The following is a 72,089-nucleotide window of genomic DNA, read 5'->3' as shown; positions in this document are numbered from 1 at the left end:
ACCTAGTTAGGCATGGTTGTTAACGGTCATATACTAGCACAATGTAGGTTAGGTTAGGTTATGTGGCAGCCCGATGTATCAGGCTCACTTAGACTATTCAGCCCATTTGATACCACAGTGGTGAACTTCTCTCTTATAACTGAGTGCTGCCCGATTCCATGTTAAGCTCAATGACAAGGGACCTCCTTTTTATAGCCGAGTCCGAACGGCGTTCCACATTCCAGTGAAACCACTTAGAGAAACTTTGAAACCCTCAGAAATGTCACCAGCATTGCTGAGGTGGGATAATCCACCGCTGAAAAATGTTTGGTGTTCGGTCGTAGCAGGAATCCAATCCACTACCTTGTGTATGCAAGGCGGGCATGCTAACCATTAAACCACGGTGGCTCCCGTGGTACCAAATGTACCAAATTTCAACTGACTCGGATGAAATTTGCTCCTCCAAGAGGCTCAAAAACCAAATCTCGGGATCGGTTTATATGGGGGCTATATATGATTATGGACTGATATGGACCACTTTTGGTCCATATCATATTATATATCATATAATACCATCACGTACCAAATTTCAACTGACTCGGATGAAATTTGCTCCTCCAAGAGGCTCAAAAACCAAATCTCGGGATCGGTTTATATGGGGCCTATATATAGTTATTGACCGATTTAGACCAATTTTTGCATGGGTGTTTGAGGCCATATATTAACACCACGTACCAAATTTCAACTGAATCAGATGAATTTTGGTCTTCCAAGAGGCTCAGAAGGTCAAATCTGGTGATCGGTTTATATGGGGGCTATATATAATTATGGACCGATATGGACCAATTTTGGCATGGTTATTAGAGACAATATACTAACACCACGGACCAAATTTCAATCGGATCGGATGACTTTTGCTCCTCTAAGAGGCTCCGGAGTTCAAATCTGGGGATCGGCTTATATGGGGGCTATATATAATTATGGACCGATGTGGACCAATTTTTGTATAGTTGTTTGAGACCATATACTAACACCATGTACCAAATTTCAGCCCGAATGGATGAAATTTGCTTCTCTTAGAGGCTCCGCCAGCGAAATCGGGGGATCTGTTTATATGGGAGCTATATATAATTATGAATCGATGTGGACCAATTTTTGCATGGTTGTTAGAGATCATATAGTGACACAATGTACCAAATTTCAGGTGGATCGGATGAAATTTGCTTCTCTTAGAGGCTCCGCAAGCCAAATCGGGGGATCGGTTTATATGGGGGCTATATATAATTATGGATCGATGTAGACCAATTTTTGCATGGTTGTTAGAGATCATATGATGACACCATGTAACAAATTTCAGCCGGATGGGATGAAAGTTGCTTCTCTTAGAGGATTCGCAAGCCAAATTTGGGGGTCCGTTTATATGGGGGCTATACGTAAAAGTGGACCGATATGGCGCATTTGCAATACCATCCGACCTACATCAATAACAACTACTTGTACCAAGTTTAAAGTCGATAGCTTGTTTTGTTTGGAAGTTTGCGTGATTTCAACAGACGGACGGACGGACATGCTCAGATCGACTCAGAATTTCACCACGACCCAAAATGTGTTCGATGTGTTACAAACGGAATGACAAAGTTAATATACCCCCATCCTATGGTGGAGGGTATAAAAATTACACCGCCAGCTGTAGCATAGAGAAGAAACTCTAAGTTATCCCAAAAAAAAATTCTAGTAATTTTGCCAATAATTATCAATATTGTAACGAATTAAGCGCCCGTTCATTATTAAATTTAGGGACAAATAAGCTAGAGTCCTGTTTTACCATTAAATCTTTAATCATTAAAACGATAGACCTTATGATGTTAGCATCCTTCGTTAATTTTGGAATATATACGTAATTTTGGAATATATACATATGTATTTATGTGGTTCAAATTAAAATTAAATTTATCAATTGATTTCGTGATTGAAGACAAAAAATATTTTTTTTGTCCATTCAAAAAATGATCCATGTGGTTCCATAATTGGATATAGCCCCCATATAAACCGTTGCTCAGATTTGATTTCCGTAGCCTCTTGTCTATACCGGTTTATAATTATATATAGTCCCCGGATTTGACAACCGGATCCTCTTAGAAAAGCCAATTTTATGCCATTCCGTTGAAATTTGGTAAGTCATTTTAGTATATGCCCTTTAACAGCAGTGAAAAAATTGGTTTAAATCGGCGTATAATTTCATATAGCCTCCGAATAACTCGACATTGTATTACTTATTTTTTTGGGAGGGCGTTGGAGAATTTTTTTTTCAGGGAAAGGCAGACCAATATAAACTTTTTTCGGAGCTGATATTTGACGACACCAGATTCCTTAAAGAACAAATTAGGTAACACTCATTGCTAAGTCCTAAATTCACCTCCTAACCTTCTCTTAGTTTTCTATTAATTAAAGAACCATCCTCGCCTGGCCTTGTATGTTAAATGTTTTGTTGCAATAGTAGTAAATTGTAATTTTCAATTGCTAACTGCAGTTGTCTACTCAGTTTGTCATACTATTTTCTCTAGGATTTCTCCGCTGCAGATATTTTTGAATTACTTTTTATTTTTTCTTGTTTTTTTTTTTCGCTTCCTTGCATTGCCGCGAATGGCGTGTTACTTTACAGCTTATATTGCTGCCCTATGACTTTGGTACAATGTTGTATGATGGCTAAATCCTAGGGGTGGATACTGGCTGTCCATGAAGGCCAGTTGTTTTTCTAGTTCGTTTTGCCAAGTGGAATTCAATTCAAGCTATGAACATACATTCGCTCCGCAATTGCTGTGTCCGTGTTTTTTTTTCAGCATTACTTCTCTCCATCGCTTGCTTGAAAGATGGCATAATTGCATTTCGTGGACAATTAATTTCTTTTCTATTGCCCATTTCTTTGTAATTAAATTGCAAATTACTTCCCTTCAGTAGTGCTTCTTTGTGTCATTGTGCATTTCGTTTTGCATTTTGCTCTCATTTCTTTTCGCTAATACAATTTCATCGTGATTTCTGTTTAGGAAGGATGAGAAATCTCCAAGGTATCCTCATGTAGTAACGCATTTCCGTTTGTATTTTTATTTAAGTTTTAAATTTAAATTGGAAAAATATGTGTCTGATTACGGTTTACATGTTCCGAAGGTTCTGGATTTTCATTTGATTTGCTATCTCAGGTTATATCAAACTCACCTAGATGGTATAATCTAATACGGTACCATAGTAACTCCATTAGTTCCCCCGGATAATGTCGAGTGTAGGCTAGGTAATTTACCGTTTCGTGGTAAGTTTCTGCAATAACTCTACCGTATTAGTTAAAAGTTGAACTGCTCAGTCATTTTCTGCCAGTGTATGCCTAAGGTGAAACATAATATGTTAGAACAATACAAACAATATTTGGTTTGTTAAAATTTCGTTAACATTAATGAAATTCTCTTTAAATTTATTGGGGTAGTACAACCACTTATTTATAATTTGTCTTCCAAAAAATCAGGAAACCCAACCAGCACCATAATGCAAGCTTTCGCACATAGGCTCCAAGAACTGTATTTTTGAGCACTCAAAATATAGATTTGATGGGTCATCCGTAAAATCGACCTAACTTGATATGCCAATAGTAGAACAAATATATATCAAATTAAAATATGTCACCAAAAAGTATGACTTCACGGATGAAAAAGATTGTTTTTCATATGTATGGGTGTAAAAATTATATGTTTGGAACTCAAATTTTTAACACAATATTTTTAAATGCAAGCATATAATGTTCATAAACTAGCATAACATGTTTGGGTCATATATGTTAATATGTTAGAACATATTATGTTTGGGACATAAAATGTTTCTAAATATAATGTGCTTAGAGGCAAACATGCTATATCATTTAGATATAGCATATAGCATATGTTTGGAAAGAGAGACCTAGAGAGTATGCTGCAAGTAAAATAATGGATGTAACCAATTGGCGCCTTAAAAATATATCCACACAAAGAACATTTCATTGAACATTTTTTCTGCCAGTGTATGCCTAAGGTGAAACATAATATGTTAGAACAATACAAACAATATTTTGTTTGGACCAATCCTGAAAATATATGTGCTTGAAGCAAAATATGTTTGGGGTATATGTTACAGAAGCAATTTTTTTGAGGGTGTTGAGTTTTCCAAAAAAAAAACTAACACCCCATTTAGTTGTGGATCGTATAAAATGTCATCTTCAGATTTTATTATTTATTCATTCCGATAAAGAAATTTTAAAGAACATTTCCATCTCATTAAGTTAAACTTCATTAAAAATAACTAATTATATTTTTTACAGTACTACCAAAAGCATAAAAAAATTTATGCAAGACAAAATGAAACAATTCCTTAAACTTTAGCTCAATCCTTTTCGCAAATTCTCATTCTCTAGCATTATATTGTAATGTAACTTACATTCATGTATCATTTACCTGAGTAAAAGTAAACACATTTTGCTTTCTTAAATATTCTCCTTATACATACGTATCATTAAAAATCCTTTCAATGGTCTATCTGCCGGGGGTATTGTTGCCACCAGCAAAGGCAAAGGAGTAAAATCTTTTAAAATTCACCAGTACAACCAAAAATCCTTAACCTCACATCCGTTAGATAAAAATCTTAATTGTTTTAATTATTTACCCACTTCAATTAAATAGGGACGCTCGTTTAATGCAACCAAAGGAGTTTCTTTGGCAAGCTAGTACAATGGTGATTTCCCTTTTAAATTGTACTTGGCATTATTTGATTATATCTCATTTTCCTGTGATTTTATTTGCCAAAAGAATAGCTCTTTTGTTTAATTCAAAGATTCTCTTGACATTTGAGACCTTTTGAAAAGAATGAGAACCAGGTGGTTAGGTACACTGTGAGAAATTACGTTATCGTTATGATTTTTACTGTAGATTGACATATAAGAATCCTATTGGAAGCCCGGCACTAGGCTCTTGCGTGTATGGATCTGTCCCAGTTCTGGTCTAAACGTATAACATGGGTTTTTTGTTGTCATTATTAAATGGCTAATTCTGGTATCACATACTAATTTTTTTTGCGGATCAGATTAATGGTGCTCTTCCAGAAAGCTCCAGAGGGCAAATGTTGGAGGTAGGTATATATGCAGGCTATATAAAATTTTGGACTGATGTGGACCAATTTTTGTAGAATTTTTTAACAAATATATACCACACTGAAAAAAAATATTGTCGTCCGGCCAAAGATTTCATGTCCATAAAATACGAATACAATTTTTGCTTACCGTATAAGATGCATTTCTCAAATATAAAGTTTTTTCCTTGTCCAAAAGTCGATAAACTTTGCAATAAGGTCGTATTATCCTTATAATTAAGTGATTTGACTTCAAAATGGGTATCATAACATGAAAGAAAAAAATTTTGGGCATAGGTCAACTTGACTTTAAAAATTCATAAAAATTCGTTAAAATAAATGAAATTGTCTTTAAATTTGTTGTCAAAAAATCGTTCAAAAATACACTCAAAAATAAGTAAGGAAAGTCTAAAGTCAGGTGGGGCCGACTATATTATACCTTGCACTACTTTGTAGATCTAAATTTTCGATACCATATCACATCCGTCAAAAGTGTTGGGGGCTATATATAAAGGTTTGTCCCAAATACATACATTTAAATATCACTCGATCTGGACAGAATTTTATAGACTTCTACAAAATCTATAGACCCAAAATTTAAGTCGGCTAATGCACTAGGGTGGAACACAATGTTAGTAAAAAACAAGTATATACGGCCGTAAGTTCGGCCAGGCCGAATCTTATGTACCCTCCACCAAGGATTGCGTAGAAACTTCTACGAAAGACTGCCATCCACAATCGAAATACTTGGGCTGTGGTATCTTAAAACTTCTTAACATCGTCTTCTAAATTGTGAGTTAGTCCATACGTGGTATATATTAGGCAAAAAGTTATGTATAGTTAAGTCTACAAATAAATACGAATCGATATACACTTTTTGCACGGTACTTAGAGAGCCAGAATTGAAATATGGGGGTCACTTATATGGGGGCTATATACAATTATGAACTTGATATGGACCAATTTTTGTGTGATTGGAAATCGATTTATCTGAGGGATATATATAACTATAGACCGATATGGACCTAGTTAGGCATGTTTGTTAACAACCATATACTAGCACAATGTACCAAATTTCAACTCACTCGGATGAAATTTGCTCCTCCAAGAGGCTCCAAAACCAAATCTCGGGATCGGTTTATATGGGGCTATATATGATTATGGACTGATATGGACCACTTTTGGCATGGTTGTTAAATATCATATACGATCAACACGTACCAAATTTCAAGCAGATCGGAAGAATTTTGCTTCTCCACAAGGCACCGGAGGTCAAATCTGGAGATCGGTTTATATGGGAGCTATATATAATTATGGGCTGATAGGAACCAATTCCTGCATGGTTGTTGGATACCATATACTAACATCACGTACCAAGTTTCAACAGAATGGGAAGCATTTTGCTCTTCCAAGGGGCTCTGGAGGTCAAATCTGGGAATCGGTTAATAATTATGGACCGATGTGAACCAATTTTTGCATGAGAGTTTGAGGCCATATATTAACACCACGTACCAAATTTCAACTGAATCAGATGAATTTTGGTCTTCCAAGAGGCTCCGGAGGTCAAATCTGGTGATCGGTTTATATGGGGGCTATATATAATTATGGACCGATGTGGACCAATTTTTGCATGGTTGTGAGAGACCATATACTAACACCATGTACCAAATTTCAGCCGGATCGGATGAAATTTGCTTCTCTTAGAAGCCTCGCAAGCCAAATCGGGGGATCGGTTTATATGGGGGCTATATATAATTATGGACCGATGTGGACCAATTTTTGCATGGTTGTTAGAGATCATATACTAACACCATGTACCGAATTTCAGCCGGATCAGATGAAATTTGCTTCTCTTAGAGGCCTCGCAAGCCAAATTTCGGGGTCCGTTTATATGGGGGCTATACGTAAAAGTGGACCGATATGGCCCATTTTCAATACCATCCGACCTACATCAATAACAACTACTTGTGCCAAGTTTCAAGTCGATAGCTTGTTTCGTTCGGAAGTTAGCGTGATTTCAACAGACGGACGGACGGACATGCTCAGATCGACTCAGAATTTCACCACGACCCAGAATATATATACTTTATGGTGTCTTAGAGCAATATTTCGATGTGTTACAAACGGAATGACAAAGTTAATATACCCCCCATCCTATGGTGGAGGGTATAACAAGAAAGGAAAGTCTAAATTCAGGCGGGGCCGACTATATTATACCCTGTACCACTTTGTAGATCTAAATTTTCGATACCATATCACATCCGTCAAATGTATTGGGGGCTATATATAAAGGTTTGTCCCAAATACATACATTTAAATATCACTCGATCTGGACAGAATTTTATAGACTTCTACAAAATCTATATACTCAAAATTTATGCACTAGGGTGGAACACAATGTTAGTAAAAATATGGGAAACATTAAAATCTGAAGCAATTTTAAGGAAACTTCGCAAAAGTTTATTTATCGCTCGATGTATATGTATTAGAAGTTTAGGAAAATTAGAGTCATATTTACAATTTTTCGACTAAGCAGTGGCGATTTAATAAGGAAAATGGTGGTATTTTGACCATTTTTGTCGAAATCAGAAAAACATAATATGGGAGCTATATCTAAATCTGAACCGATTTCAGTCAAATTTGGCACACATGACTATATTACTAATTGTACTCCTAGTGCAAAATTTCAACCAAATTGGGCCAAAACTCTGGCTTCTGGGGCCATATAAGTCCATATCGGGCGAAAAATATATATGGAAGCTATATCTAAATCTGAACCGATTTCAATCAAATTTAGCACACATGACTATACTACCAATTGTACTCCTTTGTGCAAAATTTCAACCAAATTGGGCCAAAACTCTGGCTTTTAGGACCATATTAGTCCACATCGGGCGAAAGATATATATGGGAGCTATATCTAAATCTGAATCGATTTCAACCAAATTTGGCACGCATAGCTACAATGCTAAATCTACTCCCTGTGCAAAATTTCAACCAAATTGGGACAAAACTCTGGCTTCTGGGGTCATATAAGTCCATATCGGGCGAAAGATATATATGGGAGCTATATCTAAATCTGAACCGATTTCAATCAAATTTTGCACGACTAAGTGTAATGTTTGTACAAAATTTCAAGCCAAAAAGTGAACATATCGTGGGGGTTGTAGTAATAATAAATATTCGAATTTAACCAATTTTTATTATTTCATCAAACGCATTATTCACAGTGTATTGCTATCACAATTTCTTCTAGTCGTATGGGCCATAGAGTATTTAAGATGCAGCTTTACTTTATACAGGTTATCCAAATAACAACGTTCGTGAAGCTCACAGATATACAAAGAATGGGAAAGTGAAGGCTTGGCAAAATGATGATGATGGTGAGACCTGGCCTGACCTGACCCAAACCTATTGCAAAGGGATAAGGTAGGGGTTATGTGAGTGTCTTTTTAACATCATGCTAATTAGAAGACAACATTTCCACTAGTTTGTGTTTGAGTTTTGGAAGAAATCACAGCATTTGCTTGTATTTTGGCTCAAACCACTTCAAAAGTGAAACGATAAGAGAAGTATGAGTGTTTGCAAAAATATTTAAGATTTTAATTTGTTCTATTTTCAAGTAAACAGTTTCAATTGGCCTTACGAATAAAATGTCGTTTATAAAAACCGATTTTGATTACGGTCATTTTAACCTTTGATGACACAAAGTCTAATGGCCCATTGTAGACAAATAATTAACATTTTACATTGAGGTTAAGAAGATGTTATTTTAAGCATCCATAAATGTTGAAATACGTTTACACAGAACAGACTTTCAAAGTAGGATCAAAAGATTTAAAAATATATACATTCAACTAAAATTATATTTACCTACAAATTATGCAATGTATTTTTATGTTAGTCTGATATTGTAACAAACGATCTACGTCCAAATAAACGATTTTTTTAATATGAATATATTCGAACTTTTTGGACAAAGAAATTTGAGCAATTTGATTGAGTCATTGTGGTGTAATATTTTTTTTTTATACCCTAAACCACATAGGTATAAGTTTGATCGGCCAAAAAATGTGCCTACCAGAAATATTGATTTTAGACCCCATAAAATATATACCGATCGACTCAGAATCACCTCCTGAGTCGATCTAGCGCTTGGTGTCCGTCCGTCCGTCTGTCCATGTATTTGTTGTTCACAGGATTCCGGTCGCAATTATTAACCGATTTTGATGAAATTTGGTACACGGAGTTTTTTGGAGACAAGGACGAACGCTATTGAATTTGGAAGAAATCGGATCATATTTAGATATAGCTCCCATATATATGTATCGCCCGATTTCGACAAATGGGGTCACGTTGCGCTTTTTTTCAAACGGATCGTCACCACAATTTGGCAAAACGTAATATTTTCCATCGCCCTTCAAGTCTGCAAAATTTCATCCAAATCGGTTCAGATTTAGATATAGCTCTCATATATGTATCGCCCGATTTTCCCAAATTTGGCCACAAAACCTTTATTTATCAACCGATCTTACTCAAAGTTGGCTAAATATAATCTTTTATAGCACTAACTATATGTGCAAAAAATCATCGAAATCGGTTCAGATTTAGATATAGCTCCCATATATATGTACCGCCCGATTTTTCTAAATTTGGCCATAAAACCCTTATTTATCAACCGATCTTAGTCAAATTTGGCTAAATGTAGTCTTCTATAGCACTAACTATATGCGCAAAAAATCATCGAAATCGGTTCAGATTTATATATAGCTCCCATATGTATGTATACCCCGATTTTCCCAAATTTGGCCATAGAACCCTTATTTATTAACCGATCTTACTAAAAGTTGGCTAGATCCAGTCCTCTATAGTACTAACTATATGTGCAAAATTTCATCGAAATCGGTTCAGATGTAGATATAGCTTCCATATATGTATCACCTGATTTTGAAAAATTCGCCCATAATAACCTTATGTTTGACCATACAGGCCTCATTTCTTAACTGATCTTACTCAAATCTTGCACAAGGTAATCTTTTGTGGTATTAATCAAACCCGCAAAATATTATGCAAATTGGTTAAGATTTAGATATAGCTTCCATATATATGCATCGCTCGATTTTCCCAAATTTGGCCATAGTACTCTTATTTATTAACCAATGGTACTCAAATTTCAAATTTTGATGTACTAGCCGATCGTAATTATACGTACTTGTAGCTCTTACATAAGAATATTGCTCGATTTTTACAAATTTGTATTTATTACCCACAATACTTTAACGATTTTCTCTTTTTTAATAATGGGCTCAATATTAGTGGCATACTAACTCCGTAGGCGCAATATCAACACAGCTAGTGTTGCTAGAAGTAGGGGAAATTCCCTATATGTAGGGTTTTTCTAATATTTAGCGTCATGTAGGACATTTTCACTCAACACATTTTGTAATATTTTTTTCATTTTGGTGGCTCTAGCGGAGGAAATTAGAAGCCGGCAAGGATTGATTTTTAACAATGTGTGGTAAACTTGTGGTAAGAATTTTGTCAACATTTTATTTCTATAGAACATTTTGTCAAAATTGTATTTCTATAGACATTTTTTTTTCAAAATATTATTTCTATAAAATTTTTTTTCTGTGGAATTTTTTCTCACAATTTTATTTCTATAGAATTTGTTGTCAAAATTTTATTTCTATAGAAAAATTTCTCACAAAAATTTGTTTATAGAAACTTTTTCCAAAATTTTATTTTTATAGAGATTTAACAAAAAAGATTACTAATTTGGGTAGAATTCTACCACCTGTGGCAACCGTGGTGGTAATACAAATTTATATTATAAGTTATATACGTTGCATATTCATGTTTTAACATAATAAAGTACTTAGAACCATTTTTGTTTTGTAAAATTTTTTAAATTTAACGAAAAATATAGTAGGGAAAATTGTTTGGGAATGTATGGGAAAGTAGGGAACTTTTTTTGTCCTTGTAGGGTAAACCGAACATTTTCCGTGGCAACATTGACTATGAGCTATAGTCAGATTGACACAAAGCACCCATAGACATGTACCCCATTAATTTTCTTAAATATGCAACTGCGGTTTATCTCCCAGACCTATATGTTACCCCGTAAATGCTTATGATTACTAATTCTGTAATGGTGGTTTAGGGTATGATATAGTCGGCCCCGCCCGACTTTCTACTTTACTTACTTGTTTTATAATAACTTTTGTATATAGTATTAATTATAAGTTCATACTTCTTGTACTGTAATAGATCAATAAAGAAAGGAAAGAAGAAAGAAGAAAAAAAGTGTCAGAAAGATGTCTATCTAAATCTATACCCGACTAATCATACATATTCTAGTTTGGTAGAGTGTCCCAACAAAAAAAGCGTCGCCAAAAACTTAATGAAAATGTTCTTTTTGGATCCGGATGTGGTGCAAAATTGACGCAGAAGCGATGAATTTAACATGACAGAATAGGACAGAATTCCTCCATTTCAACAGCCGGTGCACAGAATTTGCATCACTTCTTTAGGTGTGATCCGAATTCAATATTTTGGATGTAAATAAAAATATATATGTGATATTTTGTCAAATAAATAATTTTTATAATTTTTAATGGATTCTAACGCTTTTCTGAAATGTTTGACCTCAAATATTTTCAAAAATTCACAATTTTTTCCGATTGGATTTAGCATTTTTTTTCGACAAAATTTAAATGATTTGTACTATTTTATGAATTCTTACTCTGTTTTTAACCTATTTGAAACAAAACAAGTATATATGGCCGTAAGTTCGGCCAGGCCGAATCTTATGTACCCTCCACCATGGATTGCGTAGAAACTTCTACGAAAGACTGTCATCCACAATCGAATTACTTTGGTTGTGGTATCTTAAATCGTTTTATAAATTGTGAGTTAGTCCATACGTGGTATATATTAGACAAGAAAGGTATGTGTAGGTAAGTCTACAAATAATTACGAATCGATATGGACTTTTGCACGGTACGTAGGGGCCAGAATTGAAATATGGGGGTCGGTTATATGGGGGCTATATACAATTATGAACTTGATATGGACCAATTTTTGTGTGATTGGGGATCGATTTATCTGAAGGCTATTATAACTATAGACCGATATGGACCTAGTTAGTCTTGGTTGTTAACGGCCATATACTAGCAAAATGTACCAAATTTCAACTGACTCAGATGAAATTTGCTCCTCCAAGAGGCTCCAAAACCAAATCTCGGGATCGGTTTATATGGGGGCTATATATGATTATGGACTGATATGGACCACTTTTGGCATGGTTGTTAAATATCATATACTGCCACCACGTACCAAATTTCAACCAGATCGAATGAATTTTGCTTCTCCAAAAGGCACCAGAAGTCAAATCTGGGGATCGGTTTATATGGGGGTTATATATAATTATAGACTGATATGAACAAATTCTTGCATGGTTGTTGGATACCATATACTAACATCACGTACCAATTTTCAACCGAATCGGATGAATTCCAAGAGACTCCGGAGGTCAAATTTGGGGATCGGTTTATATGGGGGCTATATATAATTATGTACCGATTTCGACCAATTTTTGCATGGGTGTTTGAGGTCATATATTAACACCACGTACCAAATAGCAACTGAATCAGATGAATTTGGGCCTTCCAAGAGGCTCCGGAGGTCAAATCTGGTGATCGGTTTATATGGGGGCTATATATAATTATGCACCGATGTGGACCAATTTTTGCATGGTTGTTAGAGACCATATACTAACACCATGTACCAAATTTCAGCCGGATCGGATGAAATTTGTTTCTCTTAGAGGCTCTGCAAGCCAAATCGGGGGATCGGTTTATATGGGGGCTATATATAATTATGGACCGATGTGGACCAATTTTTGCACGGATGTTAGAGACCATATACTAACACCATGTACTATATTTCAGTCGGATCGGATGAAATTAGCTTCTCTCAGAGGCCTCGAAAGCCATATTTGGGGGTCCGTTTATATGGGGGCTATACGTAAAAGTGGACCGATATGGTCCATTTGCAATACCATCCGACCTTGTGCCAAGTTTCAAGTCGATAGCGTGTTTCGTTCGGAAGTTAGCGTGATTTCAACAGACGGACGAACATGCTTAGATCGACTCAGAATTTCACCATGACCCAGAATATATATACTTTATGGGGTCTTAGAGCAATATTTCGATGTGTTACAAACGGAATGACAAAGTTAATATACCCCCCATTCTATGGTGGAGGGTATAAAAAGAATCAAGGTTACCGAACCTCATGCCAGGTGATTTATATAGAACAAGTTTTCATGTCTTTAAAATACGAATGCTTAGCATGGAAGGATTACTCGGAAAACTGACATTTCCTTGACCATTGTGGATACATTATTCACTTTGGGTGTTTCTTCCTTAGAGTTAGGTTCACTTACACTACTGAATCAATTTTGATACCACAGTGGTGAACTTCTCCCTTATCACTGAGTGCTGTCCGATTCCATGCTTAGGTCAATGACAATGGACGTCCTTTTTATAGCCGAGTACTGAGAGTGGATAAACCACCGCTGAAAAACTGACGGTCGAATTAGATTTAGGAGTTTCAACTTTAATGTAAGTAAAGACACTACTATTTCACTGAGATTAATTTATTATAACGAATTGGAAATAAATGTTCAATATTGTTAAAATTATATTTAACTTCGATGTTTTGGCCATAAAGCTAAAAGGTGTTCACAAATAATTGGTGTTTATACTGCTCTTTACTTAAAGTAAGGTGTAATACATGAATCGAATCTGAATTTGGGAATCTTTAAAAAAACAGAAAAACTAATAAATTCGAATCTGTTTCTCAATATCAAGTTCGAAAAACTCAAGTTTAAAAGAGAAGCGCGCCCTAAATGCATCCTTAGTGCAATTCTCTGCTTATTTCATTAGTGTAAAGTGAAAAATCTCTGGGACATGGCATGTATATAAAATATAAAAAATGGAAGTGAAAATTTTCTAAGTGAGCCTTAAAATATAATTAAACAAAACCTAAGTTAACTAAAATAACTGATATGTTTTTAAATCTACAACCTTTGCCTGGAATGAAAATTTCGTATCCAATTGTCTCCATCGAACAAACTAAATGCAACATAACTCATTCTGTTGGATTTTAATACATTATCCCAAATATACTTGCAGCTAGAGCAACTGAACCTTTAATCCTTCACCAATTGCAATGTATAGCAAAAACTTAATGGACGTTTTATGCAATCGCTAAAAGCTCTTTACTTTTGCTATTGGCCGAAACACGAGAACAGGTAACATTAAATTGTTGTTATTTTAAAGGATTTTCCACTTTGTTGATAGAGCAAGTGTTGTCTTTTTCAAGTTTTATGATTTTGGTCCTCTCATCAGTTATCTCGGTCAGAATGCTTTGGTTTGTGGAAATATTTACTTTCATTCACCTTTTGATGTTACAATTTATATGCATAACAGTCCAATGTTTTTTGTTTCATTTGTTTTATTCGCCTAATACCAAAGAAAAAAGAAGTAGGGATTACCTTAGGGGTTCATCACACTAAAAATCGGCAAAAGGCATATGAGAAACTTTCGTATGATGATCAGCGAGATGACGAGAGTTTGCCTTCAGTTAGAATATGATTTTTAAATATAGAAGAACACATCTGTTAATTCAATAACTATTATGTAATTTTAATATAACCAATATTTCTACCTGTTGTTACCGACACTCTAAGCCGACTCCACAATCGAATTACTTGGATTGCGGTAACACTTGCCGATATAAATTTTTGTTGTCAAAATAAAATTTTGACAACATTTTCTATAGAAGTAAAATTTGGAAAAAAATTTTCTATAGAAATAACATTTGGATAAAATGTTCAATAGGAATAAAATTTTGACAAAATTTTCTATAGAAATAACATTTTGACAAAATTTTCTATAGAAATAAAATTTTGACAAAATTTTCTATAGAAATAACATTTTGATAATGTTTTCTACAAAAATAAAATTTTGGTGGATTATTTTTGGCTCGAGTGGCAACCATGATTATGAACCGATAAGGACCAATTTTTGTATGATTAGGGATCGCCTATATATAACTATAGACCTAAAATCTGGGGATCAATTTATATGGGGGCTATATATAATTATGGACCGATATGGACCAATTCTTGCATGGACCACCACGGACCAAATTTCAATCGAATCGGATGACTTTTGCTCCTCTAACAGGCTCCGGAGGTAAAATCTGGGGATCGGTTTATATGGGGGCTATATATAATTGTGGGCCGATGTGGACCAATTTTTGCATGGTTGTTAGAGAACATATACCAACACTATTTACCAAATTTCAGCCGGATCGGATGAAATTTGCTTCTCTTAGAGGCTCCGCAAGCCAAATCGGGGGATCGGTTTATATGGGGGCTATATATAATTATGGACCGATGTGGACCAATTTTTGCATGGTTGTTAGAGACCATATACTAACACAATGTACCAAATTTCAGCCGGATCGGATGAAATTTGCTTCTCTTAGAGCAATCGCAAGCCAAATTTGGAAGTCGGTTTATATGGGGGCTATACGTAAAAGTGGACCGATATGGACCAATTTTTGCACGGTTGTTAGAGACCATATACTAACACCATGTACCAAATTTCAGCTGGATCGGATGAAATTTGCTTCTCTTAGAGTCCCCACAAGCCAAATTTGGGGGTCCGTTTATATGGGGGCTATACGTAAAAGTAGACCGATATGCCCCATTTGCAATACCATCCGACCGACATCAATAACAACTACTTGTGCCAAGTTTCAAGTCGATAGCTTGTTTCGTTCGGAAGTTAGCGTGATTTCAATAGACGGACGGACGGACGGACATGCTCAGATCGACTCAGAATTTCACCACGACCCAGAATATATATACTTTATGGGGTCTTAGAGCAATAATTCGATGTGTTACAAACGGAATGACAAAGTTAATATACCCCTATCCTATGGTGGAGGGTATAACAAGTACATACGGCCGTAAGTTCGGCCAGGCCGAAGCTTACACGCAAAGAAAAAATACGTTTGGAAAACGTGTACCGAAAACGTTTTTCTTTTGTTAGAGTTTTTTGAATTGCTTCGAAAATTTTAAACTTGTATCACCAAAAAAATTCGTTTGTTACAAAGTTTTTATTTTTTCAATAAAAAAAGTTATTTTTGAAACAACAACAGAGTCCATTTCGTTTATATCAAACACTGTTCTTTTCTGACTTTTGGTCTTTAATAAAACACATTTTACAGTTCAAAATTTAATATAGTACAATGTAATGTTGAACATTTTTTTCGGAATCTTCCGAACATATGTAGAATGTATGTAAAAAAAAAAAAAAAAAAAAAAAACTTTGGTCGAAGCAGGGATCGAACCCACGACCCTTGGCATGAGAGTCAGACGTAGCAACCACTGCTCCACGGTGCCAAACTAAATGTTTGTTTCTGTTAAATAAACTTTATTTATTCGGTTCGTGGGCGCCGCAAGCTATGCTATATAAATATAACTTATATGGATATTTATCTATTGGTGACCATAACAGGTACATAGCTCAGTGGTTAGTGTGTTGGCTTACAAAGTGCATGGTCCGCGGTTCGACTCTCCGTCCAGGCGAAAGGTAAAAAAATTTTAAAAATTTAAAAATTGTATAATTTCATCTACATTGTTTGTATTACAGAAAAAGGTGCTAAGAACTAAAAATCTTCGTGGAAGTGAGAAAGATGTGAGGGTAAATGCAATTAGCCAGAAAAAAAATTTTTTTGAGTTAGTCTTTATGAAATTGTTTTTACATCCTGGAAAAGAATAAACGTTTATCACAAAAAGTATATACTTTTCTTCCAAATACACTTCCTTACAGCGAAAAGCAAATGAGAAACGAACTTTGTTTGTCCAAAATTTCGTTTGGGAGGAAAGAATTATTTTTTTGCGTGTATGTACCCTCCACCATGGATTGCATAGAAACTTCTTCTAAACACTGCCATCCACAATCGAATTACTTGGGTTGCGGTAACGCTTGCCGATGACAATGTATCTTAAAACCTCCTAAAGTTTTGACAAAATTTTCTATAGAAATAAAATTTTAACAAAATTTTCTATAGAAATAAAATTTAGGTAGATTTTTTTTTTTGGCTCGAGTGGCAACCATGATTATGAACCAATATGGACCAATTTTTGTGTGATTGGGGATCGGCTATATATAACTATACACCGATATGGACCAATTTTGGTATGGTTATTACCGGCCATATACTAAGATCACGTTCCAAATTTGAACCGGATCGGATGTTAGAGACCATATACCAACACCATGTTCCAAATTTCAACCGGATCGGATGAAATTTGCTTCTCTTAGAGGCTCCGCAAGCCATATCTGGGTTTGGGTTTATATGGGGGCTAAATATAATTATGGACCGATGTGGACCAATTTTTCCATGGTTGTTAGATACCATATACCAACACCATGTACCAAATTTCAGCCGGATCGGATAAAATTTGCTTCTCTTAGAGGCTCGGCAAGCCAAATCGGGGGATCGGTTTATATGGGGGCTATATATAATTATGGACCGATGTGGACCAATTTTTGTATGGTCATTAGAAAACATATACCAACACCATGTACCAAATTTCAGCCGGATCGGATAAAATTTGCTTCTCTTAGAGGCTCGGCAAGCCAAATCGGGGGATCGGTTTATATGGGGGCTATATATAAGTATTGACCGATGTGGACCAATTTTTGCATGGTTATTAGAGACCATATACCAACACCATGTACCAAATTTCAGCTGGATCGGATGAAATTTGCTTCTCTTAGAGTCCCCACAAGCCAAATAAAAGTAGACCGATATGGCCCATTTGCAATACCATCCGACCTACATCAATAACAACTACCTGTGCCAAGTTTCAAGTCGATAGCTTGTTTCGTTCGGAAGTTAGCGTGATTTCAATAGACGGACGGACGGACATGCTCAGATCGACTCAGAATTTCACCACGACCCAGAATATATATACTTTATGGGGTCTTAGAGCAATAATTCGATGTGTTACAAACGGAATGACAAAGTTAATATACCCCCATTCTATGGTGGAGGGTATAACAAGTACATACGGCCGTAAGTTCGGTCAGGCCGAAGCTTATGTACCCTCCACCATGGATTGCATAGAAACTTCTTCTAAACACTGCCATCCACAATCGAATTACTTGGGTTGCGGTAACGCTTGCCGATGACAATGTATCTTAAAACCTCCTAAAGTTTTGACAAAATTTTCTATAGAAATAAAATTTTAACAAAATTTTCTATAGAAATAAAATTTTGGTAGATTTTTTTTTTTTTGGCTCGAGTGGCAACCATGATTATGAACCAATATGGACCAATTTTTGTGTGATTGGGGAGCGGCTATATATAACTATACACCGATATGGACCAATTTTGGTATGGTTATTACCGGCCATATACTAAGATCACGTTCCAAATTTGAACCGGATCGGATGTTAGAGACCATATACCAACACCATGTTCCAAATTTCAACCGGATCGGATGAAATTTGCTTCTCTTAGAGGCTCCGCAAGCCAAATCTGGGGATCGGTTTATATGGGGGCTATATATAATTATGAACCTATGTGGACCAATTTTGGCATTGATGTTAGAGACCATATACTAACACCACGTTCCACATTTGAACCGGATCGGATGAATTTTGCTCATCCAAGAGTCTCCTGAGGTCAAATCTGGAGAACGGTTTATATTTTGCATGGTTGTTAGAGACCATATATCAACATCATGCACCAAATTTCAGCCGGATCGGATGAAATTTGTTTCTCTTTGAGCCTCCGCAAGCCAAATCTGGGGATCGGTTTATATGGGGGCTATATATAATTATGAACCGATGTAGACCAATTTTTGCATGATTGTTAGAGACCATATACCAACATCATGCACCAAATTTCAGCCGGATCGGATGAAATTTGTTTCTCTTTGAGCCTCCGCCAGCCAAATCTGGGGATGGGTTTATATGGGGGCTATTTGTAATTATGAACCTATGTGGACCAATTTTTGCATGGATGTTAGAGACCATATACTAACACCACATTCCACATTTGAACCGGATCGGATGTATTTTGCTCCTCCAAGAGGCTCCTGAGGTCAAATCTGGAGAACGGTTTATATTTTGCATGGTTGTTATAGACCATATACCAACATCATGCACCAAATTTCAGCCGGATCGGATGAAATTTGTTTCTCTTTGAGCCTCCGCCAGCCAAATCTGGGGATGGGTTTATATGGGGGCTATTTGTAATTATGGACGGATGTAGACCAATTTGTGCATGGTTCGTAGAGACCATGTACCAAAACCCTGTACCAAATTTCAGCCGGATCGTATGAAATTTGCTTCTCTTTGAGGCTCCGCAAGCCAAATCTGGGGATCGGTTTATATGGGGGTTATATATAATTATGAACCGATGTAGACCAATTTTTGAATGATTGTTAGAGACCATATACCAACATCATGCATCAAATTTCAGCCGGATCGGACAAAATTTGCTTCTCTTATAGGCTCCGTTTATATGGGGGCTATACGTAAAAGTGGACCGATATAGCCCATTTGCAATACCATCCGACCTTCATCAATAACAACCACATGTGCCAAGTTTCAAGTCGATAGCTTGTTTCGTTCGGAACTTAGCGTGATTTCAACAGACGGACGGACGGACATGCTTAGATCGACTCAGAATTTCACCACGACCCAGAATACATATACTTTATGGGGTCTTAGATCAATATTTCGATGTGTTACAAACGGAATGACAAAGTTAATATACCCCCCATCCTATGGTGGAGGGTATAACAATTCCCAGTTGTCTCACAAGTGACACCATTTTCATCAATGATATTCCTTGAGACAATAATAATACCAGACATGTTTGAATTTAGTTTTACTTCGGGATGTCCTCAGAACAATAAGTATTCTTCGGTGCATGAATTCACTAAGATCATTGGATCTGCATTACAATCTATGCAATTCAGCCACTGAGAGCTTCTAATGTTCTGTCCCATCACTGACACCTTCGGGTACACAGTCGAATTACTGAGATCTTCAAGTCCACAGTTCAACTGATGAGAACTCGGCAAGTAGATCTTTCGTAAATATACTAAGAAAGTAGTTATCAATCTAAGATATGTCATGTCTTTCAAGTCTGCAAAATTTCATCGAAATCGGTTCGGATTTAGATATAGCTCCCATATATATGTATCGCCCGATTTTCCCAAATTTAGCCATAAAACCCTTATTTATCAACCGATCATACTCAAAGTTGGCTTACGATAATCTAATATCATACATTTCTGCTCAGATTATGACAAAACTCCCACAAAAATGTACCCCTTAATGTTCTTAAATATGGAAATGCGTTTTATAGCTCAAACCAATACCAATTTTACCCCACAGATGCTAATATTTACTAATTCAGTAGAGGTGGTTTAGGGTATGATATAGTCGGCTCCGCCCGATTTTCTACTTTACTTACTTGTTTTTCATATGGGTCCGAATTTTTTCTGTCCCACAACCCTTGTCCGAGTAGATGCTCGATCTTGATCAATACATATACAAATTTAAAATAATTCCAAACTCAACATTCAATTCCTGGATTTGTATTCCGTGATACAGAGAAATTTAGTCGGTATAAAAATAACCTTTACCCTCCGGGTTTTTGTTTGTGCAAATATGGATATGTATTGACATCCCTATACCTCCAAGGTGTTTTATAAAACTGTCCTTTTGGCCATCTCTCAGGTGAACAAAGTGTTCTTATCTTTTTTCTTCTATAGTGTCGCAAGAAATGCGAGCAAGGCAAGACCAAAAAAAAAACGACAAAAAACAAACAACGCCTGATTTTTTCTTCTTGCCCTCTTGAATGTAAATTATGCAAAAATGTTAAATGCATTTCAATGTTGTTTTAATTTTCTTTTAATATTGAATTTCTTTCGTTCATTTCCGTTTGTCGCTTTCTCAAGGGTCCTGCCTGTATACCATTTGAACGGGCGTTTGTCTTCCCATGATGGCTTCACAGGCCATCCTGGCCTTTGCACTCAAAGATTTTTCGCAAACGATGTCCGTTTTGGGGGCCGTGTTGAGTGGCTAAAATGATATTTAAATGTGGTACATTTAAATGCGATTTAAAAATCGCATTATGGCAGCTGAGTGGTTAGTTGAGTAGTTTTATTCTTAATGCATCCAACCGAAGAACAAGAGGATAAATTGAAGATGCCTTTTTGTGGCATTAAGAGTGGGTGATGCTAAAAGCTTTTAAGTAGTTCAGTTTTTGACCAAGAGATATGCAAATGTTTTATTTATAACTGATACCAATATTTTGCAGGGTTGCGAGATGAATTCCAAACACAAATTTCAATCTGTACTCTAAAGTAAATAAATGCTAATCAGAGAATTTTTTCCAGAAATATTAATTTCGAAATTCAACGGCAGAATCCTAAATTCTGTCTGGAGAAGGATTTCATACTATCAATTCCACTCCAATACAGTTTAGGTTAAGTGAACTAGGCTCAGCTACCCGCATGATTTGGATATTGCAGCAAATGGAAATATATCGTATGAGATGTTCTTTAACATTTCAAATCTCCAAATTCTTTTAAATTTATTGGAAACTAAATATAACAAGTATATACGGCCGTAAGTTCGGCCAGGCCGAAGCTTATGTACCCTCCATCATGGATTGCGTAGAAACTTCTTCTAAACACTGCCATTCAGAATCGAATTACTTAAGTTGCGGTAACGCTTGCCGATGGCAAGGTATCTTAAAACCTCTTAACACCATCTTCTAAATTGTATGTAAGTCCATACGTGGTATATATTAAATCAAAAAAGATCGATCCACTACGTATATAATTCAGTTTGACAAAGTAGACATAACATTTTGACAAAAATTTCTACAGAAATAAAATTTTAACAAAATTTTCTATAGAAATAAACTTTTGACAAAATTTTCTATAGAAATAAAATCTTGGTAGATTATTTTTGGCTCGAGTGGCAACCATGATTATGAACCGAATAAAATTTGAACAAAATTTTCTATAGAAATAAAATTTTGACAAAATTTTCTATAGAAATAAAATTTTGACAATGATGAAAATTTTATTATGAACTGAATAAAATTTTAACAAAATTTTCTCTAGAAATAAAATTTTGACAAAATTTTCTATAGAAATAAAATTTTGGTAGATTAATTTTAACTCTAGTGGCAACCATGATTATGAACCGATATGGACCAATTTTTGTGTGATTGGACCAATTTTGGTATGGTTGTTAGCGACCATATACTAACACCACGTTCCTATTTGAACCGGATCGGATGAATTTTGCCCCTCCAAGAGGCTCCGGAGGTCAAATCTGGAGAACGTTTTCTATGGGGGCTATATATAATTATGGACCGATATGGACCAATTCTGGCACGGTTGTTAAATATCATATACTAACACCATGTTCCAAATTACAACCGGATTGGATGAAATTTGCTTCTCTTGGAGACTTCGCAAGCCAAATCTGGGGATCGGTTTATATGGGGGCTATACATAATTACGAACCGATGTGGACCAATTTTTGCACGGTTGTTAGAGACCATATACCAATACCATGTACCAAATTTCAGCCGGATCGGATGCAATTTGCTTCTCTTTGAGGCTTCGCAAGCCAAATCTGCAGATCTGTTTATATGGTGTCTATATATAATTATGGACCGATGTGGACCAATTTTTGCATGATTGTTAGAGACCATATACCAACATCATGTACCAAATTTCAGCCGAATCGGATGAAATATGCTTCTCTTAGAGGCTCCACAAGCCAAATCTGGGGATCGGTTTATATGGGGGCTATATATAATTATGGACCGATATGGACCAATTTTTGCATGGTTATTAGAGTCCATATACCAACATCATGTAGCAAATTTCAGCCGCATCGGATGAAATTTTCTTCTCTTTGAGGCTCCGCAAGCCAAATCTGGGGATCGGTTTATATGGGGGCTATATATAATTATGGGCCGATGTGAACCAATTTTTGCACGGTCGTTAGAGACCATATACCGACACCATGTACCAAGTTTCAGCCGGATCGGATGAAATTTGCTTCTCTTTTAGGCTCCGCAAGCCAAATCTGGGGTCAGTTTATATGGGGGCTATATATAATTATGGACCGATGTGGACCAATTTTTGCCCCGTATTTAGAGACCGTATACCAACACCATATACCAAATTTCAGCCGGATCGGATGAAATATGCTTCTCTTAGAGGGTCTGCAAGCCAAATCTGAGGGCCCCTTTATATGGGGGCTATACGTAAAAGTAGACCGATATGGCCCATTTTCAATGCCATCCGACCTACATCGATAACAACTACTTGCGCCAAGTTTCAAGTCGATAGCTTGTTTCGTTCGGAAGTTAGCGTGATTTCAACAGACGGACGGACGGACGGACGTGCTTTGATCGACTCAGAATTTCACCACGACCCAGAATATATATACTTTATGGGGTCTTAGAGCAATATTTCGATGTGTTACAAACGGAATGACAAAGTTAATATACCCCCATCCTATGATGGAGGGTATAAAAAGGTTTATATTCCCATATAAATTCAGATTTAAACATATCTGAATCCTTTTGGAACAAACAGCTTTTACCATTTTACGTAAAATTTAAATTGGACAAAGCCCCTGGAACAACACACAATGTTTTTGTACAAATTTGGGAATTATTTAGAGCATTTATGATTTATCAGGCCATACTATATTAAAGGTATAGGTAAATTTGGTTTTTAAATGTTTTGCTACTTAGCTGTGGCGGTTAATTTACTTGAAAATCACGAACGAAAATTGGTCCTCAAGTGGTAATATGAATCTAAATCGCGCGAAAGATATATATGACAGATATATATTTATGTGAACTCATCTCAACAAATTTGACATATTTGCCGATCAATTGTACTTTTTGTGAAGAATTTTAAGCAAATGAAGGTGACACTCTGGCCTCTGGGGCCAATTAAAACCATATCAGATGAAAAACAAGTACGTACGGCCGTAAGTTCGGCCGATATAAACCATTTTTTGGGCGCTACTAAGAGATGAAATTTTCTCCTCCAAGAGGAGGTTTGTTGAATACCCCAAAAATAAATTCACATCATTTTTCGAGCTACGGCCATACGAAAATTGCAAAAAGGGCTCAAAATCGAATTTGGCGACAAAACTTTAGAGGCTCATAAAAGACGATCGGCAACCAATCTAGCAAAATCCAGAAATTACTTTTCTCCTCTCATCAAGTACTCTCGGCTGGAATAAGAGATTTTTTGTTTGAATTTTTTATATTGCACTGTGTAACTATTCTTTCCAAATCCATTTCCTAGGATAATTTGGATAAGCAGATCATTGGGAGACGTTAGATGAGGGCCGATTCGACTAATGCGGCCTTTATCCCAGTCCATTAAGCGTCGCATAGGCTCAATAAATCAGCCTAGTGATCGGTTGCTTTCTACAGGAAATCGATATAATATTCGCAGCTAGAGTGTCCATAAAACCGATGGTTCTCGGTTTAAAAAAAAAAAAACAGACTATTTTCCAAAACCTATGGAGGTTGATTTGTGATAAAAATCACCCATATAACCAGTTCAAACATTTTTATGAACACACACAATTTGGAGACAAAATCTAATTTCATTGTCATGAAATATCAATGAAATAAATCGACACGTTTTTAATTCATACATCCTCAAAAATCGCTTCTCTAACATATGTCCTAAACTTAATTCGAGGAACCTCATATATTTTTATATATTTCCAATGCATTATGATGTTTGTTTTATGTTTGCAAGAAATTTCCCTAAAAAAATATAATATGTGTGGAAGCATCTTCTCCTAAAGTAAAGGGTGATTCTTTTGAGGTTAGGATTTTCATGCATTAGTATTTGACAGATCACGTGGGATTTCAGACATGGTGTCAAAGAGAAAGATGCTCAGTATGCTTTGACATTTCATCATGAATAGACTTACTAACGAGCCACAACGTCGAATTTTCAGTGAATGGGCCCTAGAAAAGTTGGCAGAAAATCCGCTTTATTATCGACAAATTTTGTTCAGCGATGAGGCTCATTTCTGGTTGAATGGCTACGTAAATAAGCAAAATTGCCGCATTTGGAGTGAAGAGCAACCAGAAGCCGTTCAAGAACTGCCCATGCATCCCGAAAAATGCACTGTTTGGTGTGGTTTGTACGCTGGTGGAATCATTGGACCGTATTTTTTCAAAGATGCTGTTGGACGCAACGTTACGGTGAATGGCGATCGCTATCGTTCGATGCTAACAAACTTTTTGTTGCCAAAAATGGAAGAACTGAACTTGGTTGACATGTGGTTTCAACAAGATGGCGCTACATGCCACACAGCTCGCGATTCTATGGCCATTTTGAGGGAAAACTTCGGAGAACAATTCATCTCAAGAAATGGACCGGTAAGTTGGCCACCAAGATCATGCGATTTGACGCCTTTAGACTATTTTTTGTGGGGCTACGTCAAGTCTAAAGTCTACAGAAATAAGCCAGCAACTATTCCAGCTTTGGAAGACAACATTTCCGAAGAAATTTGGGGCTATTCCGGCCGAAATGCTCGAAAAAGTTGCCCAAAATTGGACTTTCCGAATGGACCACCTAAGACGCAGCCGCGGTCAACATTTAAATGAAATTATCTTCAAAAAGTAAATGTCATGGACCAATCTAACGTTTCAAATAAAGAACCGATGAGATTTTGCAAATTTTATGCGTTTTTTTTTTTAAAAAGTTATCAAGCTCTTAACAAATCACCCTTTATATTGTGTTCTTACTAAAATTAAAATTATTTGGCGCAAGTTGAGTATAAACATTAATATTGCTCCATTGAATTCGACTTTAAGTTTACCCTCTGTGGAAAAGTCCTCGATTAACCGGATTCAGTTACACAAACCAAAACCGGATAATGAAAAAATTGGCATTTTCGGTTAACCGCGAAAACCGGGTTTTGACCATCGGATAACCAGTTTTCTGTATTTCAACGAAATTTCTTCCTTTCCAAAAGTGGAAATTTTTGCAGTGCTACACTGAAGGTGAGAAACAATACAACTATCAGAATTAAATTTTGGTCAACATATTCCTTTCTGTTGCGATACGGATGGAAACAGGGTCCTAAAAGTTTGTCCCAGACTGTTTCATGAGCAGTTGTCTATGGGGTAGTCCTACTAAGTTTTTCCATGACATGTCCTTTGGGATGGGTCCAAGTCGTGTCCTAAAGTGTAAATTTTCCCAGCCAATGACAAACTCAAGTGAAATTGACCGGTCTATTCCATACGCTTGGATCAGAACTGTGGCTGGTCCATACACACCAGGGACTAACTTTGTACCGGTCCTGGGGTTGATCCACTTACAACACAGTTTCACCAAGTAAATGAAGAGATTTTAGTCAAACGACATTCCACTTAGTTGTAAAGTCCTATTTATTAGAAGCGTTGTTACATTGTCTCAATTCTTTTTTATTTGCTTGTAAAGGCAATGTTGTTTGTCTAAAATGTCGGTCCTCAAGAGAGGAAAAAAAAATCTTTTAGAAAACTTATTTCGGTTTTAACCGGTCTTGAGCAAAATAAAAAACCGAAAACCGGTTTTTAAAAAATTGGCATTTTCGGATAAACCGAAAACCGTCTTTTTAAAAAATCCGGTTATTTGGACACCCTAGGCTAAATGAACTGTTGCTACATAGGAGCCACCGTGGTGCAATGGTTAGCATGCCCGCCTTGCATACACAAGGTCGTGGGTTCGATTCCTGCTTCGACCGAACACCAAATAGTTTTTCAGCGGTGGAATATCACACCTCAGTAATGCTGATGACATTTCTGAAGGTTTCAAAGCTTCTCTAAGTGGTTTCACTGCAATGTGGAACGCCGTTCGGACTCGGCTATAAAAAGGAGGTCCTTTGTCATTGAGCTTAACATAAAATCGGACAGCACTCAGTGATAATAGAGAAGTTCACCAATGTGGTATCACAATGGACTGAATAGCCTAAGTGAGCCTGATACATCGGACTGCCACCTAACCTAACCTAAGATCACCTCAATTTATAATTCTGATATGATCAATTTATATGTCAGGGATTCTAGGGCCATTAACTCTGATAGGCTTATCTTCAAGCATTTCAAAATCAATATACTTGGAATAAAAATATTACTTGCTTCCTCAATTTAGCATTCCTTAGAATGCATGGAAATCACACTAAAACCATCATTCACCATAATATAATCCCATTTTTTATTTGGCTGAGTTTTATTTTTTATACAACTCAATAAATTTCATGAAGCATTCATTCGAATTAAGGGATGAATAGGAAGCCATTAACACTTCAAGACCATTTGGCCATGAGATAATTGTACTAAGGCTTCCGGCTTGCATCCTTAACCCAACAGATCTCTCCAATCTGTTTCCTAGGATGTTTTTTTCTACATTATTTTGGCCTTAAGTTATAGGACGGCAATGTGCATTAGACTCAAGCTCAGCTAGACTGAACAAAGTCATCTATGGGACTGGCCAACAGTTTACTCTAACGTAACTAGAAGACATTGTTATCTGCATAGAATGTCAGCGTTTACACCTTCTTTTATCTGTCGTGTTGTGATTGTCATTCTTTTTCCAGCAGTTGCTGCTGCTGCTTCTGCTGCTTCTGCTGCTGTCTGATTTTGTCCAGAACTTATCTGTGTCTGTTCACAATGTCATAATGTCTTCTTTGGACTGACAGGATTTTTGTTTTCTCAGTCATTTTGCTTTCTTTATTTTTTGATTTTTTTTTTGTGTTCGAATCCTATTCCCTGGAATGAAAACAACTTTCAATAATGCTCTCTAGACTAGAATAATTGTTTTTCGTTGTTGTTTTTGTATGTGCGAGCATTAATATTCAATGAGTTGTAGCTGGAGAGCTTGAGTTGTAAAGGTGCATCCCAGTGTTAGCAATCTATTGTCCGTCCTACCATGATGTTTCATAGTGTCCGTCCATGTCTATTCCATAGCTGCAGTTGTTGAATTGTATGTGTCTGCGTCAGATTATGTAAAGTTATGTAAATATTTGAAGTTTTCAAATTAAATGTTTTTGAGAAAAATTGAAAAAGAATTGTGGGTGGGTGATTTTCTGTCTGATGGTTGAATAGAAATAAAAGGAATTTCGTACTCATTTTGAGAACTATCTTTACGTCAAGCGGTGGGATTGTAACCACATTAAGGTAAAGCTTCAGAGCGCTTAATATTAGAGAATGTGTGTGCCATGTAATTTCTAGTCATATTAAAAAAGACTACCAAAAGGATCAAAGATCAAGATGGCCAAATTAAATGTATTTGTTGAATCACAATGGATTTCATTTAAAATAAAATTTAAAGCGATATTTTGTTTTTTTTTATTAACAATGCTATATTGAGTAAAAGCTTATTTAACTTCCACAAAGATTTAGTAGCAAGGATCTGGGAATTTTCGCGGATCTTTTGAGTGATTATTTATGGGTCATGATTAGAATTTTTGCCTTGCCTAAAGAATAATGCTACCTGGCAATAAGTCATTTTCAAGGGATCTATTTGTTACCATCGACTATTGTTCCGATTTCATAAAATCCGAATATTCGACGTAAATGACAGCAAAATATTTCACCTGCACACACTATTTTCCAATACCACATAGTACTCCATTACACTTCTTACGATTAGTGTAATGAGCTTACTACCCATCATCTACGTATGCTTACTTAGGTCATTGTGTTTAGATCTATATGCCTCTACTATCAATCAATTCTGGTTATATTTCAGTATTGGATAGTGCCAGTTACATGGGAAAGTGATTTCTGGCGACATTACTTAGAAGTCACTATGAAGATAATTCCCTTTCACATCATGATTGCACCTAGTTATAAGTGAATAGGAAGAATTCTATTGTCGGGCAAGTCTTTTGGCTACTTAAAGGAGTTCAACCCATACGCTTTGCTTGCTTCCGAAATAATTGCTTCGGCTTTTAGTTAGTTTCCATACTAACGGCTTCGGCTTTGTATGATACATCGCTCCGGGATACTTAGCTGGCTTCCGCACTAATTGCTTCGGCATTTAAATTTCTTCCTTACCCTTGTGTTTTCTGTCTGTTGACATTCGTTTAACAAACTAATGTTATCTACACCGAGCAGTCATCAACGACGATCAACCGTCAACCTACCAAACCATCGTCAACGACAATCCCGAGTCACCGAAACATCAACACCGAACCATCAATGACAACCGTATCAACAAAACGTCAAAGACCATCCTGAAAACCGAATCATCGAAATCGAACAAGCAACGACGCCGTATCATGAACTCGTCGACGACAGCTGTATCAACAGATCGTCAAAGACAATACCGAATTTCCGAAACCGCATCATCATTCCCGAAAACCGAATCGAAGGCCGTATCAACAAAACTGTCAACGACTGTTCAAAATAAATATCTTTTGAACATGGATGCAATAACGGCTACAATACAAATATCTTAGAATTGGTCCCTGTCATTAGATGGAGATTAGGGACGCATTTGTTTACTTAGGATCGCAATAAAATCATTACACAAGCTGATAAGAGCGCATGTGTGTACTTAATATAGCAAAGTAGATAAGAAGATATTTGTGTGCTACGATCTGTTGGTCTGATGCACAGGCAGTTTAGTTTGTAATAAGGAAGAATATTTTTGTAAATAAATTAGTATCAATTATATCAAACAACGACAACAATATTAACTAATCCTCAACGACAAAACCCGAATAATCACACCGCACAGTCGGTGTGACTCAACGACAAAAGTTAACATTACAACAACAGCACATTACAGCATACATAAATAGAGGAGCCACACCAAGCCTTGTCTCAAAATTGCCCTCGAGGCTCTTCACCTATCGATGGATTATCAGGTAGTTAACCAAACGTTATCATATGCGGACGATTGTACAAGCATGGATCCTTGCTGACCTTGCTGATCTTACCATATATGTTAGAGTGGATGGCGTAACCATTCCGACAAGATTCTCGAGTTCACATTCGACAGCCTTTTTAAATCGTCTGCACATGCCACTGCAACTTGTGATATACTTCACAGTACAACAATTGGGATGCAGACAAAGAAACTTTGTTGACTACCAAAAACGCAATTGGCCGGCCAGTGGAATATCAAACACACCTGCCAGAACGCTGTCCTTAGAACGCCGACAGGATTTCTCCGCAGTACTTCCCTAGGTGCATAGACACAATTACATATTGTCAAAGCAGTAACATCTGGGTTATTATTACTGCAATCACTCAAAATTACCATCTTGTGGATAAGCAAACACCTATCAGCAATGTAAAGGTTTAAATTTTACCATCTAGGGTGCGCGATCCAGTATTACATACGAGGACCTCTAGATCAGGCATCATAACAGCCAGGTCTGAACAGGATTCATGAGGATACTGTAGCTAAAGCGGCGAGAGGAAATGCAGCCGCCTCAATTCCTTCATGATTGATAACAGCGTAGATGACCTAGGTTCCAAAAGCCACATTACACACGTCACTTTTCGCTTGTCTAGTCTTTATGTCGGTTGTGTCGAATTCGCCTAGTGAGGCTTAACCTTCCCATGGGAGCAGCAGAACTTTTGCCCCCTGACTTGATTCAACGGACTAACATCCAGAGAAGGAATTGGGCAGACATTCGAAGTTTTATGATTTTTTCAGTGGTGGCGGTAAACTTTGGTGACACTATATTGGGTGATACGAAAATGTATGCTTGCCTCCAACCAAATCCTTTCCAATCGAATATAGAGAGAGAAGTCCTTAATCACATGTTATCACTACACAATTTTAGTAAGGAAATGTGGGAGATGCTAATTGCTATACATATTTCTTAACACAAAATATTTTCAATTTGCGGATGTTTTGAAACAGAAGCAAAGACAATCGGTAACTTAACCTTGAACAAAAATGTCCCATGAAATGAATTTCAGTTTGAGACCAATTTTTCGATGCGTTGCTAATGATAATATTAGTATACTTTGAATTGTATATGAACCCGCAATGATTAGCATGCCCGGCGTACATAGGTTGCGTCGTGGGTTCAACCCCGAATAGTTACCTTTTGTCCGTAAACATAGTAAGTTCATATCTAATGTCCTTTGTCATTGGGTTTAACATCAAATAGGTGGATAGATTCAAGGATAAATACTGGAAATGCCTACATGTAAAAAGTGTTTTTAGTTAAAGTGGTAACACAATAGACCATTGATCCATGGGATCTTGAAGTATTAGGATGCTACTACGAGCTAACGCAGTATAGCATTTTGTTGCCCGGCGTACATAGGTTGCGTCGTGGGTTCAACCCCGATGAGTTACCTTTTCTCCGTAAACCTAGTAAGTTCTTATGTAATGTCCTTTGTCATTGAGTTTAACATCAAATAGGTGGGTAGATTCAAGGATAAATACTGGAAATGCCTACATGTAAAAAGTGTTTTTAGTTAAAGTGGTATCACAATAGACCACTGATCCATGGGATCTTGAAGTAACATATTAGGATGCTACTACGAGCTAACGCAACATAGCATTTTGTTGCCCCTATAACTTATTCATATAATAAAGACCGATTAATTTTAAAACGTAACAACTTTTGCATTTCTCCATCCCCGCATACACTGAAAAAACAGTGAACCCTTTTCCATTGCAAAATGAACTAAACTGTAGTAATATTGACCATGATTTAGCCCTTAAGATTTTTTTCAACTTGTCTAGTTTATAATTCTCTTAAATTTTAGTTAATCAATAACATTGTATTTTAGTTCATTTTTACAACACCATAAGATTTATATACCCCTACCAAGTTAAAAAGTCAGTATTATTTTGGTTTACTTGCTTATTTTTTGGCAAACCCGATAATAAAAATTGGTTAACAGTCTCTTTAAAATGTCGACGACTAAACTATTTTTAAATCAATCATTCCACAGTACAGAGAAATTAAATAATTAAAGGAACAACAAACCGTTTTACTATTATGAAAATTTTCATACAATAAAATTAAACTTTCTTTAAGCAAAAGTACTTTATTATAAAAACTGATGATGAGAGTTCTTAATACAATGTTTTTGTGAATATAAATTATGACCACGTGGAACAAGAAAGTAGTTTATTTTATCTCGCTTTTTGGACATTTTGACTTTTCCTTAGTTTTTTATTCATCGTAAGTATATTTTTCACATATCTTGCTGAAAAAAATGGAAGGAATAATGAAAATTGTTAACATATAATAAAATATAATTTTTTAGCTCTTTAAATTAGCTTGTAACTTACCATATTTGGGGGCATTTTATTAAACTTTTCTTAGATAAACGTACCTCATAAAGTTTGTACCTGAAACAATTAGAGAAATAATGAATTAAGTAATATATTAACTCATAAAATTGTGTTGTTATCGATGTGAAGGACATAATACAATAAATATTCTCGTTAAAAGAAAGCCAAAGTTTTAGTATAAAACTTACCAATTCTCTATTACAATGTACGCTGAGGTTAAAAAGTTATCGAAATTCATTTGTCATTTCATTTGTCGAAATTCAGTTATCATATTAAATTGGTTTCCAAAAATATTTGATTAAAGTAATACTAAAATAAGGTATTAAAAACCTGTAAAAGGTCATAAAAACGTAAATATTCTAGTGAAAAAAAAAACTTAGCACTTTTCTATTAAATTATGTGCTGAGGAGAAATATCAAAAATTTGCCCGAATCCATCTGGGGTTGCTCTTAAATTAAATATTTTTTTACAACAAAGAAAAACATGAAACTAGTAAAAATAATAATAATAATAATTAGTAATTAATAATAATATACATAAAGAATATTATTTTTTAAAAGAAAACCACATTGAAAAAGAACACTTACCTATTTATGATTAAACTATACGCTGAGGTGTAACAAACAATTTTCCAAATTCATCTGGAGTTACTCTGAAATTGAATATTTATTTTTTACATTGAATAATAAAAATTAAATTAGATAACACAATTTCAATATACTTTCCATTTCAGCATTTTTTCCTAAAGGTGAGTATTAAGTTCGAGTTTAGCCGCTAATTTACACTAAAATGAAAACTAAATCAGTAAAAAAGTCATAAAATTATACATATTTGTTGCAGATTTCATTATAACTTGATGGGGAATATCCCAAAGCAAATTTTCACAAAGTTTGTATTCCTTAAAATGGATTATTAAAGAAAGTAATCGTGAAAAAAATACGATATTAGCGGCTAAAGGTGGGTATTAAGTTCGAGTTTAGCCGCTAAAAACGTCACTTTTTCACCATTACTTTTCTTTAATAATCCATTTTAAGGAATACAAACTTTGTGAAAATTTGCTTTGGGCTTTTCCCCATCAAGTTATAATAAAATTTGCAACAAATATGTATAATTTCATGCATTTTTCTTACTGATTTGGTTTTCACTTTAGCGATTTTAGCGGCTAAACTCGAATTTAATACTCACATTAAACTCGAACTTAATACCCACCTTAAATGTTGAACATTCTTAATAACTTTTTTCTAAGATACCGATCATCACTTCGCCATTGTACACCTCATCGCTAAAATATTAATAACTTTCCTTTAAAAGTTTTAATAAACTAACACCAACATATGTCTCAAAAAACCAAAATATTCCATACCTTTATACTCCCTTGTTACATACTTGCTAAAAAGGTGCAACAGCCCACGCCAACGCCAACGCCAACTATACAACTGAAGCATGCCAAACAAAACCAAGCAAAACCAAAACATTTCTACAACAACAAAAACACATGTGCCTTCATTGAAAACAACACCTCATCCAGACAAATAAACCATTCGCGAATAATAAACATGTGTGTGTGTGTGTGTGTTTAACCACTGAAACAAAAAAATAAAAACAACCCCACGGTCAGATATACACAACATCCCCATCACTCGCTACCATTTCTCATTATTGCATTGCATGCTCTCACTCTCAAAAAAATTTCAAGTAACATCATCTTTACATTAAACATATTCCACTTTGTCGAGAAAGATCTCTGTACTATGCATTAGTTCGTCGCATCTGTCCACAATTTACTCTAAAAACAATACTCTTAAATGCATATCAGTATAAGAACGATGAAACGTTTAACTTAAAATTAGCAAAAACTTCATGAAATGATATCTACCCATTTTTGACGAAAATGTCTATAAATTTAATTACATGTGAACTAAAAATATTTCTTTGGGAAATTTTTTACCAACAATTATTAACCATAGGAATTGTCAGTAAGAAATTGCTATCCGCTTTCAAGTTCAATTTTCGTAAAAAAATATTTTCTCATACAAAAAAATCTTATGGTAAATTGCACTTATTATTTAGAAAATACTTTATATTTCACAAGTAGTTTTATAGCACGACAAACGAATTTTTAACTACCAGTTAAGAAATTTTTTAAGGAAATTTCCATCGTATTTTGTAGGCTATGAACTAAACGATTGCTACTTAAAATTTGTAAAATTTCCTTTCGAGTAGTTAATGTTCGTTAAAGATACGAAAAATGAACTAAAATTCTGGAAAATTCTTGTAATAAATTATTGTAAAAATCTTCTTAAATTTACGAGACACTTTTTTTTCTGTGTATATTAAACAAAAATCACCTTCCTTATTAAAATCAAACAAATCGTGAAGAGAACCAAAAAAATCTTAAAAACCTTTATTCTTTGCAATATGGCCATAATTTCTACAAAGACAAAGAAATATACCGTCATTCTCCACTTCCATTGCCAAAGACCGAATAACTTCATTGTAATTTTTCACTTGGACGAGTGTAAAATTAAGTCATTAACTTGGTGGCAGTGAATTTTTGGCCATTAAAATAATGTGTTCATATCAGACAGTAATGGTACGGTTTACGCGGGACACCATAGTCGAAGGTCCATGGCCATGACTGAATTCACTTCAAGCCGAACAGAATTGACTGGATAATTTTTTGTGGCGCATCAATTGTTTCTGCGATGAAAGCAAGAGAAATAATAAAAATAATTTTAATAAAAAAACCATGATGCAAAACCAGTTGGGGGTGGGAGTCATACTGATGAAGGAACAACTGAAAGGGACGAGCGAACGAATGAATTGCTGCTATGTATAATAAACACAAACCACCGCGTAACATTACAGTCGTCAATGGTTGTCATTAAATTTATAAGGCACCGTAGTGCACAGTTGACAAAATCGTGAACGGAATTTGCGTTTACATTTGTAACGCCTCCAAAGGCCCATATGAGGTCCGCCTTCGGAATCTTCTCCACTCCACTTGTGAACCTTACTGAAATGACCAAATTTCAACCGGAAGTCAAAAAGTGGGGATCGGTTCATATGGAGGCTACGTATAATTATGGACGATATGGATCAATTTTTTCATGATATACTGACATCAAGTACGAAATTTCAACAGGATCGGATGAAATTTGCTCCTCCAAAAGTTCCAGATGTCAAATCTATGGATCGGGAGCCACCGTGGTACAATGGTTAGCATGCCCGCCTTGCATAAACAAGGTCGTGGTTTCGATTCGTACTTCGACCGAACACTAAAAAGATTTTCAGCTGTGGATTATCCCACCTCAATAATGCTGGTGACATTTCTGAGGGTTCGGACTCGGCTATAAAGAGTAGGTCCCTTGTCATTAAGCTTAACATGGAATCGGGCAACACTCAGTGATAAGGGAGAAGTTCACCAATGTGCTATCACAATGGACTGAATAGTCTAAGTGAGCCTGATACATCGGGCTGCCACCTAACCTAAACCACTGTGCATGTCCATCCAGAGTAGAGATCTGTTGTCCTATAGCTATGGTGTGTGGCACTTGCAAAATGGTCAAATATTATGGCGATGTGGTGGCTGATGAGAGGCAACACGTCAAATGTTGTGGCGTAATATTTACATATAAATGGGCGTAACATAAGGTGGTTACATTTTGTTTTGTTTTTCATTACCTTCCAGCATTGGTCCCATCAATGCTAAAGCTAATGTTTAAGGTGATATTTAGTTTGGTCCACCAAGCTGCCTCCGTTTTTTCTGAATTTTGCAATAAAAGCTCTTTTTTGGTTTTGAGGTGGTGACGAGCGCAGGAGAAGATCTTGTAATGGTACCATTTTCTTTAACGCCACTAACAAATTTATTCTAATTGCCTTTGTAGTGCTCTTTGCCAACGAGGCTGTTGTTGGATGTGGTGTCCATGGCCGCAATTGTTGTTGAAACAAGCCATGTATGCGTAATTGTTGCGGATGTTTTTAGCCTAACCAAGCAGGAGGTGAGGCTGGAGCAAGATGTGGGTTACTTAATTTGTTCAGTTAGTGGTTGTGGCGATAAAAAAAAAAAAAAAAAACTACGAACATCGACAATAACAAACCCAGTTCAAACCATAACTTCCACCACTGGCGTTAGAAGTAGCAAAGCGACCAATTTAAACTAAACCAAACGTGTCATAACAAGAATGCTGACAGGATGTCAGAGTAATAGCTATTCAAAAGGACGTTTGTTTTTTCGATTTTGTCATTCTTGTTGAACTGGAACGTATACGAGTTCTAGGAATGATGACTCTTGTTATTTACATCAGTGACCTGTTGTAGAAATGTAGGCGTATCTTTTCTAGCGTTGTGCTTCAATTTATGCCACATTGGAAAGGCAAATATCATAATTTAGTTTGTTCTTCTTCTATAGAAGTATAGTATAGACATTGGTGAATTCCTTGTCTTCTATATGAGGATGAAGCTTTGTATGTTCAACTTTAGATATAAAGCAAAAGTTCCCGGTTGGGGTATTAGACAATGACAAGGTAACAGGTTATCTATCTCCGATTTATGTATATTTGCTGTAGGAAAGAGAACAACAAATTGTCAAGTTATATATCTAGATGTACGAAGTACCCCGTAAAACAAGCGGGTTTGTATCCCCACTGTCTGACTCGAAGGTTATACACATTTTATAATCCGGCAGTAGAATGCCGTAGAAAAGGAGTACCCAGTTTTTGCAATACTTTCATTATCAGAGAATATATGTCGGAAGTTCTTAACTCAAAAACGACTATAGACTCTCACCAATCTCTCAATGAGATGGCACCCACAGAAACATACCAGGTAACTGCAAAGCGGATGATTTGCAATGCTAGAAACTACCCCATATATTCCAGGGGCCTTGAATCTGTTGGTATGTCTCTGGCTCATACTGCGTGAAAAGACTGCTAACATGAAGAATATCCAGAAGAACTTCAAGGGTTGCACAATACCAAACATATATGGTCCCATCTAAATTTACACCGCACACTAGATATGTTAGTGTTTCTAGATGTCAGATTTCACTCCTGATATCAGCTATAACGGGTCGCTGTTTAAAAGGCGAGTTTGGAAAAACTATTGGCGTGAAGTACAATGACTACTGCATGATGCGGAGGAAAATCAATTAACCACCTCTTCTTTGAATGTCCTGCATTTTGAGTAGGGCGTAAGCGAATTTTAGGGTCATGTAGCTGCAATGTTACTGGCGTACCTGGAAATGTTAACTTTAGCAGTCTGCTAATGTTTTGGAAACAATAAAGTTGGTTCGACAGAAGAAAATAAACGGGTTTTAACGGTAAAAGAAACTTAAAGTGCCTTTTCTTTTTCATTCCATTTAGAACGCATGGAAATATTGGTCTTAGAACTTATTGTTTACAAGCTTACAAGAGCATTTTGATCTATTGCATTCAGAAATAATGTTATTGGTGATGGAAGTCTACAAGTGGCTATCGCTAGAGCCTTCCAGCATTTAAATGTGAATAATTCTTCTTTTTTTGTAACATTGCTCGTTACAGTTACGCTGGTACTGTTGCAACGCGTGCCAAAAAGTGGATAATAAAACCATAACATAACCAAAAATGATCTGAAAGTGAAGGCGAGATTTGGTCGAAAAAAAACTGGCTCATAGCTGAACATATCGGATGTATCTCGTATTGAAAAATGAGCTTGGAATAAACCAATTGAAGTTCTAAAAAGTCCAAGAGCTCACTGATGCACAAAAATTTACAGTAGTAAAAGCCAAAGAGTTGTTTCCCTTGCACGAAATATTCCGTTACCGAAAGCTGCTTTCTCCGATGGGAAGTTAATTGAAATTGTGCAGTTTGTTAGCAAACAAAGTGTTCATGTTTATGTGCAAAGAGGTCCACTTAAAAACACACAACAACCCAATGGTGGGACGGGGATGTCAATTATGTGGACCGCCGTAATGGCCGATGATTTCTCCCTGATCGTAGTCATGAACCGTCAAAATAAATGCTGAAAATGTCCTAAAGACAGTATTGAAATCATCGGCAAACAAACTCAGCACTATTGCGTCAACCAAGAATGGCTTAAAAAGATGGCCATAATCTCTGGATCTTAATCCGTTGGATTTTTGCGCCTTGCGTAGACACTAAAAATTACCAAAGTGTCGACCAGCTCAAGACGGCGCTTCGCCGGGAATGGTCCAAAATACCGCAGTAAAACTTTCGTGAAGTATGTGATGGTTTTATCGACATTTCAATGCCACAATTGTGCCAAAGTTAGTTAATTAAAAAATCTATCATGCTAAATCTAACATTGATTTAGCGTAGTTAAATTTAATATTTTTCCAAACAATGTTCTCAGCCCAAAGTAATTGTTCTGAAAGAGCTTGTATTTTATGGTCGATAAATGTGCTTGTGTGAGTGAATACGCTTCGTATTTGAATGAGTCTCCCCCAAAAGATATTATATGTTTAAATCTAAATATTATTTAATTTTCAGGCGTAAACTTATTTAATCTCAAAATTAATTGATCAAATTAATTTATCAGTTGGATTAAATAAAAAAAATTGTGATCAATTAAATTTTATATTGATTTTTTTTAATTCAATTAAATTTTCTTTTTTGGAAAAATTTTGGTGATTTTTTTTGTACAAAGTTATACGAAAGACTCAACAATTTGGTTTGTGTTAATAGCTGCCGATGTAAATGAATCTTAAAACTTTGTAACGCTGTCTTCTAAAATGTAACTGCATATGCAATCTATGTTAGGCAAAAACAGGAAGATTAAATTCCTATATAAGGCATTTAATTTTTTTTATTGAAAATCTTTATTTCATTAAAAATATATACAACATTTTTATCGTCTCTGCGCCTTAAAGGCTTTTATAGAGACTAAATATGATGAAATTTTCTCTTCCAATAGGCTCCAGAATCCGATCTATATCAATAGGAACTACCTGTGTTATGTTTTACGCCGACATCTGGTTTTATTTTTGTTTTGTAATTTTATTGTTCAAAATCAAAAAAAAAAAAATCTTTAGGACAGAACAGGTATAACGCTGACTTTGTATTGCAGTACATTTATGAAGAATACATCTGCGCAATAGGTCTCCTGTCAGACCAGACTATACAGAACAACCACAATGAGATTATCATTGACCCCTTTTACGAACTGAAAGTTATAAAGCACTAGCGTAACCCGGCCCGCTTCGCTGCGCATTCCGAAGCATATTTGTAGGAACAATTTGCGTTAATTTAGTCAACCATATCCTTCGTGCTGAAAACAAATTCGAAAATACGGAGGATATTCATATGTAAAACGGTTCGTCTTAATAAATGTCTGGGAGAGGGTGTACCCTTTCCTCCAAATTTTTTAAATAATGTTCTGTATTCAAGTAGTTGGACAATCTTCTATATTTCTTGAGAATTTTAAGTGTGGTTTGTTTGAAAGGTATCCTTCTCCTCAAAATTAAGCACTATATTATAATAACATACAAAGAATTACTGTTTCCCATCCAATAAATCGGAAAAAGCAAAAGTAGTAAAAAAGTTTACCACATTAACCCTCTATGTTGGCTGCCAATTTCATGTAAATTTAAGTTCGTCACTAAAAAGAAGTCTGGCAGAAGCCTGTGCAAAAATCATAAAATTATGTACCGAGTTTCCATTTATGGACAACCCTCTACTTTCAATTTAAGAAAAAAAAAACGGACAAAAGGGAACCCTCTCCCCACCTTCACTCCACACCGACCTGATATCGGAATTATAAGCCTAAAGGGGCGGCCTCTCTTCCGTCCAAATATCACAAAGTCAGGTATCAATTATTAATATCGTAACCTCTCCCCACTCCTCTGTAAATTTCAAGTAACTCGGTAAAGTTTAATTGTTTCTCTGTATGTACTTAAGAGAAGCCGATGTCTCCCTTTGCCCCTTTGTTTTTATTAAAAAATCAGAAACCTGATATAAATTTCATAACCTCGCCCATTTTTTCCGTAAAATTTCAGTCGGGGGAATTTAGTTTTGTTTTCACTGTACTTTAAAAAAAGTCGGGCAAAGGGTTTGATCCCATAAAACAACCCCCCCCCCCTCCGAGCAAATATCGAAAAGTAATGTAGAGGATTTTTGTCTAGATGCCAACCCCAACATTCAATGAAAATTTCAAGCAAATCGCATAATTTTGTTCCAAGTTTCAAAAAGTAGGGCAAGGGGGAGGTCCCTCTCCCCGTCGACATATGAAATCATCAGGTATCCGATATTAATTAAATAACCTCACCGCATGTTCTCTGTAAATCTCAGATAATTTAGAGAATTTTAGTTTTTTCACTGTACTTTAAAAAATGTCGAACAAAGGGGAGGCCCCCCTCCGCCACCAAATATCGAAATATAAAGTAGCGGATCTTTGTCTAGCTGCCAACCCCAACCTTCAATGAAAATTTCAAGCAAATCGGTCAACTTTGGTCCAAATTTCAAAAAGTCCGACAAAGGGGAGGTCCCCTCCGCGACCAGGTGTCAAAAAATGAGGTACCCTATTTTCACCACATGAACGCCCCCTACGATCTCTGAAAGTTTCAAGTAAATCGGTTCAGCCGTTTCGTAGCCAACTCGGACCATACAAACAAACAAAAAGTCGCTTAAGGGGAGGTACCCCCTCCCGATCAAATTTCGAGAAAAAAAATTGCGAATCTTTGTCTAGGGATCACCCCCTACCATCCCTGAAAACTTCGTGCAAATCAGTCAAGTTTGGTTTAATTTTCAAAAAGTCGGACAAAGGGGAGGTTCCTCTCCGCGACCATATGTCAAAAAATGAGGTACCCTATTTTCAGCACATGAGTGCCCCCCACGATCTCTGAAAGTTTCAAGTAAATCGGTTCAGCCGTTTTCGCGCCAACCCGGAACATACAAATAAACAAACAAACAAACAAACAAATAAACAAACATAATTTGAATTTTATATATATAGATAATGGAACAAACTTTGAAGGATTCCTAATGGCAGTAAAATAGCGAAAATCAATTTCTCAACATTTCTACACTCACGCATATTTATTCCAGCAAATGTCCTAGCAAATGAATGCAGATCATGAGGATATTTGTTTTTTTTTTTATGTATACACTTTATAACAATGTACGTGCATGCAAATGCATTATTTGCTGACATGATTGGTGTATCTCGCACATATTACCATAGCGGTCAATTAAATAGCAATAAAAGTGGTGACGAAATGCAATTTAAATTCTCCGGCAAAGTTTAAATTTAAACTCAAATCCTTCATGTATACATGTATATGGGATTATATTCTTATATACACGGTAGAAAAAAGTTTTTCATATGTTTCAGTGTAAAAATTAACCCCCATATTCCGATATTCGAAATCGCAAATCGCAAGAATTTATTATTCTTTTAACAAAAAAATGGATATACTCTCGGACTCCAACACAATTTTAATTTGGAGTTCTCCTTAAAGAGAGCTATATTACCAAGATTTAAGTTCAGGGTTAAGAAATTATGGCCAAATGAAATTTTTGCGATTTGCGATTCCGAATTTCGGAACTTGGGGGTATTTGTTTTTTAAATATAATATGTGTGGATTCAAACATATATTAATTTAGAAATTGCCTATAAACACGTATTTGTTTAGAAGGATAGACTGAGAGAGTATGCTGCAAGTAAAAAATGGAAGTAACCAATTGGCGTCTTCAAAATATATACACACAGAGAAAATTTCGCGAAAAGCTTTTTCAACCGTGGGCATGGTGAAACATAATATATTTGAACAATACAAACAATATTTTGGTTGGGCCTATCCTGAAAGTATATGTTACAGAAGCGATTTTAAATCAGAATCGATTTAGACAAAATATTTTTACAATAGTGCTAAATATCTATACTTAAACACAATGTTAGGAAAACATAAGTAAGGAAAGCCTAAAGTCGGGCGGGGTCTACTATATTATACTCTTCTTATACTTCTTCACCTCTAGAATCCATCACATCTATTGGGAGTGATCAAAACGGGTCGGTGAAAACCGGTGGACCAGTTTTTCATATTGCTGCGATTGTCGATTTTTCATAAAATTCCATTTTCGGTGGACCAGTAGAACCAGTGTTTTTTAATATCATAAAACCCGGTTTATGGTTTTTTATTTTCTATGTAAAACGAATTATTAAAACATCCCGAATGTATTTTCTGCGCTGTTTCAACTCGTTTCTGAACACTTCCAACATAGTATTCGTCCAAGATGTAAAATAAAATACGTTGGTTTTCTAAAAAATCCCAGAGATATTTCACTGAAATATAAGCAAATCGAGCTTGTTCAATTAGGAGCGAACATTCAAACAATGTCATAGATTTTGGTCAACAAAATCTATGATATTTCTTAGGCTATTATTATTCAACTTAATTTGGTATACCTTTCTGAGCTCTGTTTGTGAATATTTTGAAAAACAAAAAAGCCAACATTTTTGGTTGTCCAGACTTTTCAACACCGTCTTTAATATAATATTTTAGAAATATTCACAAAAAATGATATGAAATCAAAAAATGAAAAAAATCTAATATTTTAATGTTTATCTTCGGTATTTTTATCGCAATTACAGTCAAGGAATTTAATTTTTACATTTTTACATTGAAGCATATTTCCTTCATTTATATTAAATTAAGCGTTTTTGCTACTTTTGCGAGAAAAAAAACGGTTATGCCGGTTATTTAATTTTAAAAACACCGCCCGGTTTTAAAAAATGGCCCGGTTTTTTAGAACCGAGAAAAACCGAATTTCAAAAAAACCGGTTTTATGATCACTCTAATTGCGTACAAACTTGTACTACCGACGGTCATCCAAATTGAATTACTTCTTAACATAATCTTCGAAATTGTAAGTTAGTCCATGCGGGATATTAGACAAAAGAAAGGTCGATTAAATACGTATATATTCAGTTCTTGACCGATATACATGGGGAAAAAATAATCACGAACGGATATGAACTTTTGTGCGGTAATTATAGAGCCTGAATTGAAATATGGGGGTCGCTTTATATGGGGGCTATATACAAATATGAACACGAGTCTACCAAAAATTACATATTGGTTTGGTTAAATTCTTGATGGTTTGTAAGATTTTGCACCACATTCCTCTCCAATTAAGAGGTGCTTCCTAACTTTTCTATAGAAATAAAATTCTGACAAAATTTTCTATAGAAATAAAATTTTGACAAAAATTTTTATAGAAATAAATTTTTGACAAAACTTTCCATAGAAATTATATTTTGACCAAATTTCCTAAAGAAATAAAACGTTGACAAAATTTTCTATAGAAATAAAATTTCGACAAAATTTTCTATAGAAACAATGAAATTTTGACAAAATGTCTCTAGAGAAATATACAGTTTTGACAAAATTTTTTATGGCAATAAAATTTTGGTAGATTATTTTTGGCTCGAGTGGCAATCGTGATTTTTCTGTGATTGGGGATCGGCTTATCTGGGGCTATATATAATTATAGATCGATACGGACCAATTTAGGCATAGTTGTTATCGGCCATATACTAGCGCACTGTACCAAATTTCAACCGGATCGGAACAATTTTGCTCCTCCAAGAGACTCCGGTGGTCAAATCGGAGGCTCGGTTTATACGAGGGCTATATATAATTATGGACCGATGTGTACCAATTTTTGCTTGGGTGTTAGAGACCATATATAGATTCGGACCAATTTTGGCATATTTGTTATCGGCCATATACTAACACCATGTACCAAATTTCAGCCGAATCGAATGAAGTTTGCTTCTCTTAAAGGCTCCGCAAGACAAATCTGGGGATCGGTTTGTATGGGGGCTGTATATAATTATGAACCGATGTTGACCAATTTTTGCATAGTTGTTAGAGACCATATACTAACACCATGTACCAAATTTCAGCCGGATCGGGTGATATTTGCTTCTCTTAGAGGATCTGCAATCCAAATTTGGGGATCGGTTTGTATGGGGGCTAGGTTAGGTGGCAGTCCAATGTATCAGGCTCACTTAGACTATTCAGTCCATTGTGATACCACATTGGTGAACTTTTCTCTTATCACTGAGAGCTGCCCGATTCCATGTTAAGCTCAATGACAAGGGACCTCCTTTTTATAGCCGAGTCCGAACGACGTTCCGCATTGCAGTGAAACCACTTAGAGAAGCTTTGAAACCCTCAGAAATGTCACCAGCATTACCATCCGACCTACATCAATAACAACTACTTGTGCCAAGTTTCAAGTCGATAGCTTGTTTCGTTCGGAAGTTTGCGTGATTTCAACAGACGCACCACGGACGGACGGACATGCTTAGATCGACTCAGAATTTCAGCACGACCCAGATTATATATACTTTATGGGGTCTTAGAGCAATATTTCGATGTGTTACAAACGGAATGACAAAGTTAATATACCCCCATCCTATGGTGGAGGGTATCAAAATATGGGAAAGTTTTTCCTGATTTCTTGGAAGACAACTGGCAACTGGTTTTGTACCACTCAGAATTGGAAAAACAGATGAAGCACTGTTGTGAGCAATTTCTGTTGGATTTGGTTCATCTTGAAACACGCATACAGTCGACTGCTGTATGGTGTTTTATCACACCCTCAAAAAAATCGCTTCTGTAACATATACCCCAAACACATTCTGCTTCAAGCGTATATATTTTCAGGATCCAAAACACTTAATTCGGATCACACCTTAAGAAGTGAGGAAAATTCAGTGCAACGGTGGAAATCCGTCCCATGACAATCCCATGTTAATTTCATCGCTTCTGCCCCAGTTTTGCACCACTTCCGGATCCAAAAAGAACATTTTCACTGCTTTTTTGGCCACGCTTTTCTTACTGGGATAGTCAGTCTCTTCCAGCATTTAAACATGAAAATTTTTACAATACTACTATATATTTTCCCATGTCTGTGGTCACTCATTTACGAATTGATGAATGATAAACCTATCAAAAGCAAACAAACCAACTCTCTAACTATGTTCTGCTATTTAACCACCTCCAATTAGTGGCTATTGTTATTGAAAGCAGCAATTTAACCATAAGGGTCTACTGGTCCACAGAAATTGCAACGCACCACTAAATGTTTTGCCTGGACAATATGGGCACATATAGCGTACGTGCGCAACAGCTATGTGTAATCGAGTGTAAATACAATCCATATAATTGAGCAATAGCAAAAACAAATTTTACAAAAAATAAACAATAATAACAAAAAACAAAATACTTTGGAAGTGTTGCACTCATGTTTTCAAAATGTTTATATAACGATTAATTGGAGATCCGATAAAAAACAGCAGCTATTTTATAGTAATTAATTTTGACACATGTGTGAGCAAACGACATTTGTAATTATTTATTCTTTTACTTCGATGTTTTAAGTAAAAAAAAAAAACAAAAATAAAGCAAAGATATATAAATTTTCGATGAAATTAGTGAAAGAGGGAATTTTATTAATTTTATTGTTTAATGAATTCAAATAAAAAAGAAATTCATTGTCATCATTATTCCAACCAAGAGCTAGCAAAAATCAAGAGGAGAGGATTATATGATAAAGTATAGGCATAGGGTATGTGAAATGGAATTATACATAAATTAGAGCGGTGGGCTCTAAATAGGGCCTGAATCCAAAGGTGACGCACTGGATATATGAGAGCATAATGGTGGGTGAATAGAGAATGCTGCAAAAATTCATGAACCTAAACCAGATGTGGCCACAGAATGCCGAGTGTAAAATGGTCAATGGAGAATAGGACCCCAAAACAGATACCAGAGGGAAATAACTGCTACACCGATGGATCGAAGATGGGTGAGAGGACGGGACTGGGCGTATAAGTGGAGGACCCAGACACCCAGATCATATTTCGATTACAGGACCACAGCACAATCCTGCGCACTGAACCGAACGCGCTAAATGGCTCGGAAATAACACGAGGTCAGAAAACGTGAACATTTTTACAAATTGCCAGTGGGTAATGAAAGCAATAGCAGACACTAGGGTTCGATCGCGAGCCGTGTTCGAATGTCAAAGCATGATCAACCAATATTCGGGATACGGCAGGATCCGCATCATTTAGACGCATCATCAGTGCTGCCGCTAGTGAAAAATTGAGTGAAGTAGATTTTGGAAAAAAGTGGAGTAGATTGAATAAAATTGAAGTAGCATACATTTTTGAAAACAAAACAATAGAATTAATTTTATTATACCCTCCACCATAGGATGGGGGGTATATTAACATTGCCATTCCGTTTGTAACACATCGAAATATTGCTCTAAGACTCCATAAAGTATATATATTCTGGGCATGTCCGTCCGTCTGTTGAAATCACGCTAACTTCCGAACGAAAGAAGCTATCGACTTGAAACTTGGCACAAGTAGTTGCTATTGATGTAGGTCGGATGGTATTGCAAATGGGCCATATCGGTCCACTTTTACGTATAGCCCCCATATAAACGGACCCCCAAATTTGGCTTGCGGGGACTCTAAGAGAAGCAAATTTCATCCGATCCAGCTGAAATTTGGTACACGGCTCCAGCATATGATATCTAACAACCGTGCAAAAATTGATCCACATCGGTCCATAATTATATATAGCCCCCATATAAACTGATCCCCCGATTTGGCTTGCGGAGCCTCTAAGAGAACCAAATTTCATCCGATCCGGCTGAAATTTGGTACATGGTGTAAGTATATGGTCTCTAACAACTATGCAAAAATTGGCCCATATCGGTTAATAATTCAATGAGTAAAACCGCTATGTTCATCGTAATTAAAGGAATAGGAAAACCAATTAGGTAATATGGGGAAAAATTTAAAAATTTGAAGCAGAACAAAAAGTGAAGCAGATTTTTGGAAGAAGGAGTGAGGAAGTAAATTTTGTGAAAATGAAGCAAAATACTTCGATTGAAGTAGTTGCGGCAGCACTGCGCATCATATGGCGTAATAAAAGGAAACGTAAAGGCAAATGAACTGGCGGAAAGTGGCACATAGGGAAACTGACTTAGATAACACAAAGCCAATAGAAAACGCGGATCGAGTTGAATGAATGAACACGGGAGACAAAAAAAGCGATATGGATAAATGCAACGGTCGGAAGGACGATGAAAATACCATGGGCTGTCGCAGATAACAAAATAACTGGATAACTACTCAAGGAGAGTAGGAAGACCGTGGAAATAATGAGCGGGCACCTAGTATTGAAAGGACATCCTTGCGGAGTAGGGGCAATAGAGGATGGTGCATGTAGGTTTTGAGGATGATTAGACCTTAGAACACTAGCTTTGCCACGGCTCCTCCTTTACTAGGCAAAGAGTTAACCATATCGGGGAAGAGTTGTATCGGGACCTGACTCAGCTTGGAAACAGAAACTGGAAAGAAATTAGGGAATTCGTTAAAGACACAGAGTTCCTGGAATAAAAGAAGGGTACGATGGAAATAAGAAAACAATGCAACCTAAATCCTCTTTTCAACCTAAGCTAACCTTTTATTTATAATCAGAATTACAATCAGAATCAAAATGGCTACTATTTTAAAATTTGAGGAAAACTTTTGGAATTTTCGGATATTTGAAAAAATGGAAAGTCGGTTATTTTGGAGTTTCGACTGCTTTCAAATTTGAAAAACTTTACATTTCGATTTCTAGATTTTTTCGATTTTATAGATTATATGAAGTCAATTATTTGAAACGTCTATTTTCAACTTTTGTATCCCGAATTTCATGGAGGTTAAAAAATAATTGCGTCGTCAATCTAATGAAAGTCGGTTATTTTGGAGTTTCGACTGCTTTCAAATTTGAAAAACTTTACATTTCGATTTCTAGATTTTTTCGATTTTATAGATTATATGAAGTCAATTATTTGAAACGTCTATTTTCAACTTTTGTATCCCGAATTTCATGGAGGTTAAAAAATAATTGCGTCGTCAATCTAATGAACAATAAGAAAAATATACGGCCAAAAAATCGGTAGGGCCGAATCTTTAATACCCAACACCATGAAGCGCATACAATAATACTCTTATAATGATATATGGTCTTATTTATATACCTAAAACATGGACCGATTATCCAAAATGCATCGCAGCATGTTATTGGCTTATAATGCATCTATATTCCAAATTTCAAGCAAATTGGAAGAATCTAGCATCTTCCATTTCCTTAAGAACTCAAATCGGGAGTTCGGTCTATATGAAAACATACTCGTAGACTGATATACACCAAACTATTTAAAACATCAAGCAACTAGGATTAAATTTGCTGCATTGAAATGTGATTTGAGAGGTATTTGATGCCATCGGTCCTTGCCCTCAAGAAGTCATTCAGGATATGTATGGGGTTATACATACAAAGAAAAAAACGTGTACCGAAAAAGTTTTTCTATTGTTAGAGTTTTTTAAATTTTTTTTTCGAAAATTTTAAACTTTTATCACCAAACCAATTCGTTTGTTAAAATTTTTTTCGATACAAAAAAAGTATTTTTGATCCAACAACACAGCCCATTTCGTTTATATCAAGCACTGTTCTTTTCTGACTTTAAGTCTTTACACACATTTTACAGTTTAGTAGTAAAAATTTAATTCAGTAGTATGTAATGTTGAGCACCTTTTCGGAATCTTCCGAACATATCTGGAATGGGCGCTATGCTATATATACGGACGAAAAAGACTGATTGTCATATGTTTGGGTGTAAACATTATATGTTTGGAACTCAAATTTTTTAACAAAATATTTTTTTAATTTTCATAAACTATAGTAAAATGTTTGGGACATATATGTTAATATGTTAGAACATATTTTGTTTGGGACATAAAATGTTTGTAAATATAATATGCTTGGTTGCAAACATATATTAATTTAGAAATAGTCTATAAACATATATGTGTTTATAAAGAGAGAACTAGAGAGTATGCTGCAAGTAAAATATTGGAAGTAACCAATTGACGACTTAAAAATATATACAATATTTTGTTTGGACCAATCCTGAAAATATATATGCTTGAAGCAAAATGTGTTTTGGGCATAAAGGGTGATACGGTCAAAATTTGGTCAAAGGAAAACGCGTGTAAATCGGTGAAATCGTTTATTTAAAAAATGAAATTAAATTTCTTTTTCAAGTTCAATTAGTATAAAATTCAGTTAGGCTTTCGCTTTTCCAAATCCGAATTGCCGGGCCTCACGCTTGACACCTGTCATCAGATTTTGTACAGCCACCTTGTCCATCTTCTTCGCCGCAGAAAGCCAGTTTGCCTTGAACTGCTGCTCGTCCTTAGCAGTTTTTTGGTGTTCTTTAGGTTCCGCTTGACAATAGTCCAGTATTTCTCAATTGGGCGGAGCTCTGGCGTGTTGGGAGTGTTCTTGTCTTTGGGAACCACCTGCACGTTGTTGGCGGCGTACCACTCCATGGCCTTTTTACCGTAATGGCAAGATGATAAATCCGGCCAAAACAGTACGGAACAACCGTGTTTCTTCAGGAAAGACAGCAGACGTTTATTCAAACACTCTTTCACGTAAATTTCTTGGTTGACAGTCTCGGAAGCTATGAAAATGCTGCTTTTCAAGCCACAGGTACAGGTGACTTGCCAAACCAGATATTTCTTTGCGAACTTTGACAGTTTTATGTGCTTGAAAATATCTGCTACCTTTCACCTTCCTTTTGCCGTATAAAACTCCTGTCCCGGAAGCTGCTTGTAGTCGGCTTTGACGTAGGTTTCGTCGTCCATTACCACGCAGTCAAACTTCGTCAGCATCGTCGTGTACAGCCTCCGGGATCGCGCTTTGGCCGTCGTATTTTGTTTATCATCGCGATTTGGAGTCACTACCTTCTTGTAAGTCGATAGTCCGGCTCGTTTTTTGGCTCGATGCACGGTTGTAGACGATACACCCAGCTTATTTGCGGCATCTCGGAGAGAGAGGTTAGGGTTTCGCTTGAAACTACCGGCAACCCTCTTTGTCGTCTCAGCGGCTTCCGGTTTTCGATTTCCCCTTCCTGGCTGTCGACAAACGTTCCCCAAACACTTTAATTACATTTGTAACGGTTGATTTGGCAACTTTTAGCGTTTTTGCCAGCTTTGCGTGCGAGTAGCTCGGATTTTCGCGATGCGCGAACAAAATTTTGATACGCTGCTCTTCTTGCTTGGACGACATTTTGACAACTGAAGAGTGAATTCCAAAATCAAAATAGGAGCAACATTCTACACACACACCTTAAAAATGAGGGGTGTTCAGGTTTTTTAAATGCAAAATTGAAAGAAATACGTCAAGTTTATATTGACCAAATTTTTACCGTATCACCCTTTAGAAAACGCGGATCGAGTTGAATGAATGAAGACGGGAGACACAAAAAGCGATATGGATCAATGCAACGTCGGAAGGACGATGAAAATACCATGGGGTGTCGCAGATAACAAAATGACTGGATAACTACTCAAGGAGAGTAGGAAGACCGTGGGAATAATGAGCGGGGACCTAGTATTGAAAGGACATCTTTGCCGAGTAGGAGCAACAGAGGATGGTGCCTGTAGGTTTTGAGGATGATTCGACCTTAGAACACTAGCTTTGTCACGGCTCCTCCTTTACTAGGCAAAGAGTTAACCATATCGGTGAAATGTTGTATTGGGACCTGACTCAGCTTGGAAACAGAAACTGGAAACAAATTAGGGAATTCGTTGAAGACACAGAGTTCCCAGAATAAAAGAAGGGTACGACGGAAATAAGAATACAATACAACCTAAATCATCTTTTCTACCTAAGCTAACCTTTTATTTATAATCAGGATTACAATTGGAATCAAAATGGCTACTATTTTAAAATTTGAGGAAAACTTTTGAACTTTTCGGCTATGTGAAAAAATTTAAAAGTCGGTTATTTTGGAGTTTCGACTGCTTTCAAATTTGAAAAACTTTACATTTCGATTTCTAAATTTTTTCGATTTTATAGATATAACTATGAAGTCAATTATTTGTCTATTCGGGATACAAAAGTTTAAAGTCTATTTTAAACTTTTGTATCCCGAATTTCATTGAGGTTAAATAATAATTGCGCCGTCAATCTAATGAACAATAAGAAAAATATACGGCCAAAACATCTGTCGGGCCGAATCTTTAATACCCATCACCATGAAGCGCATACAATAATAATCTTATAATGATATTTGGTCTTATTTATATACCTAAAACATGGATCGATTATCCAAAATGCATCGCAGCATGTTATTGGCTTATAATGCCAATTGGGAGAATCTTGCATCTTCCATGTCCTCAAGAACTCATATCGGGAGTTCGGTCTATATCAAAACATACTCGCAGACTGATATACACCAAACTATTTAAACCTCAAGCAACTAGGAATAAATTTGCTGCATTGAAATGTGAATTGAGAGGTATTTGATGCCATCGGTCCTTGCCCTCAAGAAGTCATTCAGGATATGTATGGGGTTATACACGCAAAGAAAAAAAAAAAAACGTGTACCGAAAAAGTTTTTCTATTGTTAGATGTATATTTCTGTTAAATAAAGTTGGTTTAATCGGCTCGTGGGCGCTATGCTATATATATGGACGAAAAAGACTGTTTTTCATATGTTTGGGTATAAACATTATATGTTTGGAACTCAAATTTTTTAACAAAATATTTTTAAGTGCAAGCATATAATGTTCATAAACTATCATAACATATTTGGGATATATATGTTAATATGTTAGAACATATTATGTTTGGGAAATAAAATGTTTGTAAATATAATATGCTTGGTTGCAAACATATATTAATGTAGAAATAGTCTATAAACATATATGTTTTTATAAAGATAGAACTAGAGAGTATGCTGCAAGTAAAATATTGGAAGTAACCAATTGGCGACTTAAAAATATATATACACAGAGAAAATTTCATTAATTTTTTTTTCTACCATTGTATGCCTGAGGTGAAACATAATATGTTTTATTTATTTACACAGCATAATTAGCAGCTGGTTACAGTAAAATAAAAAGTATGACGCTTATAATATATTAAAAATAAAACAAAATAAAATATATCAAATATATCTATATAACCTATTTTAGAATTGTAGGGACAATAGAAGATGTATAGGCAGGATTGGGACAAAGAATTGGATACAAAAAAAAAAAAGGTAAGGAACAATATTACAACAAGAATTGGGAATATAGGATGAAGCTGGAGTAAATTGATTACGGAAAAACTGGGATACCAGGGATAGAATTGGTGTTGTATTAGACGAATTATGGATCAGGATCTAAGAGAATCAGGAACATGATGATAGCAGGAATAAGGACAGCAGGAACGGATGCAGGAAATGACGGATACAGGAAATTTTAACAATACAAACAATATTTTGTTTGGACTAATCCTGAAAATATATATGCTTGAAGCAAAATGTGTTTGAGGCATATGTTACAGAAGCGTGTATAAAACTCTAGATTTAAGATCTGAAATAAATTTGGAAAACATAGCGGCTTCCATGCCCTCAAGAAGTCAAATTGGTATATCGGGGCTATATCGAAACATGGACCGATATAGCCCATCTTTAAACTTGAACTTGCATGTAGACACAAAACGAACTTGTGCAAAATTTCAACACCATAGCTGCTTTATTAAAGGCAGTAGCTTGATTATAACAGACAGAAGGACATCGTTAGATGGTCATACCCGCAAAAAAATAATTCTTTCCTCCCAAACGAAATTTTAGACAAATAAAGATCGTTTCCCATTTGCTTTTCGCTGTAAGGAAGAAAAGCATATACTTTTTGTGATAAACGGTTATTTTTTTCAGGTAACAACAATTTCATAAAGACTAACTCAAAAAAGGGAGTCACCGTGGTGCGATGGTTAGCATGATCGCCTTGCATACACAAGGTCGTGGGTTCGATTGTTGCTTCGACCGAACACCAAAAAGTTTATCAGCGGTGGATTATCCCACCTCAGTAATGCCCAGTAAAATTCACCACTGTGGTACCACAATGGACTGAATAGTCGTGAGCCTGATACATCGAGCTGCTACCTAACCTAACTCAAAACAAGTATATACGGCCGTAAGTTCGACCAGGCCGACGCTTATGTACCCTCCACCATGGATTGCGTAGAAACTTCTTCTAAACACTGTAATCCACAATCGAATTACTTGGGTTGCGGTAACGCGTGTTGATAGCAAGGTATCTTAAAACCTCCTAACACCGTCTCCTAATTGTAAGTAAGTCCATGCGTGGTATATATTAAATTAAAAAAGACCGATTAAATACGTATATACAGTTTGACAAAATTTTCTATACACACACAGAAGAGGTCGGTTGTATATCGGTTATAGTTATAAAAATTCTACTTTAACAATTATTTATCACTTGCGTCGACCTTATTGCTATATTCAAAATCATTTTGCGATCTTCACTACCATATGGCGAACATGTCAATAGATTATCTATTCACATAATAATCAAATAGTTGTAGCAACCAAATGTCTCACCTATAAACAATTTCAGTTTAATTATGGACCAATGTGGCCCAATTTTTGCATGGTTGTTAGAGACCATATGCCAACACCATGTACCAAATTCCAGCAGGATCGGATGAAATTTGCTCCTCTTTGAGGCTCCGCAAGCCAAATCTGGGGATCGGTTTATATGGGGTCTATATATAATTATGGACCGATGTGGACCAATTTTTGCATGGTTGTTAGAGACCGTAGGGAGCCACCGTGGTGCAATGGTTAGCATGCCCGCCTTGCATACACAAGGTCGTGGGTTCGATTCCTGCTTCGACCGAACACCAAAAAGTTTTTCAGCGGTGGATTATCCCACCTAAGTAATGCTGGTGACATTTCTGAGGGTTTCAAAATTATAAGTGGTTTCACAGCAATGTGGAACGCCGTTCGGATTCGGCTATAAAAAGGAGGTCCCTTGTCATTGAGCTTAACATGGAGAGAAGTTCACCAATGTGGTATCACAATGGACTGAATAGTCTAAGTGAGCCTCATACATCGGGCTGCCACTTAACCTATCCTAACCTAGAGACCGTATACCAACACCATGTACCAAATTTCAGCCGGATCGAATGAAATATGCTTATCTTAGAGGCTCCGAAAGCCAAATCTGAGGGTCCGTTTATGTGGGGGCTATACGTAAAAGTGAACCGATATGGCCCATTTGCAATACCATCCGACCTACATCAATAACAACTACTTGTACCAAGTTTCAAGTCGATAGCTTGTTTCGTTCGGAAGTTATCGTGATTTCAACAGACTGTCGGACGGACGGACATGCTTAGATCGACTCAGAATTTCACCACGACCTAGAATATACTTTATGGGTTCTTAAAACAATATTTCGATGTGTTACAAACTGAATGACAAACCCATGACCCATCCTATGGTGGAGGGTATAAAAAAAATTTTATTCTGGCTAAATGCATTTTCCTTCACCTCTTTCCGCAATACAAATATATGGAACAAATTTTTCGATTTTATAATTTTTTTTTTTTGATTTTACCTTTCGCCTGGATGGAGAATTGAACCGCGGACCATACAATTTGTAGGCCAACAAACTATCCACTGGGCTATGCAGCTGTCATTGTCACCAACAGACAATTATCGCTGTAGCCATAAAGGAACAAGCAATGCAAAGGTTCAAGCAGTTATATTTATAATGCATAGTTTTAGGCGCTCACGAGCCGTTAAAAAAAAACTTTTTTATAAGAAACATACTTTTAGTTGGTCATCGTGACGCAATGGTTAGTATGCCCGCGTTGCATACCAAGGGTCGTGGGTTCAATCCCTCCCGAATACCAAAAAGTTGTTTTACACATATTCCAAATATGTTTGGAAGATTCCGAAAAGATATTCCACATTACATACTACTATATTAAATGTTTACTATGAAACTTCAAAATGTGTCCCATTAAAGCCAGGAAAGAACATTGCTTGATATAAATGAAATGGTCTGTGTTTTTGGTTCAACAATTATTTTCTTTATTGCGAAAATAAAAATTGTGTAACAAAAATTTTTTTTTTTTTGGTGATAAAAGTGTAAAATTTTCGAAGAAATTATTGTTGTTTTGATTTCAGCTTAAAACCATGCATTGACTAAACTACAAGACCATGCATTGACTAAACTATAAACAAGACGAATTTCGACGAAATTCAAAAAGCTCTAACAAAAGAAAAACGTTGCCGGTACACATTATGCGTGTACTGATCAAGAAAATACCCTATGGGAATTTAGTGCAAATTGCCACTCACGGACAGGACTGCAGCATTGGTACTAGGCTGATAGAACTTTCTGCCCTATATACATTTTTTCATAAGACCACAAAAAGAGCAATAATGATAGCCTCGATAAAATTATGTTGAATTGATTTACCAAAGGTACGTTTCTCATATCCATTTTGTTCAACAAATAATCTGAATTCTATGATTACTCAGAAGAAACTGTATTTTTTTTTTGCAAAATATCTCCAAAGGCCGAGTCTGCAATTAAGCACAGCATTGCTTGCTTTTCAATTCAGCACACCGAAAATTCCATTTGTAAAGGCAAATTCTGCTTGAAACGAAATACGAATCTAATATGGTTTGCTGTGGCGGATAAAAATATATCGCAGCTATTAAAAATAATGCTATTCATATTTTTATTTTTTTGGTGGAAATCAAAAAGAGAGCATAATCCCGCAACGAGACTAAGCGAAAGAATAATACCAATTAACATATTTTAATTTTACCTTCTAGCATGGCTAGAGAAATAGAAAAGCCACAAAAATTTTAACACTGTTAAAAATTAACTTAACATAAAGAAAAATATGCATAATTAACTTCAGATTCTTCCTCCATCATTTTCGCCATTGGTTTCATTTGCTTTATAGAGGTGGTAAGGCAAGCAGATACAATCAAATCATCGAACAAGAGGCAAAGCTAAGAAACGGCAAACAAAAAAGAAATTAAAAACTTTTGCAACAAAGTTTCATTTTAATATCATATCAACAAAAAATCTTCTTTGCGTATTATGAGTACCAGGACACTGAGTAAATGAATAAAGCTGATTTTATATGAGGGCGTCGTGAAAGTTACTCAACGAAAAGAAATTATAATTTACGCATAAAAGATCCCTTATTTGAATATTAAAGTAAGACAAAAACGAAAAAACAACAACTGTAAAATAGAATAGAAAATAAGATAAAAATATCTATTCCTTCCAGGCAGCGAAGGAGACACCTAGCCATCAGGATATCATTTACACAAGCACACACTGTGTAGCGGACCCTTCAATAGAACTGGCTCAAATACCGCTACATATTCATAAAGTTCAATGAGGTGTTAAACCATAATTTGCACACCAACACATTTGCATTTACATTTGCTTTAGCTGTTTTCCTCTCTTTTTTTACCAAGTTGTTCCTTTTGTTTTTGCTTTTTCACAAGGCAGGGTTGCCATAGGTATTAAATTACTTGTTTGGAAATTTTGAGGTTTAAACAAACATTGTTACACAAAGCTAAAACGACAACTTGTAATAATTTTTTGAATATATTGTGTAAGCTCCCCACTAACTAGAAGGCCTATTGAAGTGATGTGCAAAAAAAGTTTAATCGGATCCAAAGATTTTGACCCTTCCTTACGGATTTTGGTATTGATTCCGAGCCAAAAATCCGGTTTCTTTAAAATAATAATATCTTTAGCGACTTATCTGGCTTTAAATCTAGGATCAATAAAAAAATATATATAATACATAGATCTCATTTATAGACTTTTCTTTCTCTTAAAAGCTAGTCATATACAAATAAATGCCAGTGTAAAAAATCCAAAGTATAACGGATACTTCAAAGTAATTACAAAACAAGTATATACGGCCGTAAGTTCCGAAGCCAGGCCGAAGCTTATGTACCCTCCACCATGGATTGTGTATTAACTTCTTCTAAACACTGCCTTCCACAATCGAATCGAACTTGGGTTGCGGTAACGCTTGCCGATGGCAAGGTATCTTAAAGCTCCTAACATTGTATTCTAAATTATAAGTAAGTCCATACGTGTTACATATTAAATTTAAAAAATACCTATAAAATACGTATATAATTCAGTTTGACAAAATTTTCTATAGAAATATAATTTTAACAAAATTTTTTATAGAAATAAAATGTTGACAAAAATTTCTATAGAAATAAAATTTTGACAAAATTTTCTATAGAAATAAAATTTTGACTAAATTTTCTATAGAAATAAAGTTTTGACAAAACTTTCTAAAGAAATTAAATTTTAACAAAATTTTCTATAAAAATAAAATTTTAACAAAATTTTCTATAGAAATAAAATTTTGATAAATTTTTTTTAGAAATAAAATTTTGACAAAATTTTCTATAGAAATCAAATTTTGGTAGATTATTTTTGGCTCGAGTGGCAACCACGATTATGAACCGATATGGACCAATTTTTGTGTGATTGGGGATCGGCTATATATAACTGTAGACCGATATGGACCACTTTTGGAATGGTTGTTATGGACATATACTATCGATCGGGTGAATTTTGCTCCTCCAAGAGGCTGCGTAGGTCAAATCTGGAGAACGGTTTATATGGAGGCTATATATAATTATGGACCGACATGGACCAATTCTGGCACGGTTGTTAGAGACCATATGAAATTAGTTTCTCTTTGAAATTAGTTTCTCTTTGAGCCTCCGCAAGCCAAATCGGAGGATCGGTTTATATGGGGGCCATTAGCGTAGCTAGACAATTTTCCTAGGGGGGGCTATAGCCCCCTAGCTAAAACTTTATAGACTGAACTTATAGGTTCAACTAATGTTTTATTTCATAAAATTGAATAAAAAATAGACATCAAAATAACTCGACAATCAATTTATAATAAAGCAACTAAAAGTACCCTACGGGAAATTGGTGCAAATTACCACTGACGGACCTATAACAGAACTGGTACCTGTGCTCCAGTAAGCTGCAATCTTCACATTTAGTGAAATAAAATGATCAGAATAACCTTTTGTTCGACATATTTCAAAAGTTTTTTTTTCATTTCGGGTTCGATTAGGAACCCAAATTGAAAGAGATTTCTAAGAGTTTGTCCGAGACTGGTTCCTGAGGACTTGTTTATGGGTTGCTCCTGCTAAATTGTCTCAGGACGTGTCCTTTGGGATGAATCCAAGACGCGTCCTAAAATGTAAGTTTACTCCGTCAATGACAAACCCATGTTAAAGTGGACGGTCCCTTCCATACGTTTTGATCAGAACTGGGACTGGTCCATACACATCAGGGGCTAGTCCTGTACCAGTTCTGTGATTGATCCATTTCCCGTAGGATAGTTCCACACTTTTCCCAGCAAAAAAATGGGAGTTGTTCTAAAGGCACAACTTTAAAAGCACTTCCAAAAATGTCTTCACAAAGAAGTTAACTATTTTAACTACACAGGAAGTTTTTTACTTAATTTTTTTTTATATTTTAATGCGTAATTTTTTGTTTTCTTTTTTCAAATAGTTTAAAAAAAGAGTAAGATGGTACAAATTATTCAAATTTTTCCACAAAAATGCTAAATCCATTATAGAAAAATCGATAATATTTGAAAAAACGTTTCAAGCAAGCGTTAGAATGCATTAAAAATCATCAAAAAGAATAAAAATTATTTATTTGGGAAAATATCACAAAATTTTTAATTCACATTCAAAACACTGAATTCGGGTCACACCTTAAGAAGTGATGCAAATTCATTGCAACGGTTGTTGAAACGGTGGACATTCGTTCTATGACAAGTTCTTATTACATTCATCGCTTCTCCGCCAATTTTGTACAACTTCCAGACCCAAAAAGAACATTTTCACTTCTTTTTTGTCGACCATTTTTTGCAGCATTATTAAGATATTAATTTATGAAAGAATAGTTTTAATATCAATTACTATTTTTTATTCAACTAAATCATAAGTTCAATCACAGCTTTATTTCATACATGTCAGACTTCTACCACAACCCAAGTAATTCGATTGTGCATGAAAGTCTTTAGTGGAACTTTGTGCGTTGTACGAGTATATACTTGTTTAATTTTTATAAAAATGTAAAATCGTAAATAGGTTTTCAAATTCTGGGGGGGCTAAAATTTTTCTGGGGGGTCTAAGCCCCCTCCCCAGAGGCCTTCCTACGCTTATGATGGGGGCTATACATAATTATGCACCGTGGTGGACCAATTTTTGCATGATCATTAGAGACCATATACTAACACCATGTACCAAATTTCAGCCGGATCGGATGAAATTTGCTTCTCTTAGAGGCTCCGCAAGCCAAATCTGGGGATCGGTTTATATGGGGGCTATATATAATTATGGACCGATGAGGACCTATTTTAGCATGATTGTTGGAGACCATATACTAACACCATGTACCCAATTTCAGCTGGATCGGATGAAATTTGCATCTCTTAGAGGCTCCTCAAGCCAAATCGGAGGATCGGTTTATATGGGGGCTATATATATAATTATGGACCGATGTGGACCTGTTTTAGCATGGTTGTTAGAGACCATATGCCAACACCATGTACCAAATTTCAGCCGGATCGGATGAAATTTGCTTCTCTTAGAGGCTCCGCAAGCCAAATCTGGGGATCGGTTTATATGGGGGCTATATATAATTATGGACCGATGTGGACCAATTTTTGCATGATTATTAGAGACCATATACTAACACCATATAGCAAATTTCAGCCGGATCGGATGAAATTTGCATCTCTTAGAGGGTCTGCAAGCCAAATTTGGGGGTCCGTTTATTTGGGGGCTATACGTAAAAGTGGACCGATATGGCCCATTTGCAATACCATCCGACCTACATCAATAACAACTACTTGTGCCAAGTTTCAAGACGATAGCTTGTTTCGTTCGGAAGTTAGCGTGATTTTAACAGACGGACGGATGGACGGACGGACTAGCTGAGTAGATCTATGATTTTACAATGCCGGGTGGCCTCCTTACAATGACCAACAGTTTCATTGTATTTACGACATTGTTCAAATTATTCAAAAATGGTCTTCTTGTGATTTTATTTATTTTTCACTGAACAAGAAGTTCCTTTAAGATAATAGATAAAACTCAATTATTTTGCGTTCTTTCCGCAAAATTTTTTCTAATCTTTTCAATTTTGGAAACTTTAAAAAAATATTTGAAAATAGTGCTAATGCATTTATCGACAGACGTGGTGGTGGACGATAAAATATATGGCTATATCTTTTGGCTATATCTTTGTAAAAAATCTCTTAAAATGGCAACTCTGTATTCCCATAGTGTTAAGCTAAAGGGTGATTTGTTAAGAGCTTGATAACTTTTTTTAAAAAAAAAACGCATAAAATTTGCAAAATCTCATCGGTTCTTTATTTGAAACGTTAGATTGGTCCATGACATTTACTTTTTGAAGATAATTTCATTTAAATGTTGACCGCGGCTGCGTCTTAGGTGGTCCATTCGGAAAGTCCAATTTTGGGCAACTTTTTCGAGCATTTCGGCCGGAATAGCCCGAATTTCTTCGGAAATGTTGTCTTCCAAAGCTGGAATAGTTGCTGGCTTATTTCTGTAGACTTTAGACTTGACGTAGCCCCACAAAAAATAGTCTAAAGGCGTCAAATCGCATGATCTTGGTGGCCAACTTACCGGTCCATTTCTTGAGATGAATTGTTCTCCGAAGTTTTCCCTCAAAATGGCCATAGAATCGCGAGCTGTGTGGCATGTAGCGCCATCTTGTTGAAACCACATGTCAACCAAGTTCAGTTCTTCCATTTTTGGCAACAAAAAGTTTGTTAGCATCGAACGATAGCGATCGCCATTCACCGTAACGTTGCGTCCAACAGCATCTTTGAAAAAATACGGTCCAATGATTCCACCAGCGTACAAACCACACCAAACAGTGCATTTTTCGGGATGCATGGGCAGTTCTTGAACGGCTTCTGGTTGCTCTTCACTCCAAATGCGGCAATTTTGCTTATTTACGTAGCCATTCAACCAGAAATAGGCCTCATCGCTGAACAAAATTTGTCGATAAAAAAGCGGATTTTCTGCCAACTTTTCTAGGGCCCATTCACTGAAAATTCGACGTTGTGGCAGATCGTTCGTCTATTCATGATGAAATGTCAAAGCATACTGAGCATCTTTCTCTTTGACACCATGTCTGAAATCCCACGTGATCTGTCAAATACTAATGCATGAAAATCCTAACCTCAAAAGAATCACCCTTTACGTACCTTACAGTGTGCTGTGAAGCACGATATGGTGGGAAAACTCCTTCCATCTTCATATCCTGATTTTGTGGCAAATTGTTTCTGAGAGACAACCATCGTCCTTTGTTCTCGTCATTTCACAGTTGATAACCAATGACTATCAACCAACCACCAGCTGACAAACAAAAAAGACCCCATACTTAGTCTGGGTTTGGTTGTGCGTATGTCATCCCATCGTTTGAGATCTTGAATGGTAATATCTTGCTTTTGTTTCATATTTCTGCATATTTTACACAGACTTTTACGTCTTTGCCTTTGCGATGATTAAACTGTAAATAAAAATCAAAGAAAGGGAGATTCAAGTTCATTAGTGGAGCAAAAAATTAACTTCAAATATTTTTATTATTATAATTTTATATGGCTGATGGAATGCCGCCCTCTTGCAATCTCATTCCAATGACTGATGGAATACATTAAGTAATTTTCTCCATAATTCAAGCGTAAGATATGAATATGACTGATGATGTCCAATGGTAATGCAGGCATTTCACAAACGCATTATTCTAAAGAGGACATTTCGATAAGGCTATAAAGCTTCCATTTAGTCCGGTGTGAAATATAAAGCAAGACATTAGCTTATTATTTTAATGGATTTTCTTAAAGTTAAGTTGGGGCTGAACCGATAATTACATGTGGGTGAGGCTTTTATGGTAAAGATGAAGCAGATAGTCCTAAATTCCTTAGGAAAAGACGTCTATTGGGTATAAGCTGTTGCTAGTTGCACGCAGAGAAGGAATATGATCACCTCAACCATGTTGGATGGTGACCATGTAACATGTTTATGGCAAAAATTTTATTTTCTCTCCAAAAATAATATGCTTGCTGAAATCAGACACATAACCTCCGAGAAAATAGCATGGTTGAGAGAAACATGTTACATGGTCACCATTCAAAAATAACATTTTTTTTTATCCATTTGTTTTGTTTTGTTATTGTTGGTTTTGTTCTTTAAGCATTGTTGTCGTTTTTTATTTCAGCTTAAAACCATACATTGACTAAACTACAAGAGTAGCTTAACCAACAGAGGAAAAGAATGTTTGTCAAATTTATTTGGGCAAAGCCCTATAGACTGCAAGATGGTTGGATGGACGCACGTTTCGGAATTACCACATTCCTCATCAGCATCCTCTACTTGCAGCAAAACTATCAACCAATTATCAGAATAAATTCAGGCAGTTTATTAATTTATAGTTTATTTACTTAAATTAATCTTCATTGATTCAGCGCCATAAGGGCATTGTAGAGGCATGTGACAACAAATAATATTTCTTACTGTAAACTATTTACAAAGTGAATATAATTTTTGTGTTATATAATTAATTTTATATTAATCTAATAATTCTTTTTATAGCTTGTTACTTAGAAACTCTTTACATGCCTTCTTGAATCTTGAAATAGTACAGATCGATTTTATACATTGTGGTAGCTCATTATACTTTAAACAACCTGAGTCAAGGCCGTATTCAGGGGGGGGGGGATGAGGGGGATCAAACCCCCCCCCGAAATGAATGAATATTTTTATATAAATAAATATATATTTTTAGCTGCATAGAAAAATCTTTTCGAAGATGTTGAAGAAAAGCTGGAGGTTTTATTTTGAAAAACGCTTACCTATAAAACTTGCACAAATCATAGAATACTAGTTGAAAAGTCCGTCAAACGACGGTCGAAAATAACAAATTGTTTTTGTTTTCGCACCACAAATTTCATTTTTGGAAAATGTATTTCTGCTTTTTATGTGTGTTTGTTGTTCTTTTTGTGAACATGACTCGCTTTGTTTGGCCATAGAACAACAACGAAACAGCCAAACACACATGTGTAAATGAAATGGCGCAAAACCTGCGAAAAGAACCTGCCTAATTTAGCGATGGAAGCAATAAAGAGATATTTCCAAACGTGCATATTCTTTTAAAAATTTTGGTCACTTTGCCAGGGATGGAAAATAAATTTTTTAGGAAAGTACAAAAAAGGTATTTTTTGATCGGAAAGGTACTTTTTACTAAATTTCAACAAAAATTTCACTGGAATATTATTGTCAAGAGACTGAATTTTAAAGAAAATAAAATTTTGACAAAATTTTTTATATAAATAAAATTTTGCAAAAATTTTCTAAAGAAATAAAATTTTGCAAAAAAATTCTATAGAAAAAAAAATTTGCAAAATTTTTTCTATAGAAATAAAATTTTGCTTAAATTTCCTATAGAAATAAATCTTTTACAAAATTTTCAATTGAAATAAAATTTTGACAAAATTTTCTATAAAAATAAAATTTTGCAAAAATTCTATATAGAAATAAAATTTTGACAACATTTTCTACCGAAATAAAAAATCGATAATGTAGAATCGCATTCGTTTTTCGACTAAACCATTTTTGAAGTTCAATAAAATCCTGTTTTTGACTATGTCTTTTACGAAATAGATTTTTTTCCCACATGGTCTGTTTTGCCATATTTGTAATTTGTAATTTCTCAAAATATTAAAATATTTTGTCAAAGCTATTGTACCATAAATCTGATATCGACTCAAAAATGTCTACACAAAAGGTACTAAATCATTCGCGGGGGTACTATGGTACTGACCGGGGTGAAAAAGTTTTGAAAAAAGTACTATAGAACTGCATTTTCCATCCCTGCAGTTACTACGTGCTCATCCGAACGTTCATTTTCAACAATGAAGAGATTAAAGACGTATCTTAGAAATTCGACTAGCGAGAGTAGACTCAAAGGATTGGCATTAATGTCGGTTCATCGCCGAATAAATGTGCCGACTGAAGAAGTCATTCACTTATTTGCTGCCCAAAAAGCCCGTCGGCTCAATTTAATATTATAACAAGTATATACAGCAGTAAGTTCAGCCGGGCCGAATCTTAAATACCCACCACCATGAACCAAATATTAGGGTTTCCTTTGAAATTTCAGGAGGACTTGAGGACACTTCCCGAAGATAAATTTAAAGATTTCACCTATGAGGACTATATCAGATTCTGGATTTATAAGAACCATTTTTGTTTGAGTTTTAGAGGAATCATTAACATCTCTTGTAAGTGTGCAAGAAAATTATAAAATAACGTTTTGATTTGAAATCTTAAATCTGTAGAAGTAAAATCTGGAAATTTTACATTGAGTTTCAACCAATTTTCATGATCGGTGCGCCTTCTACACCCTGAAGAAGTGAAGTCTGTTTATATGGAGGCATCACCAAATGGACCGATAAAAACTTAATCCGATACACGTTTTTGTGAGCCTAAAATACCATAATATTTACAATTTCAGGCGAATCAGATAAAAACTACGGTTTCTATAAGCCCAAGACCCCAAATCGGGAGGTCGTTTAATATGGGGACCATACCAAAACATGAACCGATACTCACAATTTTTGGCACACGTATTTGTGGTCTTACAATACCTCTAGATTTCCAATTTCCGGTAAATTTAATAAAAACTGCGGTTTCTATAAGCCCAAGAAGTAAAATCGGGAGATCGGTCTATATGGGGGCTATACCAAAATATGGACCGATACTCACAATTTTTAGCACAAGTATTTGTGGTCCTACAATACCTCTAGATTTCCAATTTCAGGTAAATTGAATAAAATCTGCGGTTTCTATAAGCCCAAGAAGTAAAATCGGGAGATCGGTCTATATGGGGGCTATACCAAAACATGGACCGATACTCACCATTTTTGGCACACCTCTTTATAGTCCTAAAATACCTCTAGATTTCCCATTTCAGACAAATTGGATAAAAACTACGGTTTCTATAAGCCCAAGACCCCAAATCGGGAGGTCGTTTTATATGGGGACCATACCAAAACATGGACCGATACTCACAATTTTTGGCACACGTATTTTTGGTCCTACAATACCTCTAGATTTCCAATTTCAGGTAAATTGAATAAAAACTGCGGTTTCTATAAGCCCAAGAAGTAAAATCGGAAGATCGGTCTATATGGGGGCTATACCAAAACATGGACCGATACTCACCATTTTTGGCACACCTCTTTATGGTCATAAAATACCTCTAGATTTCAAATTTCAGGCAAATTGGATAAAAACTACGATTTCTATAAGCCCAAGACCCCAAATCGGGAGGTCGGTTTATATGGGGACTATATCAAAACCTGGACCGATATAGGCCATCTTCGAACTTGACCTGCCTGCAGACAAAAGACGAGTTTGTGCCAAATTTCAGCACGATTGCTTCATTAGTGAATACTGTAGCGTGATTACAACAGACAGACAGACGGACATCGTTATATCGTCTTAGAATTTCTCCCTGATCAATAATATATATACTTTATATAGTCGGAAATCGATATTTCGATGTGTTTGTAACACATGACAAACTTATTATACCCCCGTCACCATTCTATGGTGGTGGGTATAAAAATATTGTATGCATACCTATGCATAAATAAAATTTTCTACACATGAGATTATATGAATATTTTTTTGTTTAAAGTTGAACCCCCCCGAATTAAAATCCTGGCTACGGCCTTGACCTGAGTAATCTATTCTTTGTTTGCATTTTTCAAACCTACATCGAGGTACTCTCAGTTTTGATTCTGAACAAATTTAATTGTGTGATGGCCAATATTATTAATAGATTTGTAGATAAAAAGCAGAACTTGATATTCATGAATACTATGCACTGGTAGTATATTCTTAGCTACCGAGTGATGCAATGATTGTGTTGAAAATCGCAATGGAAGATTGTACACAAGTTTCAAACCTCTATTTTGAATCCTTTGAAGGGATTTTAAGGAACTGCAATCTTTGTTGTACGCATACACACTGGCCAGGTAATTTATGTGTGATTGTATCAATGACTGAAAAATCATAAGTTTCGTTCCCTCATCAAGTTTCCATTTCAATTTATGCAAAATACCTACTGCGAGAGCAACTTTCTTCCTCACCTCTTCAATATGTAAATTCCATGACATGTTACTCTGAAGTAAAACACCAAGATATTTCACAGATCTTACCTCCTGAATCAGGCTTCCATTGACAACAAACTTGGAAATCCTGGGTAATAGAAGTAGAATTCGGACGAAATCGGACCATTTTGGTTTTTCCAGGGTTCAAAACTAATTGATTTAATCTAGCAAACTCAAACATGCTCTTGAAACATGGTTGAGGTGATCATATTCCTTCTCTGGGTGTGTGTAGGCCGAATTTATGAAATGCGGTGATGATATTATTCTTACACCAATAGAAAAGGGCGTTCTTCATATGTTTCGATATAGACTCAACACATTACTTTTCAAAGGCAAACATATAATCTTCGTATCCTAATATGAAACGATTTGAAAACGTTCGTATTAGATTTGTTTGGCAAGCCAAACCAGCTGATTGGTTTATTTTGCTCGCCATTAGTTTTCAGGCTTACCAAAAGCTTCATCAATTTCGAGAGTGGAATCCATCTTAACATAGAGAGTATTTGAAAATTATACATTTTACCAAAAATAAATTTCGGATTGATTGGTACAAATTATTAAGCATCCCAGCAAAAAAATTTGGAAGTTCTTCCAAAGGCACTTCCATAAGGTGCACACCCAATGATGTTCTTTAGTTTAACTACCCAGGAAGTTCTTTTAATAAAATTTTTTTATAACTTGGGTTTTTCATACTTCATACTTGTGTCAAACAAATATTTTCAGATCTAGATATACCTTCCATATATGTGTATCGGCCGATTTTCATAAAAAGTTTGCTTCATATGTAAGCGCTTTGTTATTATTTTTATACCCTCCACCATTGGATGGGGGTATATTAACTTTGTCATTTCGTTTGCAACACATCGAAATATTTCTCCATTCTGGGTCGTGGTGAAATTCTGAGTCGATCTAGCCACGTCCATCCGAACGAAACAAGCTATCGACTTGAAACTTGGCACAAGTAATTGTTATTGATGTAGGTTGGATGGTATTGCAAATTGGCCATATCGGACCACTTTTACGTATAGCCCCCATATAAACCGTCCCCCAGATTAGGCTTGCGGAGCCTCTTAGAGAAGGAAATGTCATCAGATCCGGTTGAAATTTGGTACGTGGTGTTAGTATATGATCTCTAAAAATCATCCCAAATTTGGTCCATATCGCTCCATAATTATATATAGCTCCCATATAAATCGATCACCAGATTTGGCCTCCGGAGCCTCTTGGAGGAGCAAAATTCATCCGATCCGGTTGAACTTTGATACATGGTGTTAGTATATGATCTCTAAAAATCATCCCAAATTTGGTCCATATCGGTCCATAATTATATATAGCCCCCATATAAACCGATCCCCAAATTTTACCTCCGGATCCTCTTGGAGGAGCGAAATTTATCCGATCCGGTTATGGTCTCTAACAACCACGCAAAAATTGGTCCATATCGATCCATAATTATATAAATCATAATCATATAAACCGATATAAATTATAATCATATAAACCGATCCCCAGATTTGACCTTCGGAACTGATTCTGTTGAAATTTAGTATATTTCTCTAGTACATGGCCGCTAAGAACCATGCCCCCAGATAAACCGATCCCCAGTCCCACAAAAATTTGTCCATATCGGTTCATAATCACGGTTGGCACTCGATCCAAAAATAATTTACCAAAATTTTATTTTTATAGAACATTTTGTCAAAATTTTATTACTATAGAAAATTTTGTCAAAATTTTATTTTTACAGAAATTTATTATTTATTTATTTATTATTATTATTTTTTTTTGGAAAGAGAGATTTGCCATAGACCAAAATTTGGAAATTTGTTTAAGTATATTGACAATACCAATTTATTTTTGGATTTTTTTCTGTAAAAGAATTCACATCGAAAATTTTCCCTTCATTACTTCAGCATGAATTTGACTTAATATTCAATTCATTTGGGAACAATTTGTGATTACGACAATTCTTGCGTGCACAATTACATACCCTATGTTAAACTTGACTTCTCTAATATTTGCCAAAGTTCAAATACCAATAAGCAAAGCAATATTGCATCCTACAGAGAGCGAGGAAAATTTATATCTGATTGCAGTCGGCATTTTACCTATTTTGGGTAAACAAATTGCCACATTTGAGCTAACAACGCAGCATATCCAATAGATATGAATAAAATCCTTTAGCTTTCGATTTTGGTATGGTCGTCTATAGCTCATCTGAAGATGTTAACGACTCACATATGATTACCCAGACTCATTCATTTGCCAAGGACAATAGAAAGTCCACACATGATTTTTCATATGAATCCTTTCTCTTGTGTTTGTATATCTGCCAGTCTTTACAGTCTGGACATATTGTATTGAACTTTTATTAGAAAATTTCAGAGTTGTATCGTCCCTTAAGGGACATTCTAAAATAGAATAATGCAATTGACTCTGTTTCAACTGGACGGATGGGGGACAAGCACATTAGTATTGGGCTTTTGTATGTTTGCGAATCATCGCTTATACTCATTTGTAGGTATTAGAGTTGAATGGTCAACCGGACGGCCAGACTGCTGTGAGCAGAGTATTCGTTCTCTTAAAGGCCATACTAGGAAACCTTGGGTATATAAACCAAACCAACAAACAATAAAATACACTCTCCAATATTTAAATGAAGACAGAAATAAATGGAAATGATTAGCAGATTCGTATACTATGAATTTCACCACTGTGGTATAAGTGGTGAATTTCACGGGTTGGCTATTATATTTCGGGATTGGGCAACCCCAGTGTTGCAATCTGCCGAAAGCTTTATCTATACGAGAACTTTTTTATGGCTGCTACATCAACTTAAAATAACCATCTCGCGATGAATTGGGAAAATTTTCGTGTGATTATTTTTTACACCAAGAAAGAATGAACTACCTCGCGCCAAAATTGAACTAAATTGTACCAGTGCTGCCGTTAGTGAAAAATTGAGTGAAGTAGATTTTGGAAAAAAGTGGAGTAGATTGAATAAAATTGAAGTAGCATACATTTTTGAAAACAAAACAATAGAATTCATTTTATTATACCTTCCACCATAGTATGGGGGTATATTAACTTTGTCATTCCGTTTGTAACACATCGAAATATTGTTCTAAGACCCCATAAAGTATTCTGGGTCGTGGTGAAATTCTGAGTCGATCTCAGCATGTCCGTCCATCCGTCCGTCCGTCTGTTGAAATCACGCTAACTTCCGAACGAAAGACGCTATCGACTTGAAACTTGGCACAAGTAGTTGTTATTGATGTAGGTCGGATGGTATTGCAAATGGGCCATATCGGTCAACTTTTACGTATAGCCCCCATATAAACGGACCCCAAATTTGTCTTGCGGGGACTCTAAGAAAAGCAAATTTCATCCGATCCGATGGTTTCAGCATGTGATCTCTAACAACCATGCAAAAAGTGGTCCACATCGGTCCATAATTATATATAGCCCCCATATAAACTGATCCCCTGATTTGGCTTGACTGAATTGTACTCTGCATTTTGAGATTTCCACAAAACGTTGTTAAAACCAGGAAAATGTAATGCCCTGTACTTTTTAACTGCAGTTCACGAAATTATAAGAAAAATTAAATAAAAGTAAAGAAGAAAATCATTGGCACCACATCATGACCATTTTAACTATGCAGTAGTTCATTCTTACTATTTTTGAGATTCTTATGAAAATGTTCTTCTGCTTTAGTTCACTGAGCTGTGTACAATGTCGTAAAAATAATAATTTGAATGAAATTTGGTACAGGGTATTTTTTGGGCACAAGGACGAACGCTATTGAATTTGAAAGAAATCGGATCAAATTTAGATATAGCTCCCATAGACATGTATCGCCCGATTTCGACAAATGGAGTCACGTTGCGCTTTTTTTTCAAACGGATCGTCACCAAATTTGGCAAGAGGTAATCTTTTCCATCGCTCTTCAAGTCTGCAAAATATCATTCAAATCGGTTCAGATTTAGATATAGCTCTCATATATATGTATCGCCCGATTTTCCCAAATTTGGCGACAAAACCTTTATTTATCAACCGATCTTACTCAAAGTTGGCTAAATATAATCTTCTATAGCACTAACTATATGTGCAAAAAATCATCGAAACCGGTTCTGTTTTAGCTATAGCTCCCATATGTATGTACCGCCCAATTTTTCTAAATTTGGCCATAAAACCCTTTTTTATTAATCGATCTTACTAAAAGTTGGCTAGATCCAGTCCTCTATAGTACTAACTATATGTGCAAAATTTCATCGAAATCGGTTCAGATTTAGATATAGCTCTCATATATATGTATCGCCCGATTTTCCCAAATTTGGCGACAAAACCTTTATTTATCAACCGATCTTACTCAAATTTGGCTAGATCCAGTCCTCTATAGTACTAACTATATGTGCAAAAAATCATCGAAATCGGTTCAGATTTAGATATAGCTCCCATATATATGTATAGCCCGATTTTCCCAAATTTGGCCATAGAACCCTTATTTATTAATCGATCTTACTAAAAGTTGGCTAGATCCAGTCCTCTATAGTACTAACTATATGTGCAAAATTTCATCGAAATCGGTTCAGATGTTGATATAGCACTCATATATGTATCACCCGATTTTGAAAAATTCGCCCCTAATAACTTTATGTTTGACCATACAGGCCTCATTTCTTAACTGATCTTACCTAAATCTTGCACAAGGTAATCTTTTGTGGTATTAATCAAACCCGCATATTTTTTAATAATGGGCTCAATATTAGTGGCATACTAAATAACTCCGTAGGTGCAATAACAACAACAGCCAGTGTTGCTAGAAGTAGGGGAAATTCCCTATATGTAGGGTTTTTCTAATATTTAGCGTCTTGTAGGGATGTAGGGCCACAATGTAGGACATTTTCACTCAACACAATTTTAATTAATTTTTTAATTAATAATTTTTACATTTTGGTGGCTCTAGAGGAGGAAATTAGAAGCCGGCAAGGCTTGATCTTTAACAATGTGTGGTAAACGTTATTCCTGTAGAAAATTTTGTCAACATTTTATTTCTATAGAACATTTTGTCAAAATTATAGTTCTATAGAAATTTTTTTCAAAATATTATTCCAACAAAAAATTTTCTCAATATTTTATTTCTGTGGAATTTTTTCTCAAAATTTTATTTCTATAGAATTTATTGTCAAAATTTTATTTCTATAGAAAAATTTCTTACAAAAAATTGTTTATAGAAACTTTTTCCAAATTTTATTTTTATAGAGATTTAACAAAAAAGATTACTAATTTGGGTAGAATTCTACCCAACTATGGCAACCGTGGTGGTAATACAAATTTATA

Source organism: Haematobia irritans, chromosome 5 (assembly GCF_050003625.1).
Source record: "Haematobia irritans isolate KBUSLIRL chromosome 5, ASM5000362v1, whole genome shotgun sequence".
NCBI classification, from domain to species: Eukaryota; Metazoa; Arthropoda; class Insecta; order Diptera; family Muscidae; genus Haematobia; species Haematobia irritans.
This window is presented reverse-complemented; position numbering follows the sequence as displayed.